The 53,174-nt window shown below is 42.7% G+C and overlaps 1 protein-coding gene across 1 annotated transcript; it reads right to left on the reverse strand.

Annotated features, from left to right (window-relative positions):
- Positions 1-3,396: 3,396 nt before the first annotated feature.
- On the reverse strand, positions 3,397-47,739 carry fam151a (family with sequence similarity 151 member A). The gene is made up of 8 exons (XM_080195796.1): positions 47,550-47,739; positions 32,630-32,782; positions 30,776-30,925; positions 26,798-26,960; positions 17,839-18,063; positions 13,597-13,736; positions 10,863-11,000; positions 3,397-7,147 (listed from the first exon to the last, which is right to left on the reverse strand). Exons 1-8 carry the CDS (start codon positions 47,713-47,715, stop codon positions 6,480-6,482), a joined length of 1,803 nt encoding a protein of 600 aa, XP_080051922.1. The 5' UTR covers positions 47,716-47,739; the 3' UTR covers positions 3,397-6,479.
- Positions 47,740-53,174: the final 5,435 nt, after the last annotated feature.

A 53,174-nucleotide genomic window follows, 5' to 3' on the forward strand; every position in this document is an offset into this window, starting at 1 on the left:
TCTAGTGCACTACCTGAGCCCTCAAGTCTCATCCGAACATAAGCCTCCTTTTTCTTTTTAACCAACGAATCAACTTTTTTAGTGCACCACGGTTCCCTAGCTCTACCAATTCCTCCTTGCCTGACAGGGACATACCTATCAAGGACTCGCAGTAGCTGCTCCTTGAAAAAACTCCACATTTCAGACATTCCCAGTCCCTGTAATCTCCTAGTCCAACCTATGCTTCCTAATTCTCTCCTAATAGCCTCATAATTACCCTTGCCCCAGCTAAAACTACTGACCCCAGGTTCATGCCTATCCCTTTCCATCACTAAGGTGAATGTAACCGAATTGTGGTCACTATCACCAAAATGCACACCAACTTCCAAGTCTAGCACCTGGTCTGGCTCATTTCCCAGCACCAAATCCAATATAGCCTCACCTCTAGTTGGCCTATCCACATACTGAGTCAAAAAACCTTCCTGCACACTTTGTACAAAAACTGACCCCTCTAATGAGCTAGAGCTATAGCAATTCCAATCAATATTAGCAAAGTTAAAATCCCCCATAACAATTACCCTATTACTTTCACTCCTATCCAGGATTGTCTCCGCAATCCTTTCCTCAACCTCTCTTGAACTTTTAGGAGGTCTATACAAGACTCCCGACAGGGTGACCTCTCCTCTCCTATTCCTAATCTCCACCCATACTACCTCAACAGACAAGTCCTCATCAAACTTCCTCTCTGACATTGTGATACAGTCCTTGATTAATAATGCTACCCCTCCCCCCCTTCTACCTCCTTCTCTACTCCGACTAAAGCATTTGAACGCCGGAACCTGCAACAACCATTCCTGCCCCTGCTCTATCCATGTCTCTGAAATGGCCACAACATCAAAGTCCCAGGTACTGATCCACGCCGCAAGTTCATCCACTTTATTGCTAATACTCCTCGCATTAAAGTATACGCATTTCAAACCCTGCTCCGCCCCACCCCCACGATGCCGTGCAATGCAGTCCCCATCTATGCCCCCCTCACTTTCACCCCCTCTACTCAGGATCCCACCCCCCCTCCGAATCAGTTTAAACCTCCCTGCATAGCCTTTGCAAATTTACCCCCCAGGATATTGGTTCCCCTCTGATTCAGGTGTAGACCATCACTCTTATAGAGGTCCCACCTTCCCCAGAATGAGCCCCAATTGCTCAAGTACCTGAACCCCTCCCTCCTGCACCATCCCCTCAGCCACGAGTTCAAACTTTCCCTCTCTCTATTCCTCTCTAAACTATCCCGTGGCACAGGCAAGAGTCCGGAGATAACCACTCTTTCCGACTTGGCCTTTAGTTTCCACCCCAACTCCATAAATCTCTGTTTAATATCCCCTTCCCTTAACCTCCCTATGTCATGCGTCCCCACATGAACTATAACTTAGGGGAGAGGGAGATCAACCCCAAGAGTCCTGAATACCCTTTCCGATACATCCCGGACCCCAGCCCCTGGTAGGCAACACACCAGCCCTGAGTCCCTACCATTACTTCCGACTCTCCTATCCGTCCCCTTAACTGTGGAGTCCCCAATCACGAGGCCCAATCTTTTACATCCCCTAACCACCTGAGCTTTCACAATAGCCTCACCCCCAGAGACCTGCTCCCTTTGGCTATCCCCAGTTGATTCCTCCTCAACTGTAGCCTCCAGGACCGAAAACCTATTTTGGAGGGGAACAGCCCCAGGGGATTGTCCCCCCAATTGCTTCTTTCCCCTCTTCCTGGCAGTGACCCAGGACTCATGTCTAGGAGTGACTATCTCCTTATAACTCCTATTGATGTCCGCCTCCGCCTCCCGAATTATGCGGAGTTCCTCTAATTCCACCTCCAGCTCCTTTACACGCTCCTCCAGAAGCTGCAATTGAACACACTTCCTACAAGTAAAATCACCTGAAACACTACTGGAGTCCCTCACCACATACATCCCACAGGAGATGCAGGAGGTCCTGCTGCCACTCTGCATGGCAGTTGGTCTGGGATGGAGGGAGGGTAGCGATCAGGATAGGCTGGTCTGCAAGGGGGTGGGGTTGGGGGGGGATCAGCAGTGGGGAAGTCTGTCGAGGTGAGGGGATCGTCACTGCTGGGAGGGGTGAGGCTGGACATCGGAAACTGTTGTGGGTGGGGTGGGGCCGAGGGGGGGTGCTGGAGGGGCAACTCTGCAGGGTTCTCAAGCTGGCCAGTGATCGAGCTGGCCAGCAAATGACAGATCTGGGCCATTGTGTATGCTCAAAGCTCCAAAGCTATCAAACTCCAGTGTGAAAAGGGCCCAACCCCTAGGTTTTTAATGATATTCACGACTGCGATCTCTGCAGTGCACAGAGCGCGGAGATTTGAGCGAGAAGCTGAACTGATAAAACAGTCAGGATCCAAAACAATTTTCCTGCCAATTCAGCAGTTTTGGGAGAATTGCAGCCCTCATTTCCAGTGAATGAATCCTGCCATTTATAAAACTGTTGGGGGAGAAAATCCTTGTAGGTGAGATAAATTTAAAATAATCAGGAATTTAAATCACTAAGAAAAATAGCATTAAGTGAAATGACCTCAGATTAGACAAATAGCTTAACAAGAAGGCTGCCTGCATAATGGCACATAAGAATGAGACTTGAACAAGTATTTCTGATATAAACATGTATTTTGATACATTAAATGTATTAACTGTAATTTATAAAATTGTGCACTTTAGCCAAGTGTAGGCTGTCGCAAGGAATGATGGGATGAAACCTGAGCAGACAGAACCACATTCTTCGGAGACACTGAAACCTCAGAATGTGTAAGTTCTTATCAGTGAATGTTGCTAGCAGTAAGGTTCTCAGGGCTACTCACGAATAGAGTTTTTCCAGATAAGATAGATCCCTTCTCAGACGCGAAAACATATATGTCTTTTTTGGCCAATGACGTAGCAGGAGTTAGTGGGAACCTTAACTTTGACCTTTGTAGTTAATCGTCAGGGGTTACTAGACAACAGAGGAAGGGAAGCATCAGCAACAGAGGGAAGAAGCATTTGGATTCTAAAGACTAATGAAATCCCATGACATCAGATGGTAGAAGGCAATTGGCTAAATAATGTGACAAGTGTTATTAATGGTTGATTTATATTGAAGATGATTTGATCAAACTAATGAAAGGAGGGAGATTTGATATGAGAAATGTATAATTGATCAATCTGTGCATTGTAACCTGAGTTGTATTGGAAAACTCAGAACCTTCTCTGTAGAGAGGCATTGGACTGACCAACAATATCTCTTCCTTTGATTGTTGGTTAATAAAGATACATCTTCAAACCAAGACACTGGTTTTTGTGAGTCTCTGTATTGGCTGAAGCTTTGGCGATACCTAGCCTTTACAGAAGCTGCAACAAACACTGAATAAAAACGCTTAACGTGGGTGTGTACTTTATTGATCATTAAAAAGTTTAAATAAAAGCCTTTATGAAACACTAACATAACACAATAGCCTGTTAAACATTATAAAATCAGTCAGTTACAAATGAAAATAGTTCAAGTTGAACATTCTGCAGTATTCCACAATATCAACAAGTCCCTGGAAGTGTTTAAAAGATGACAGTGAAATAACTAATTGTGGGGATTTTTTGGAAATATCATGAAGACTTATCATATAATAATACTTAGAAAAATTATGCAACTTGACAAGTGTCAGAGAGGTTCAGCTAAAGGGCAATCATTCTGTTAAAATTTAATCACCAGCTCCACTGAATGTGGCCAATGAAAAACTGACTTAAGGAAAGGTGCCCCAGTTTAAAATCCAGGGAACTACAGTGTTAGTGGGTTAGAAGAGAGGAGAAGAACATTATTCCAATGGACCTGCTCTTAAGCACTGTTTAGGATCCTGCAGATGAATAGCTTGTTGCCACTTCCTGTCAAGGTTATGGCTATTACTCTTGGAGCTCAGTTTCAGTAAGGAGGAGAGGGAAAAAAACACAAGGAAAGAAAATTAAACCACATCCACCTAGCCTGAGACCACTATACCTGGAGGCAATGGCTCAAGCTGAAATTCACTCTAAGCCAGCATTCAGCAACAGATCAGCAAGAAAGAGTATCATATCAGCAAAATTCTGCCGGTTATTTCCATATGCACAAATGAAGAGACTGCATCATGTGGAAATGACTGCTTCAGATTGACTGCTGGCTGAGTGGAACTCAACCTCAGATATACCATTCAACATTGTTTTAAAGTTTTATTGAAAGATATGAGAAAGTTTGTCTCAAGTGCTCTAGGTGTTCAGCCATTTCCACTAATTAAAATGATGATTTCACCAAAAATGCAGTGGAAAGCAGAAACTTAAAAAGATACTGGTCTTTGAATCAAATGACTTAACCCGTTATCTGCCATTAGGTATTCTGTTCTGCTCTTCCTGTTGAAGCAATCCAATTATCACATAATATTCACATATGCATATACAATTAATTACATTTAGAAAGTTCATCTCTGTCCCAAGCTATTGTGTATCAAACTGACTGGCTAATTTCTCTAAGTAATTCTGATTTTTTTAAAACCCTATAAGCAGTGTGATTGGCAAGACTCAGCAACCCAATCCATCATATCTCAAGATGCCTCATTTTTTGGACATTGATAAACTTTTCCAGGTCCAGATGGGAGCATAAAGTGGCACCAAAGTAGTCATTGATGTCCTGATGGAGCGCTGGGAGGGATTCGGAGTACGACTGGAACAGGGAATTTTCCATGTACCCCATAAAGAGACAACATAACCAGGATCCATATGATGCCCATAAACATACCTTTTATTTGCAGGAAGTGAGACAAGTTAGAGGGGAAATTGTTGAAAGAGAGAGAGAAGAGGTTGAGCAAGATGAAGAGGAGTGATAGAGAACTTGGATTATTCAGGCCTCTACTGGAGGAAGAAACAGAGAGCTCTGTGGCTGGTGGAGGATGAAGGTGTAGAGGGATTGGACAACCATAGTAAAGTGAGGCAGTTAGGGCCAGGAAACTGGAAATTGTGGATATGATGTAGGGCATCAGAGAAATCATAGATACAGGTAGGAAGGAACTGGACAAGGGGAGAGAGAATGGAGTTGAATAGGAAGAAATGAGTGGGGCAAGAACAGGCTGATATGCTGGATCTATCTGTGCAGTCTTATTTGTGGATTTTGTGGAGCAGGTTGAAGCGAGCTGCATGGGATTGGGAGACTACGAGGTTGGAAGCTGTGGAGGGAAGATCTCCAAAGGTGATGGGGTAATTAACAGTCCTGGAAACAGTGACTTCGTATTCGGTGATGGGTGTTGTGGTCCAGGGGGACGTAGGAAGAAGTGTCCAAGAGTCCTTGCTGGTTATCATCTCAAATTAATTTCAGTAGATTTATGTAGTATGACCCTTTGCTTCCAAATCATGGTAGTTACTCTCATGACTGTGTGGAACATGGATGCACCTTCTGGAGGGTAAAAGTTAGAATATCTAGCTTGACTGTATGTCAAATGGACTGTGTATAGTATTCAGTGAGATTCTGGATTGAACGTGATCTCTAACCTGTTCTGCCCATCTCTGAATTATTTCTTCTTCCAATAAAATCCAACATTGACATTTGAATGTGACAATCAAAAGGAGAACAAGCTGTGAGACTCTTCTGCTATACATGAAGTCCTGTTATACATGACTGAACAAAGCAAAAAACAATTTAACTGTGGAAATACTAAATTGCTATGCTACTTCTGTGAATGGGAATAGAGGTGGGCACAGAGGGCATAAACCTGGATAAACAGCTGCCAATATTTGTGAAAATGTTAGTGAGGTTAATGATCCGAAAGAATGAGATGAATCACATTTAAATGGATGAAGCAAGATTTGTCAAAGTAGATCACTTGGGAACTAAAGTGGGTATCACTCCATATGTGATTGACAAGTTTGTCGAATGTCACTCAGCTGCAGTCACTAAGGAAACTGAAATGTCTTTGTGTGAAACCTCGGTGTAGAAGATATCTACAGCTTGCATTGCAATCTGTTACTGATGGATGTGAAGCTGAGGTCTGCGTATCTGAGCTTGCACAAATCTGCATTGTAGGTTAGTGATTGATGCGATGACACCTTTCTATGCATTTTGTGTTACCTTTGCAAAGGTAGATGGATTGGGGGGATGGGGAAGGGGTATCAAGGTCTCTGTTTAATGGGGAAAACTGAAGAACACAATTGAAACTTGCTAAGTCAGTAAACCTGTACAATGCACGTCAACTCATGCATACCGGCCTTTTCATCAAATTTTACAATCAATAGCTGGAAAACGATCTTTGGTATCAAAATCTTAATCTGTATTAAACTGAGAAAATATTGAAAGTTAATTAGGTTGTAGCTTATGTATGTGACAAAATTCAACTAATAATTTCTGTGGTTCAGGACTAAGGACTTAATGGTGCAGAGCATGACATTGATTTGCCTGCCTGAGAGACAGGATCGGTAGGTCACAAATACAAAAATCACAAATTAGTTTTCATGAAGTGAAGACATCAATTTGAAAGCTGTTTCTATAATCCTGTGGTAACCGGTAGTAAATCCTCTGAGTGCTGTATGTTCGGATGTTGATCAGCCCCTGAAACCCATCCATGTAGGTGCCTTGTTGATGGAGGTGCTCCACTGTCAGAGTGTAACTGGGGGAAGCCTGCAGTAATTCAGTGGTGGCCTTCCAAGATTTACCCAGAGCAACAGCCTGAAGCTGGAAGGACACAGTTTGCCACAGCCCCTGACAAAGATTTAACATGTTCTCCACTAATGGCTGAGTGTAACCCTGGGCAAGTGCTTCATTTGGCCAGCTTGGAGCTATAGTCACGAAAGGAAATATTTCATTTATGGTTTTGATGAATTGCTTGCCTTCTATGTATCCAGGGATGCTAAAATTGCCATGAGAGATGTCCATGCTGACCCAGACAGGCTTGTGAAGAAGGTGTGCTGTGTAAGCTCGCTGAAGCAGATACAGGGTTGAGGTCAGTGCCTGTTGGGATTTTATCTTCAGATAAATGCCCCATGGTTTCGATGAACTTAAAATCTGACTTAGAGCTGATTGCAAAGGAAATTCTGATCCGTCTTTCGAACTCTCTACCATCGGAATGGCACTGTTAGCTTCTCTCTTCACATTCAGAATAAGCATTCCTCCATCATTTCCTTAATAATTTGAAAATACAACATTTATATGTTGTGTTCAGGCTACATCAAATGTTTACATTTCATTTTTACTAAATAGTCAAAACCACACAATATGTCACCACATAAAATGAATACCAAACACTGAGATAATAAAGGTACAGAACAATAGTGAAATCATTGACCAACTGGGGATAAAGTGGGCATAATCCAAGGATTGCAGGGATAAAATTCTTGAATCAAATATCAGGGACCCAGGAAGGAGTAATTGCTGGATCTCGCATCATGTGCCTCAGCCGCAGGCATTTGCACAAATTATGTTGAATTCTTCCATACTTGGTCATCCAAAATAAACCTCATATTAGTTGTCAATATGACCTTCTATCATTATAACATCAAATCCTACATGGGTTGATGGGTTTTTGATAAGAGAGGGGATTAAGGGTTATGGGGAGAGGGCGGGAATGTGGAACTGAGTCACGACAGATCAGCCATGATCTTATGAATGGCGGGGCAGGCTCGAAGGGCTAGATGGCCTACTCCTGCTCCTATTTCTTATGTTCTTATGTTCTTACTGTCCCATTTCTTTCTCAGATCACCTAAACTGTCAGAAAGTTATGATCTTGTCTTAATGTTTCACTTCAGCACTTTATGTTATTAATAGAACCACTACCACCCCCAGTGTTTTGCTGTATTGTTACCTGCTGCTATATCTATACTATATCCCATTACTCAACCCTCATCAAGCCCCAGGTAGCAAGATAGAGGCTGCAAGTTCACTCTTGTGATTCTTATGAACTGAGTTTCAGGCCTTAATCTAACTGGTGAGAAATGGTACCAACCTTTCAATGCCTGGATGGTAAATGTTTCAGAAGTAACCTAAAGAGAACAAACTATGGAAATGTGTATGTATTTGAAGGGAGAGATTTTTGAAATGAAGAGGTAGAAAGGCAGTTTGATTTCCATTGATGTGTCAGTTTGGCTCAGTGGTAGCATTTTTCTTAATCATAGGTTGCAGGTTCAAGCCCCACTCCAGATACCTGCACACACAATCTGGAGTGACACTAATTCAGTGCTGAGGGATGGCTGCACTTTCGGTCATGGCATTATTCAAAGAAGAACAAACTAATTACTCAATGTCCTCAACCGACAGCGCTAAACAATTTATTTGATTATTATCTCATTATGGGACCTTGCTATGTGCAAATCAGTTGTTGCATTCACCTAAATAATAATCATCACACTACTTTCCTTGGACTGGTGAAGTGTTTTAGAATGTCTCAACAATGTAAAATATGCTGCATAAATGAAAAATCTGTCTTTCTTTAAAAAACTTTTCTCAAAGGTGATAAATTGAGTAAAGTCTCTGACGTTTAAAACAATCTGCATTACACATTAAATTGTAGTCATAATTAGCATTCATATATGCTGAAGTGAAAGTGGCATTATCTCTACTGAGATATAGAGGTGTTATTGATACCATAGGTCAAAGAATAAGAAGTAAAAGCATTCTTTGACCTGTGTAGTGTATATATATCTCTCTCCCCAATTACATGACATAGCATTTTTAGCAAGACTTCTACAAGCAAAGGTTTTTGCAAGCTCACTGAAGTTAGCCTTTGTGGCTCTATTGTATTTTCATGCCTGTATCATTAGTAATATCATCACTGCCAGAAAAAAATCCTTGCCTCCTCTTGCGCATCAAACCAATAAGTTTGAAGCCCATTTCTTCTATTGACTGTAAGGGACTGAGTTTGTAGCCGGTCTTTTTAATTGTGTAGCTGGATGGGCAACGGTAACAGTGACAATGAGAATTAAGCATGCTGGGAATTTTAGCCAAGTTGTGTCAGAACACAGATGTGTGTCAGAGAAGGCTGCAGCAAGTTATGATCTGTCCTGTGAAATGTGGCCTGACACTTCTTGTGTTGATCAAATAAGGGTGGTTGTTTGGATAGGGACAAGACATCCTGGAGCCATTGATTCCATATAGGGGGAGGCCATGTAACTACATCAACTTTGTGTAAACATTCAGGAGTTGTTTACTCCATTGGCTATTATCAACACTGTGATCAGTTTCCAATGGTACCATTGGTTGAGTACCAGAGAACCTTCTGGAAGAATATGCAAAGGTTAGGATAAAAGAAGTACTTTGAGTCTTTGTCCTCAGTGGAAACTCAAGAATCTCAGTTTCAATGTGTGTCCTGAAGAAGATCATCTTCAGGAAAGGACAAAGAGACCACAAGAAGATTCATATCCAAGGCAAACCTGGCCAGTCCACCCAAGCAGATACTATTTGTTTTCAGCCAAAAACTTAAAGTTATATTTAAAGTTAAACCAGCGTTAACAAGTTTAAAGTTAAATGAGATAAAGTTAAGGTTGAAATTAAATGAATTAAGTTGAGTAGGGTAAAGTAAGTGTTGCAACTTACTGATATAGATTTATGTTGAGAATTGGTAAAGTGCTAAATAAAGAGAAAGGTTTTTAAGTGAAATCTGAGCCGACGTTTTTTTTTGGTGGTCACACAAGGGGAACATATCTGAGGAAAAGATTTAAGTATTCCAGTCAGATAACAATTGTATCAGTTCAGGTTAAGTGTATACAAGTGGATGGCATTGATTAGATGGTTACTTGAGCACATATAAAAGAAACACTTACTAAAGAGAAAAGGAGATAATTACTGACATGGGGCATGAGATAAGCTAGGAGATATATACCTGAGATAAATCGTTGTGTGAATAAAGTTTTGCCAAGTAGAGATTGTCTTTGATTTTTTTTCCTTCATTGACTGGCTATCGGTGTATAATACAGTTCATGCCATTTCCCTGTAGTATGAGGCCACTGTCCAGCACAACTTATTATTAAATTTCACTCAATGGCATTTTTTCATATTTAAAAACGAGGAAAAGTTACACAATTGAGGCATGATAGAAGGAGATTATTGTGAATCTATTCTATGATCTGATAGGTCTCATAGGATGATGTGGAGATGCCGGCGTTGGACTGGGGTAAACACAGTAAGAAGAACTCAGGTGAACATGGAGAACTCTCCGTTCGCCTGAGGAAGGAGCAAACCCCGAAAGCTTGCGAGTTTACTATCAAATAAATCGGTTAGACTTAAACCTGGTGTTGTCAGACTTCTTACAGGTCTCATAGGTGCAGCATATCTTCAGTGTCTGGTTTTACAATATTACATGTTGAGTCAGCATGGAGACAACTTTATTCTTTGGTTGTCTCATGTCTTGTATGACCTTGGAATACTCATTGTGACAGTATAGATTTACTTTATATGTCTACAACATTAGGGTCTCCAAGCTATGTATCCAAGTGTGTACTCCTCCATCTGCATGAATATCTAAATCAGCATCAGAAGAATTTAGAAGCACCAGAATAGCACAGAATTAATTCCATTCACATTGACTTGGGCGAAATGTGGCACGGAACTGTGAGATTCATTGGTGATGGTGTTTTTGATAGAATAAGGAGTGAATGGTTTCTATAAATCAGCTGCTTCACATGCAAGATACAACTCTGCAGAACGCAAGCACGCTCCAAGATAAAATGATCTAGCAAATAGCTTGTTGAATCGTTTTTACCTAAACCTATATTTCCTAGTTATTTTATTAATTCTAACTTTTAATAACTTTAATTTTCATTATTTTCTTTCTAGTTGAGGTTTGAGGAGGCAGTGGCTTGAAATTGTTGTGACAATAAACCCTGTGATCAAAATTGGTGTTACCTTGAAGTAATTCTTTCAAGCTAAGCACTGTGGTCCCAATGTCAAACCAGTTGATCTGCAGCTCATTGAGGCCTTGATGGCGGAAGTAGTCCAGTAGTTCCCCACCAGGGTAAAATCTTCTGCTACGATTTGTTTGCACTATGCACAACGAAAGTAAATTAGCTGCATAAAATTGAATTCTGATGCTGCAGGAAACTATTTAAATTTACATTCAGATTTTATTGCTTTATTTCAAATCTCTCCCCACCTCCCCTGGAGAGGCTGATACACACGGGCCTCTGTGAACCTAGATAATGTTAAAATATTCCACCAGTGTTGGTGATGAGCAAAGGGGGAAAGAGGGTGCAACCAAGTTCAATCTTGTCTTCATCCAATAACCAAACTTTCCAGCGAGGATCACTGGATAGCTATCAGGGACAGATGAACTGGCCCAAAGGCAAAACAGCCAAGATTTTGCAGTAAAAATAATGGTAAGGATATTAGCATTGATCATTCTTGAAGAATAAACACTCAGCAACATTAAGCAACCACATGAGCTGTTTAACACAGAAATCAGGAAGTTGTTGTCTGAGTTCACCAGCTTCTCCTGAAGCTTCAGTATCTCAATGAGTGATTCAGCATCAAAATAAAGGGAAGCCTTCACTACTATCAACCTCTCTAACCCTGAAAATTAAACTGTAAGATCTTCATATTTTAACAATTATTAGAGATTTAAAAATATGAAAAATGTGTACTAACATTCATACTTTTTAATTCTATCTTCTAACTCCCTTAACCCCATCTTTCTCTCTCTCTCTACTTGATTTGATTTTGAATTCACTAGATGGAATTTTATCTGAGTTAGCTGGTGACTTTTTGGTGCTTTGGTCTGAATTTAAACTGCTGTGCCTGACCTGGGTAATCCTGCCGAACTTACCGTCATTACTCGGAAATTTAATACTTAGGCAACAACTGACAGCAGCCGTATTGAAGTCATGAACACATGGTGGAAAATTCATATGGTGCAGCAGTTGGGTTACAGCACCTTAAGGGCTTTGTGAGTGGAACATCATGTCTTACAAATTTGAGTTTTTTGAAGGGCTAACCAAGAAGGTAGATAAGGGCAGTGCAGTTGATGTTGTCCACATGGACTTTAGAAAGGCCTTTGACAAGGTACTACTTGGTAGGTTGTTGATTAAGGTTAAGTCTCACGCAATCCAGAGTGAGGTAGCTAAATGGATACAAAATTGGCTTAATGACAGAAGCCAGAGGGTGGTTGTAGAGGGTTGCTTTTCAAATTGGAGACCTGTGACCAGAGGTGTGCCTCAAGGATCGGTGCTGACTCCACTGTTATTTGTTATTTAATGAGTTGGATGAGAATATAGGAGGTATGGTTAGTAAGTTTACAGATGACACCAAGATTGGTGGCACAGTGGACAGTGAATAAGGTTATTTAGGATTGCAACAGGATCTTGATCAATTGGGCCAGTGCACTGATAAATGACAGAAGGAGTTTAATTTAGATAAATATGAGGTGATGCATTTTGGTAGATTGAACCAGGGCAGGACTTAGTCAGTTAATGGTAGCGCGATGAGGAGAGTTACAGAGCAAAAAGAGCTAGGGATACAGGTTCATAGCCCCTTGAAAGTGGAGTCACAGATGGACAGAGTGGTGAAGAAGGCATTCAGCATGCTTGGTTTTGTTGGTCAGTACATTGAATACAGGAGTTGGGACATCTTGTTGAAGTTGTACAAGACATTAGTAAGGCCACACTTGGAATACTGCGTACAGTTCTGCTCACCCTATTATAGAAAGGATATTATTAAACTAAAAAGAGTGCAAAAGGGATTTACTAGGAAGCTACCGGGACTTGATGGTTTGAGTTATAAGGAGAGGCTGGATAGAATGGGACTTTTTTTTTGCTGGAGCATAGAAGGCTGAGGGATGATCTTATAGAGGTCTATAAAATAATAAGGGGTATCGATCAGCTAGATAGTCAATGTTTTCCCAAAGATAAGAGAGTCTCAAACTAGAGGGCATAGGTTTAAGGTGAGAAGGGAGAGTTACAAAAGTGTCCAGCGGCGCACTTTTTTCACATAGAGGGTGGTGAATGTCTGCAACAAGCTGTCAGAAGTAGTAGTAGAGGCAGGTACAATTTTGTCTTTTAAAAAACATTTAGACAGTTACATGGTTAAATGGCTGTAGAGGGATATGGGCCAAATGCAGGCAATTTGGACTAGCTTTGGGGTTTAAAAAAAGGGCTGCATGAACAAATTGGGCCGAAAGGCCTTTTCCATACTATAAATTTCTATGACACCAAATCTGCTAGAATGGGGGAACCTCTGAACAGAGTCTGGGCAACTTCCCACAAGGAGACAGATTGACGAGATGAAGACTGATTGCAAGCTGTGTCACATATACATTTCATCAACTAGATAACAGAGGCAATGTCAAGAGACTCACAGCAGAGCTCTGATCTGCCCTAGGAACTCAAGAACAGCTTCTTTCCTGCTGCCATCAGACTTTTGAATGGACCTACCTTCTATTAAGTTGATCTTGCTCTACAGCCTAGCTATGACTGCAACATCACATTCTACGCCCTCTCCTTCTCCCCAATGTATTCTGTGAACTGTCTGTTTTGTGCACAAAAAACTATTCACTGTATCCCAATACATGTTACAATAATAAATCAAATCAAAAAGATGTGCTGTGGAAGAAAGAGCAGAATTAATTAAAAGAAACTTGAATACATACATGCAATTTGTTTGAATTTAGACAAAACAGGATCATAAATGTCGTAGTAGATTTGCTCAACATTGCTGTTGTCTCTGAAGAATAAGAGATCTTCCACAGTAATGGGATCATATGATGCTTGCCACAAAGTGAGGCTGTACCTAAAACATACACAAATAAACAACTGTTAGAAATCTGGTAGGCAGGCTGCTCATGAACACTGAACTCATCTACAAATGACCATTTACACATTCACAATTTTCTTCCTTCGTCTCCTGGAGATACTTATTGATACAAAAGTTAAAGTTCAAGGGCCATCAGAAACCCCATGATCCTGTCTAAGGACCATTCCTCATGAACAGCAGGCTTTCCAAGCATGGATGGCTTCATACTTGGCATCTGAGCTCTTCTCACCCCAATCCCATGGATGCGCAATTTTCCAGCTGAATTCTCCATATTAGAACCAGAAGTGTAAAACGGAGACGGGAGTGATTCTCATGGACATTTTTTCTCCTTAGACTGTGGAAGCTCCTGTGATTATACTCCTCCAAAGCCTAGTGGGAGCTGTAATGGATTTATACCCCTCCCTACTCTATGCTGGGGACAGAGTGGGCTGAAGCCAGTATATATATATCCATCTTTTGTTTGCAGAGGTGGGGGGAGCGTTGACAGAGTGTGTATGTCTTTCATTAGCTTGTGGGGGGAAGGGGTGGTGATGGTGATTCTAATGGAGACATATATGTGTTTCTATTCTGTATTTGAGTGAGTGGGTGGGAATAGTTCTAATGGCTATATACCCCTCACTAGTCTGTATGAGTCAAGGGGGAAGGTGACTTGAATGGCTATATACCCCTCACTAGCTGCTCTTTTAATCAAAGTCTGTCTGTTCTCTCGGGCAGATGTAAAAGATTCCATGTCATTATTTTGAAGGAAGATTATTCCTGGTGACCGGCCAATATTTATCCCTTTACATAAAAGAGTTTTGTGATCATTACCACACTGCTGTTTGTGAGAGTTTGGCTGCTGTGTTTCCTACATTGCAACGCTGACTAGCCTTTTAAAAAAAACTTCTTCATTGACTGAAGCACATTGAAAGTCCAATAAGACACTATATAGATGTAAGCCTTACTTTTTTTTGTGTTTCCTAATCTGGGCAGTCACTCTGGTGATACTCCTAAACACTAGGGAAGGATGTAACTAGTGGACACATATCCCTTCCTAGACAAGGGGAGGGAGGGGAGGTTAACTCTGGTGGGTAAATACCCCTCCTTGCTGAAGAGGGGTATGACTAGTGGATTTATACTCTTTTCTTGTCAGGGGGATACTGAGGCTGACTGTAGGACACATGCTATTTTTCTAGTGACACAGAATAGAAGTTCTCAGGTCCAATGCCTAACAGCCACTCGTGACTGCATTTTGTCTTAATTCACACCATTCCTCACATGGGAGAAATAAGTCTCCCCGGGCTTCCCATGCCCAGGAATTCTGTTAGAACACCTGTGCTGTTGTTCATATATGTGTGGAAGTGGACACAGCTCATCAGCAATACTCATTTATGGCTAAATTGACACATGGGGAATGGATGCCAGGCAAAGTGCTGAAGGGTACCTGGTGCCAACAGAGCTTTAACGCAGCAAAATCAGCCCCCCCCCCATCTCCTTTTCCCCCCCCAAAACAGGGGGAAGAAAACAAAAATTACAATTCCAATTAAGAAGCTATGCCCCAAATGCTATTAGTCAGTCCGTCTTTCTGTATTGACAGAGATGGTGAATAGGTAATGCTAACCTTTCATCTCTAGAATCCGGGGACAAATCCAACCATGAGAAATGAGTAAAGTCTCACTCTTGCTCTCTTTCAAATGCCTGTAAGGATCCTCCTTTGTAAAACATGTCTGTTCAGTTTCATACAGAGAGGGTAAAGCATAACCATTTTCATCAGTAGAATAGAAGCTGCTCATCTTGCATGTAACCTGCACTCGATCTTAAGCACTGATCATTGACTGGTTGTCCAGAGAATCGCATTTCCCAACATGGAAGCTTTCACAACACAGGCCCTGAGCCTGTCATTTCCCAGTTACCTTAGGGTTCTGCTGATCTCTGGGCAGCATGCTGAGATTCTCCAATCTCTTGCAGATTACAGTTTTGCAATGGACTTTGAGCACCCACTTGTGTCCAAACTTAAAACAGAGGCAAATTATCCAATAATCCCAAGGGTTATGGGGAGAGAACGGGAGAATGGCACTAAGTGAATTGGTTATTTGGAGAGCTGGTGCAGACATGATGGTCCAAACAGCTTCCTTCTGCACTGTAACAATTCTGTGAACCCATGTAGATAACTAAGTGGAACCCCTAATGGCGTGGTAAGATTTTTAAACCATTAGACATTGAGGCACTGACAGAACTAGCAGCATTCAGTTAAATGACTTTTAAAATATGTTTATGAGCTAACAAGAAGAAATTTACATATACAAGATGCAGTAACTGATTCAAAAGAGTGATGATTGTAAAACACATTTTGAATGTGTTGTTATTGATATAAAGGAATATTGTTCACTTTAGTTAACAGCAATTTACAGCTAGGCATCATGATAAAAAGACATTAGGATGAAGCCATATTTCGAGAGAATAAAAGAATCTTGGAAATATGCAAGATTTATCAGTTAAAGTTTTGGTTGGAAAGAACATTTAGAACTCTTAATCATTTTTCATGAATAGAGTTTATTCACTGTCCGGACAAGATGGACTAGTGTCCAGAAGTGGTGTCACAGGTTAATCTGGTTAGACAGTGACCTTTAAGGGAACCCATGAGAGCATTTATTTGAACTCTGGGCTGAGCATCTTAGGCTACTAGGCAACCAAGGAGTAAGATCAGCCAAGACAGGAGTTAGCTTCTGGATTTCATGGACTAATGATGTGCCATTATGCTGAAGAGTGGCATGAGATTGGCTAAAGTATTTGACATGTATTATTGTTGATTTGTGTATCCTGAAGATGATTGATTTAAATTTACTGGAAGGCAGGAGTGATTAATAAGAAAACCTACAATTGATGTGTTTTGAATTACATCAGATTCCATCAGAGAGGTCTGATAGCTTTATCTCAGAACTGTCCTGACCCTTTGATGGTCTCCTGGCAGCTGCTGGTTTAAATAAAATTATGTCATTATTTAGGGATACCTGCCTCATGAGTCTTGTATTGTCTAATCTTTAGGCATTACCTTGGTTATCCCAACAATAACACAGCAAAATTGGAACTTTGTAAAATGAAATGAATGAGATCATTTGTATTAACCAATACTGAGCTAAAATAATATAAATGTAGATTCTAACCACAGCAGTTCAGAGAGGAAGGAACATAAGTTTTATCAGCAACAAACTAATATCAATCTCTATAGCTTTTTATCTTCTTCTGACTATAATTGTATTTAAATTTTTTAAAATAAATTTCTTTGTGTTAGATTCTGCCATGAATTGAACTAAACAATTAACCTACATAAATTCCATCTCATTTATAAGATAGGTGCCCATAATTAACATGGCAGAGTAACAATGGTAATTATATATAATTACAAAATAAACAAATACTCCAGGGAACATTCACATGTGTCTTACCATCTTACTATTACCAGCTGCCAGACAGGAGGGAGCACAGTTAGATTCAGCCTTACCCTTCTTGACTTAATTATCTGTCATTTACCAACCTACACAGTGCATGCCCATTTTTAAGAGAATGCACAGCACTTCAGACATCCCTGTATCTGAATTCAAACTGGCCACTTTGAAGAGGAAATGAACCCTCGACGTGACGTCTATCGAACAGTTACAGTAGTACAAACTGGGATCTAATCGTTTTCCTGGCCTCACCCAACTACAGGGTTGTTTAAAAAACATTCTTCTGATAAAGTAGACCGGTTTGACATTCAAACCATTTTTGATAATATCTAAAAGCTGTTTTGATATTGACCCCATTTGAATTTGGAACGCAGCCACCCTCAGCCAGATGCTGATGCTTTTACTGCTAAATCTGATTCCCTGGCCCTATTTTTCATGGGTCCCAAGGTTTTACTCTGAGATAATGGAATTTATTTTAACAGCATAAGCGTGACAAAGATCTCTACCTCACACACTTGCACACGTTCTCACACTTTACTTGCATGCATACATTCACACACACCCAGTGCCCGAATCTGAATGAAATAGCGTCAGTATAAAAGCAACTCAAATAAGTAGATTGCCTTTATTAGTTAAAATTTCATTGCAGTTACCTTGGTGACTGACTGAGTAGCCAACTAAAATGTGGCCAAGCTTGTTTCAGCAGCACAGCTCGGACAGGGAATGTGACACGTTGTGGTAAATCCTTGACCAAGCCGTACATTTCTTCAACCATCTTTCGTGTGTAGGGTTTGGTTGCGATCAATGGTATGTACAGCGACATCCAGCCAGGGGAGAGGATCACATTTGGGAACCTGTGCTGAATAAGATCGAAGAACCTACAGGAAACAATTTACAGATTAGATCAGAATCAGAAGTAGCTGCTTAATATATAGCTCTTAGCATCCATTTGGCCTGGCGAGTCTGCACCAACTCTCACCAGGCTAACCCCTTAACCCCACATATTTACCCCATTAACTCCAACCCTCACATCTCTGGACACTAAGGGGCAATTTACTATGGTCAATCCACCTAACCTGCACATTTTTGGACTGTAGGAGGAAGCCGGAACACCCAAAGGAAACCCATGCAGACTGTTTCTCCTGAAGCCTCCCATGTTCATGCTCCCTTCTAGTCCTAGAATTTCAAATCATTAGTAAAGCACTGGTCAGTTTAAGGACTTATTTTCCAATTCAGTTTGGATCTATGGAAATTGCTGGCAAGGTCAACATATATTGCCTATTATAATAAAGGCAAAATACTGCAGATTCTGGAATCTGAAATAAATATAGAAAATGCTGGAAAATCTCAGAGGTCTGACAGCTTCTGTGGAGAGAGAATAGAGCCCATGTTTCGAGTCTGGATGACCCTTCGTCAGAGCTCATCCCTAGTTTTGCTTGAGAAGGTGATGGTGGGCCTTCTTTATCAATTCTTGCAGTGCATGTGGTGAAGGTGTTTGCACTGTGCTGTTGGGCTTCAGGATTTTGACCCAGAGATTATGAAGGAATGATGATATATCCGTGCCTGATGATGTGCGACTTGGAGGGGAATTTGGAGAGCACGGTGTTTCCACCCACCAGCTGTCCTTGTCCTTCTAGGATGTGGAGGTTTGAGAGCTGTGGTTGGAGAAACTTTGGGGATTTTTGCAATGCATCTTTAGACAGTATAAAAAATAACACGAGAACATAAGATATAGAGCAGCAGTCGACCACATGGCCTGTCAAGTCAGTTCCGCTATTCAATATGATCACAGCTAATCACTTCATTTTCTTCATAGAAGCCCTACAATGCAAAGGAGACAATTCAGCCCATTAAATCTGCACTGACAACAACCCCACCCAGGCCCTATCCACATCACCCCACGTATTTACCCTGCTAATCACTCTAACCTACACATCCCAGGACACTAAGGGGCAATTTAGCACAGCCAATCAAGTTAACCCACACATCTTTGGACTGCGGGAGGAAACTGGAGCACCCGGAGGAAACCCACACAGACTCAGGAAGAACATGCAAACTCTGCACAGACAGTGACCCAAGCCGGGAATCAAACCCAGGTCCTTGGACCTGTGAGGCAGCAATGTTAACCAGTGTGCCACCATGCCAGCCTTTCATCGCCCCTCACTCTATCAAGCCCTTTCAGAATCTTTTCCAAATTCCAGAGAACTTAAGCCCAATTTACTCAGCTCTCACCATAGCACCACCCCTCAATCCAGGATCAATTTAGTGAATTTTCACTGTACCGCCTCTAATGCAAGTATATCCTTTCCTAAATGTGGAGACCAAAACTGCGAGCAGTATTCCAGATGTGATCTCACCAAAAACCCTATCTAACTTTTTTATTCCTGTACTCCAATCCCGTCTGATAAAATCCAACATTCCATTTGACTTCCTAATTCATAGAATCATAGAAACCCTACAGTGCAGAAACAGGCCATCTAGCCCACTGAGTCTGCACTGACCATAATCCCACCCAGGCCCTACCCCATAACCCTACACATTTACCCTCCAGTCCCTCTAGCCTTCACATCCCGGGACACCAAGGGCCAATTTAGCATAGCCAATCAACCTAACTTGCCCATCTTTGGACTGTGGGAGGAAACCAGAGCACCCAGAGGAAACCCACGCAGACACGATGAGAATGTGCAAATTCCACACAGACAGTGACCCAAGCCGGGAATCGAATCCAGGTCCCTGGAGCTGTGAAGCAGCAGTGCTAACCTTTGTGCTACTGTACCGCCCATTTGCCTGCTCCACCTGCTTGTTAACTTTCTGCATTCCTTGTACAGGTGTACCCAAATCATTTTGAACATCAATACTTATGAGCTTCTCATGTTTTAAAAGTTATTCTGCTTTTCTATTCTTAGGACCAAAGTGAATAACTTCGCATTTTCCCACACTATAGTCCATCTGCCATCTTGTTGCCCACTCACCTAACCTGTCAATATCTCTTTGCAGTTGCTCTGTATCCTCCCCACAGCTTACCTTTGCACCTAGCTTGGTATCGTGAGCAAACTTAGATACATTGCTCTCTGTCTCTCTAGCTAAGTGATAGATGGAAGCCACTGTGTGCTGGTGGTGGAGGACATGTATGGTAAGTTTGTGGAAGGGATGCCCAATAAACATCCCTTCTAGGGATGCTTTGTCCTGAATGCTGTTAAGCTTCTGAAGTGTTGATAAATGGAGAGTATTGTGCCATTGAGGGGTTGGACAAGCTTTGGGGAATCAGGAGGCAAGTCACTTGCAGGGATTTGCTAGGCATTTGTGTGCTGTTATGAAACTGAGGTTAATCAGAAGAAACCATGTAATTCCCTTGTGAGCAAATAGTAGGTAAAAGATTATGAGATATTACAAATTTTACAGTGCAGCAATGTCCCTTTAGGAAGTGTAATCTCGCTAGAGGAACTTGATGCATTTAGCTAGCTGGGATTGTCAGGAAAAAAATGTTTAAAAGGAGGAGCAATATGAAACATAAAATCTCTGCTTAAAACACAAGCGGTCTCTAGTCAATGATTCCCAGCTATTACCCAGCCATAAGGTACACGGTTAGAAACCAGCAGAGTTTAATTTTCTCCACTGTGATAGATTAAATTCAGCCTGTGACTCACACGCACAGGCACCCATTATTATTAAGTTATTTAGTTCAGGAAATTAGCAACATCCCAGGATCAGAATCTAGTTGTTGACTACTGTCCGAACCCCTTAATTAAATGTCTGTCATTCATTCATGCCAGGGATTCATTATTCTATATGTAAGTCTCCCAAACCTCTTCAATAGTTTACAGTCTATAATCACAGCCAGTTATTAGATTCTAGAAATGGATTTTTTATCACAACGCTATCATTACACTGGACAGGAATTAGCTTTCTGTAGAATAATTGGATCTAATGGACTTCCTCCCACTTTGAATACTTTTGGAGAAAAAAATTGAACCATGCAATGCAAGTTCTTATGGCACAACAAAAGCTTAGTGGTCTTTCCCAGAGAGCAGGTTGTGTTATTGGCTGCTGCCCACCCAGCCTGCATGACATTCTCCATTGTGAAGGGGCCACACAGTTGTAACCCCTGCCTGTCCCCAAACATAATGAGTTGGTGTTATCTTGAATGTTGCACAGCCCAACATTCTGATGTGTGGCCAGGATTCCAAATTTGGCAATGCCCATGTTGAAGGATAATCATAGGCCCCATGGAACTGTTACTGCATTTAGAGACTTGGCACCTTGATTGCAGCCAAGTTAAATTATTGGAACTTTTCTTACTGGAAAATGTCTGAAAGTACTCTGGAAAGTTTTTGGAGATATTTTGGTGCATTTGCCATAGAGTGTAGCCATACCCACGCAGGCTATAACCGGTATGGGGGCAGTACCGCAAATGTGCCTGGTCTGCAACACAACAAACAGGTGGAGCAGAGACAATGGAGAGGGAAAACAAAACGTCATGTCCTTTGCGAAGTTGGAGACAGACTCCTGCATGCCTCTTAACAATGACAAGAGGTTGGCTGGCAGGCTATTCAATATAGCCAGTATCTTGGTGTTCAAACCCATTTGTCATTGGTAGCGGCTGCCCCTCGATTCATGGATGACATCGACTCAGACTTATGTGTTTCTGATATTGGGTCTTCATGGACTGAACTGATTCTTGACCTATAGATCTTTGTGGCAGGATGCTCCACAAGACTGTGGGACCTGGAGTACAGGATTTGCTTCCTTTCCTTCCCTGCTTTGCCTCATCATTTAGACATTGTGACTCAAAGCATGATGGAGTTTGATGTGCAGGTTGTCGCCATTTTGGACAATTGGTAACAATCGCCTCCCATTCACCAATGTCAATGCTGTCACATTTCAAGGAGAGCTTCAGAGTGTCTTTGAAATATTATCTATGTCCTCTCCCTTGGAATGTTGGCCATTTGAAGTTGAGAACACACAAGATGGTTGGGGAGATAGTTTTCGACCAGTGTTCAACCTATTGAAATTGATTTTGTGGGAGATTATCCCAAATGCTTGTGCATCTGGTTTGAAGAAAGACACTAGCAATTGTTTGAAGGTCCTTCTATTGAACCCAGAGGATGTGGAACAGGCATTGCTGATGGAATTTCCCTGGCTGTGCCTCATGGCAGTACAGAGCGTGGTGATGGCATCTGCTATGAACACTAGGACTTAAACATAGAACATAGAACACTACGGCACAAACAGGCCCTTCGGCCCACAAGTTGCGCCGATCACATCCATACCTACCAAGCCATAGAACTATCTGTAACTCCCAATCCCATATACTCATCCAGAATTCTTTTAAAAGACCCCAGCGAGTTCACCTCTACCACCACCGACGGCAGCCGATTCCACTCACACACCACCCTCTGAGCGAAAAACTTACCCCTAACATCTCCTCTGTACCTGCTCCCCAGCACCTTTAAACCTGTGTCCTCTCGTAGCAACCATTTCAGCCCTGGGAAATAGCCTCCGAGAATGCACTCTATCTATTCCTCTCAACATTTTATAAACCTCTAACAGGTCACCTCTCAATCTTCGTCTCTCCAGGGAGAAGAGACCTAGCTCCCTCAACCTATCTTCATAAGGCATGCCTCCCAATCCAGGCAACATCCTTGTAAATCTCCTCTGCACCCTCTCAATAGCTTCCACGTCCTTCCTATAGTGAGGCGACCAGAACTGTGCACAGTACGCCAAGTGGGGTCTGACAAGGGTCTTATAAAGTTGCAGCATTACCTCCCGACTCCTAAACTCAATCCTTCGATTAATGAAGGCCAGTACACCATACGCCTTCTTGACCACATCCTCCACCTGTGAGGCCAATCTGAGCGTCCTATGGACCTGGATCCCAAGATCCTTCTGATCCTCCACACTGCTAAGACTCCTACCCTTGATATTGTACTCCTTCATCCAATTGGTCCTGCCAAAATGGACCACTACACATTTATCTGTGTTGAAGTCCATCTGCGACTTCTCTGCCCAGTCTTGCATCCTATCTATGTCACGCTGCAACTTCTGACATCCCTCCAGACTATCCACAACACCACCAACCTTCGTCTCGTTGGCAAACTTACTAACCCATCCCTCCACTTCCTCATCCAGGTCATTTATGAAAATGACAAACAGCAAGGGTCCTAGAACAGATCCCTGGGGCACTCCACTGCTGACTGACCTCCATGCAGAAAAAGACCCATCCACAACCACTCTCTGCCTTCTGCAGGCTTGTTAACTTGTCTTTGTTGTTAAACACTGTCGCAGTTTACAGAAGGAGAAGCTACCACAGCTGATCCAGTGTAGGATTTCCTCTCTTACAATCACTGGATTTCCTTTGGAAAGAGATGACAGCCAAGATATGAGAAGTGTTCAACCAATCCAGTGTCTCTCCCTTGACATATATGGAAGGTAGAATATGAGGCTGACCAGATGTGGGTCAATCTGATGTTTTTGTTTGGCCACATTCAAGAGCAGATTGAGTTTCTTGTATGCAGATTTGAAGATTTAGGAGGAAAAATAACTCTACCCCACCCCCGACTTCAAAAATGTGACAGCTGCCACTATCTATAAGAAGGGCGATTAAACCATGCTATTCAAACCTAGCGTGATATTTCCCTCTTATCCATTGTGGGGAAAATCCTGACACACATTCTCCTGAATTTCTTACCATGCGTGGCTGAGGAAATCCTCCTGGAGACATTGTGGCTTTAGGTATTTCAGAGGAACTTCCAACATGATCTTCCTTGCCAGACAAATTGCAGAGAAATGTCAAGAGCAACTACCTGTACTCTATGTGTTGCATTTATTAACCTGACTGAAGCACTTGCCTCAGTGAATCACGAGGCTCAGTGGGTTAGCTCCAAAGATTTAAATGTCCAGAGGATTTCATCGTAATCCTGCAATCGCTTCATGAAACTATGACTGCAACTGTGGTGAGTGGGAGATCTGAAATAGCTGCAAAACCTGGACCAGGGTCAAACTAGGCTATCTCACAGCCCTCAGACTGTTTCCAATCTCCCTGGCAGCTACTCACCTCACCAAAGATCAACTGTTCTCTAGTGTCAGTATTAAATCAACGGAAAACTCCTTAAGCTCAGTTGCCTGTGTGCCAAAACTAAACCGGCCACCATGTACATACATGATCTACAGCTTGTGGATGACTGCAGTGGTGCTGGCTGCTATGCACCAGATCTGTGGTCATGCCCATTCAATGCCCTTCTGTATGTTGGCCATCAACACCCTCACCTCAGTCCACAGCAGCAGTGCTTGTTTGTCATCTCACCCCCCGGCACATGGAGCAGCCCTTTACCCGACCCACTCATGCCCAATAACTCATTATCTGCTGCTCCCTACTTGATACTTGCCTTCAAGCCAAATGCAATGTCAGTGTCTGAGCTGGAGGCTGAGAGTGTTAGTTACACGGCCTCTACATTGGTGCTGTAGCTCTCCCTTCAGCAGCTGCTGTGGCCAGGCAGGTGGCCTTACCTATGTGTCCGAAACCAGAAACTCCCAAGGGAAAAGTTGCTATCTTTTATTGTGTGCCACCTCGCCCTGTACGAGCGAGGGAAGAATATCAGTGATTGGTTAGTACTGTGTTTGAATAGCTGGATATAGATGCAATCAATGAGAGGTGGGTGTGAGGGTGAGGTGGAATATCTGGATGTAAGGTATAAATCCTGATTTCCAGTGAGAGTTGCTGGTTGAGTGCTGGGAGTATTAAGCAGCATTGGGGTTTGGTGGAGTGGTGCGTGGAAGCTATTCTGTGAAGATACATTCACCAGCGTGAATCACAACTTAATACTGTTTGACCTCATGTCATTGCTGTCAAATCCCAGGTTCCAGGCTCCAGGAGTTGACCTCCCTAATTCCCTTTGAGAATGGGCCTTGAAAGCGAGCTGGTCTCCTGTGGAACCACTGTGTCTCTCCTCACATTTACCTACTTCACTAGTGTCTCTACTGCTGCATCAGTCAGTCTGGATCTCTCTGTTTGCAAGAAGTTTCACTGCAGCAATCTATCTCTTTAGCTTCCCTTTGAAAAAACAACGTGCCTTTAAAAAAGAGCAAATTGCAGTGATGTTGCCTGGGCCTCCTGCTGTGTACAGAGCTCACTGGCAGCATTAAGAAGAGAGAATTGCTGGAATTAGCACTAAAATCGTTCAGATGAGCTGAGCTGATGAATTTTGTATCTTCCCCATCTCGAATTGAACAGGTGCAGGCAAACTGCAAACCGTGTCCTCTCCTCTTGAAAATGGCGGCATGTGAATTTCACATTCTTGATTTGATAACTGGATTTCTACCAGACATAAACTGACAGAGCTGGAAGAAGCTTGTGGCTTCTCACAGACACGTGACAGGACTACAGCTGTAGTTACATCACATGATTGTTATTAAGGAACAGAAAGAACTGATAGGAAATATTACAGGAATTTAGGTAAAAATGACTTTTTAAAAATGTTACTTGGACAATACACGGATGGTTCCGAGGAAATATTTTGCTAAGTTGGTCAAGAGGAGATTTAAAGCTACACAACTGTTCTTAAAATATTTAAAGGGAAGTGTTAGGTTCTATAAGCATATTTTCAAGCCTGTGCAAGAAACAGCAGCTTCTCTGGAATAAGGATGAGGGAATTAGAAAGAGTTTTTTCTATCCCTTCCTCTCAATAGAAATGTTATCCCCGCTGAGTTACAGTTCCATAGCACTCTCTAATGCATAGCCATTGCCGACAGTGAGTGGTCACAGGATCCTAGACTATTCCAGGAATCACTGCTGAATCCAGTGCAGTTTATAAAAGATCTCAGGCACATGCTGAGCAATAAGCAATGTGAAGGCGGTGAGCTAAGATGCATGCACATATGGAAATCTTTATAGCTTCTGATCAATAATCTTGACCTGTTGCTGCCTGGCACCCAGGGTCTGATGATGGGACTGCCTCAGGCCCATTCATCGCCCTGAACAGGCACAGCACAGGTTCACAGCATAGACATGATGCTGGCCAGCAAATTCAGAACAGTGCCGCATGGTGGGCCCCACCAGTGCAACTCCTTGTTAACAGTTCTACATTTAGAAACATTTAAGCACAAGAAGATTTTTAAAAACTGTTTTTTTGTGAGGTTTCTCCACAATGTGAAGTGTTATTAGAGGAAAGATGGTGGTGTAGTGATAATCCCAGGGGACATGAGTTCTAATTACAGTGAAGCTGGTGGGAGATTTAAATTTGATTAATTATTAAATATTGGAATTAAAAGCTGATCTCTAGAATAGTGACCATGAAACTATCATTTTTTTTGTTATAAAAATCCAACTGAGTCACTAATGACCTTTAGGGAAGGAAATCTGCTATCTCTAACTGGTCAAGCCTACATATAACTCCAGACCCAAAGCAATGTGGTTGGCTCTTAATTGCCTTCTGAAATGGTCAAGCAAGCCACTCAATTCAATGGCAATCAGGGATGGGCAACAAATATTGGCCTTGTCCATGATGCCCACATCCCACAAAGTAATTTAAAAAAGAAGTATGGCCGATGCAAAAAGAGTGTCCAGTAACATTGAAGTTGGATTTGAAAATAGCAGTGCGCCAAGATTAAAGTTACCTCGAGGCATTGACGGGCCTAATGAATCCTGGGACGTTTGGACCAATCAGAATGTCAGCATTTAACCAGACCGGTCTGTTGAAATTCACTTCATTATACTTCTTCACCAGGATGTCCAAGGAAGGGTTTACTGCATGAATGCTTTTGAAATCCAGCTTGATACCTAAAGAAAATTATATTGATTTTACTTCCTCAGAGCCTCAGATATATCTGCTGAACCCTTTCCAATCCAATAGTGTCCACATCTTGAGCCCCTCACATATTTAACATTCTGGGGTTTCTGATCAATAATCCACAATGTTTACAGTGCAGGTACATTCAAAAGTACCACTGGCAACAGCCATTCATAAGATTGTGTCTGTAAGGTATTATTTTAACCTTCATTTTACAAACACAAACTTTCCCCAATGTTGGGAGAGGTTGATACAGATCAGCCAAGAGAAAACTGCAATGTTCACTCTGTTGGAAGGGTCATTCTAACTGCATCCAAAATACACCGTCTAACCTAGCCATGACATCTCCAGTTATTTTTGCCATTCACAGCCATTAGATCCATCAGTGAAAATGCCAGTGCCTCAAGTAGGGTTTTAGAAAGACATCTGAGGGGATCCCCTTGCTCGCACTGTAGCACTACTGTTAAAATCAGAGTTACAGCCAGCATTAGTGCTGTACTATACAGAGGCTCTGACTGTCACAACATTCGATGAGGAATTGTGGACTAGATGCAAGGTAAATAATAGATTTAGACAAGACATTGATTGTAGATTTAAATTGCAAGTTCTCAGGCTGGAGACATGTTGGGCGTGGAGTAACCCAAGGGTCAAGCAGAAAATGTTTTTTATTTGTAATGTATTAATTAACAACGTTGATATGAATGATTTAAGCTAAACTTTGCAATTATGTTTTCAAGATTAGGAACATGGTTGATGTAGTCAATTTGTGGTAATCTTTCACAATAGTGAGAGATTCAAATACCATCAGTGAGCAGTTAAAAAAAATGAGGACATCACAATTAAGAAGCCAAATGACTGGGTGGGGTTGACTGATGGTAAATAGAGAAGCACGATTATGTTTGATAGTCCTTTCCTGTTCTCTACAAAATGAAAAGCTTTCATATGCTAAACTGCAGAGTTACAGGGGTTTGTTTAACAAATTAAAATATTGCTAATTTATCAACATATTTAACAGTTATTTGTAACCAAGACTATTAAAAAATCCAACTGATCAGTCCCAGCACCACCACAGGAGTCAAAGCTGCAGCCCAGAATCTGTTATTGTTCATTTTAAAAAGAACAAGAAATGACTTATCCATTTTGTCCATTGTGAAATGAGCAAAGAATAAATTTTTTCTAACTTGCTATTGTCAGTGTCTGTTGCTCCTTGGCATTGGTTAATTACATTAATGTGAGTCTGTCCCTCTGGCAGTCTTGGGCTGGTAATACAGTAAAACAAAATGAAACTATTGAAGTCTCATTTCTTCTTTGAAAAGTGCATTAATTTTTACAAAAACATTTTGTGTTGAATTTGTTGATTTTATTGTGGTTAATATAGCAAATCTCTTGTCTGGTTATTCTTTCTCCTTTCTCCCATTAAATCTCAGCCTTTCTCATCTAAAGACAGATGTAAAACTATTTCTGAACACACTATGTGGCTTAATACAAGGACAAATTTAATTTATATAGCATCTATAATATAATGAAACATCCAAAAGGCACTGTCAAACTCAGTTTACACAGCCACATAAATGGGGATTTGGCCAGATGACCAGAAGCTATATCAAAAAGAAAAGGTATCCAGGAACAACTTAAAGGGGAAAAGAGAAGTTTAGGGAGTGAATTCCAGAGTTTAGAGTCTTGGCAGCTGAAAGGAGTTAAACAAGTAAAATTGGGGATGCTGAAGAGGCCACAGATCTTGGGTGGGCTCTGAGATTACAAAGAGAGGGAGGGTTGAAGCCATGGAGGAATTTGAAAACAAAAATGAGAATTTGAAAACTGAGGCAATTGCTGATTCAGCCTACGTCAGGCCACACAGGGAAAATGGATAAGCAGAGTCCTATGCAAATTAGGACATGGACAGTAGAGTTTTGTGTTAGAAGAGGCTGGAGAAACCAGGATTGTTTTCTTTGGAGCAGCAGAAGCTGTGGAGACATGATAGAAGTCTATAAATGATGAGAGGCACAGACAGGGCTGACAGTCAGAAACTTTTTACCAGAATTGAAACGTCTAATACTAGGGAGCATGCACTTAAGGTAAGAGGGGGAAAGTTCAAAGGAGATGTGAGGGAAAAGTTTTTTTTACATACTGAGCGATAGTTGTCTGGAATGTGCTGCAGATACAATAAGGACATTTAAGAGGCCTTTAGTTAAGCACATGAATATGCAAGGAATAGAGGGATATGGACCAAAGGCAGGCAGATGGGATTAATTTAATTTGGCATCATGTTCGGTACAACATTGTGGACCAAAGGGCCTGTTCATGCTGTCCTGTTCTATGTTCTATGATCTAAATCCACAATTTAAAAATTGGAATATCAAGACATTCACTTGGGAACTGATCTGGATTTTTTTTAAAGTCATAAATTCGCCTTAATGTGAACAAATACATATTTTTCAAGAAGTCGCATGGCTTCAACTAAATGACCGGCATATCACTTCAGGAGGATTGCAATTTGTTTATCTGAACTGTAATTACTTTAATTACTTGGTGGGGGAGGGAGGAGGAGGAGGAGGAGGAGGAAGGGGGAAATGTTTGAAAGGTAATGGCCCTAGTGATTTACAGGAAATCACCCAACAGAGACAAGTTTTATGCTTTGAACTTGATTTTTTTAAATTGAATTTTGAAATAAATCGAGGAGAATGTTTTCAGTTTCCTTGCCTTGTCTGAAATGCAATGTGGTTATCGATATCCAGCTAGGAATGCTCATCTCAGTGCAGTTTATCTGTATTTGGAAACCCAAGAGGCTGAGATGAGGGGGCAATCCCAAGGATTAATCTAGCTCTACTACCCTCCACATCAAAGCGTCTTTGGCAAGAACTTTCAGACATGGGACTAGCAATCTGTCTTTGCATAAGGGAGCATCTTTAATTGCCAATCTCTGCAGGGATGCTATCTGTTTGTCCTCCGTGTGCGATTGTGTTTGCTGGGGTATTTTTAAAACGGAAGATAAATACACTTCCAGATTACAAACTATGTGTTACGTAGATCTTGCAATTTGTTTTAATAAAGTTTTGTTCTATAATAAATCAATCACTGAGTTTATTGATGCGATGATGTCGACATTGGGTTGGGATGGGCATAGTAAGAAGTCTCACAACTAGTATTCCAACCATCGCATTGAATGCAAGAAGACCTGCAGTCTGACCATTCTTCATATTCCAACCATTATCTTGCAGTTGTATCACTGCCTATAAATGCCGTGTTTATGAATGTACCACTCCATTCACCTGATGAAGGCGCAGTGCTCCGGAAGCTCATGATTCCAAGTAAACCTGTTGGACTTTAATGTGGTGTTGTGACACTTCTTATTGAGTGTATTGGTTGACGTCTATTTTATTCAGGTAGTGCATAGGTTAGAGGGGTTAGTGGGTATAATATGTTGGGATATGGGGGTAGGGCCTGGGTGGGATTGTGTTCGGTGCAGACTCGATGCGCCGAAGGGCCTCTCTCTGCACTGTAGGGTTCTATGATTCTACAATTCTATGAAGGTAAATAATTGGCCATTGTGGTGAGTGAATTACACATATACACTAACTGTGTGAAGTAGTGGGGTTAGATAAACTGCACACTCTTCCCATCCCAGTTGTAATACTTGAATTACTGCAAGATAGTGGCAGATGGAACTAGGGAGGCTGGCTAGGAGAGTGTGGGAATAGTCAAGTTTAGCAGTAACAAAAGCATCGACAAGGGCCGCAGAGAAGCTCAATGTGGATGGAAAGGAAGAAAATCTTGATATGGTTCAGAGTGACCAGGTGAATTTTACCTTTCTTGGATCTGATGACAGCATCCAGCCACTCCTGCAAAGTATTATCACTGTACACATCAGGGGGGTGAGCCATGATCGGAATACCAGTCTCATTTAGAGTGTTGAGTCCTTCAATATTGACATCAGCTTCCAACACCATTGCACTGCCTGGGAATACAGAAATACAATAATCAAGCTGTGACTACCACAAAAAGTTTGCATCAATAAAACCCCTCCCCCATTCCCCCGCCAAAGAAGTAATGTACAGTGGGCCAATGTATTGTGTCACTAAGTGCAGGCTTGTGAGTTCCTGTTTGACAGCATTCAGAAGCTCATCTTTAACCAGGCCTGTTGTGTCAGGAGTTTTTTGTCTAATTATGCTTCTGTGAGTGCCTTTGGTTGAGGTTCTTCATTCAAAGCAATATTTAAATTCCACCCTTTTCCAGAAATGCTGAGAAATGCTGCAGTACTCTTACACACTGTTCCACCTGAGAGCAGCCACCTTAACAAACTCCAGACAGTGAACTTGGGGCCTGTGGTCCATACAGTTTAGTTCTTTACAAACACTGAGCCAAGTCAGCAGTGAGCCTGTCATCTTTATTAATAGAGGGTTTTTTTTTCTCTAGTTCACAGATGGTGCAGCCACAGTCCTCCTCACAATGTGAGCAATATTAATACTAATCATTTAGGATATGTTGAGTTGGACTTTAAAATACAAGAACAGCTCTGAAATCCTGAGTGCATCATTCCCAAATTCCTCTTTCCCCATCACGCTGGGTGATTGTTAGGCTTAAAGCTGCGTTGAATAAATTGAGTCACTGCAGCAAACTGAAGATAAGTGAGAGACTTAGTGATCGGGGGCAGACATTCTGGACACAGCCTCTGTTTAACTTTGTGGTCCTTTGACATTAAGCTACTACTACCGTTTGATCTTTTCCTCATGTCTTTGGAAGGTTCTGGACAGCTTCCTTTCAAACATATATGCCCAATAGCCAGTTTAGCAAATTGCCATTCCCAACTTGTGATGAAAGCAAAGTCTTCACCCTGCACCAACTAGACAAAGGTCTGCATTATATTTTTATATGTGATTTTAGATACCTAGGATAAATATGTTTTAGAATCTACTGGAATGACTAAACTGTAAGGTAGAGACAAATGTCCAGACTTTGGTTACAGTACACGTAATTTTGATGTGCAAATCAGATAGACTGCAGCAGTCTTGTTGAAGATGCTAATCTAATTATCTATGAAAGCCCAGATCAAATATATGAGGCCAGGATGAATAACATTCATCAAAGAGTGCACAGAATACACAGTGAACTCAGTTGGTTCCAAGACCTGTTGATCTGGGGATATATGCTGGAGTCATTCTTTGTTTCTAATTCACAAGCTCAACACATGGAATGGGGCCCTCTCCATTGTTGATTAGTAATAGCATTGGAGAATAATATATATCAAATTCTCCAGGAATAACTGACATTTCCCTGATTCGGACCAGCACAATGGGGGAGGAATATTGTTTGTGGAGAACAGCAGGCCAGGATTGAGAAGTAGAAATGTGAAGACAGATTAATATTTTTGAGATCCATTGTGGAGGATTTTCCTTCGGGGATCAGGTATGTTGTGTTTGTGTCCAACATACAGCAGATTCTACCTGTTCTGCAGAAGGGATAAACTTGATGAGCCAGAAACTTTTATGCATATTTTTATACTCCCTCAATCTTTTTTCTCCAGAAACATGTCTTATCAGCTTGTGATTACATTTATACCGTCTGCTTAAAGGCTCTGTCCTGGTAACTTATTCTGTGGTAAACTTGGTTTTTATTTATCACTTCTTTTGGTCTAAACTCTCATAAAGTTCTAGATGCTTACCTTTCAGGGCCTCCTCCATTTGGCTCTTGCTATTTGCAGCATGGTGCCAAGTAACCAGCAGCCCATCCTTCCTATTGATCATTCCCTGTTGAAGCAAGTAATCCAGCAAGTCTCCACCTGGGCTGAAAGATCCATTTATCTTGACGTCCCTGTCTGAAGATACAAATAAGAATGCTAATTTTGTTTTTATCTGCCACTCACTTTGATTAGGTGATCCCTCTTCCTCTTTTGGTCACAGATATTATATTGTTTTGTGACATAAAAAGTGCTGATGTAACTTACTGGATTTATTTCTTCTATATCAGTAACAATCAAACCTGGTTCATTGGTAAGGTTCACATTATACAGGAATGACTTTTAAGCCTTTATCTGAACATTTTAATGACTGCAGCATTGCCCATTTAGTTTCTTCCTTTGTGTCCTCCCTGATGGTTTACCCACGTTATCCTCTCGTTCTAATCTCCATATGTCCCAACGTGTGTGTTGATGATTGACAAACCAGCCTGGTTTATCAAGGCAGTTGGAAGACTAAACCAGTCACTATCCATTGGTGAATGATTTTCTCTTGACTCCAAACTATTTGGAGTCAAGCAATCCAAAGTCCCATTGCTAATGACAGCAGGATGTTTACCAGTGTCCTGTTCAGATTTGGGAGATCACTAATGCTTTTCTCTTGACATCCTCTGCTGAACTCTCTGGATTTAAGCATGAGTGTCCCTAAGAAGAGTTTGTATCCCATATCAGGCAAATGAAAGCTTTAACCATATGGATTTCTTTGGTTCAGCAACTCATACATGGAGGTGGATTTCTGCATGCCTTAAGAAACCCTTGGCCAAAAGTAAAAAGTTCCAGTAACCATTCTCAATTGTCTCTCTGCTTATCTTTATTTCAAGTGGCAGTAGGCGATCCCAGGTTCCATGTAGAAGAAGATCAGAGGAGTCCTCCCCAGATTTCTGCCCGATATTCATTCATAACTAACATCATTAAAAAATATTATCTGGTCATCATCTTAATGCTGTTTGTGGGAACTTGCTGCGTACAAATTGGCTGCTGTATTTCCTACATTACAACACTGACTATAGTTCAAAAAGTATTACGTTGGCTGTAAAGGGTTTTGGGACATCCTGACACTGCGAGAGGCGAGATATAAATACAATCCTCCTTTCTCCAATCCCTTCCTGGGATCCTTTCTATTTGAGGAGTCTGAACAGTCCTCGGAGCCACATGCAAACCTCATGCCCTGAATACCAAGCTCTGGAAATTTAACAAACAAAACCCAGTTGTGGCTTTATTTTGTTGGTTTATCCTGCTTGAATTCTGTGCTTGTGGAAGTTTGGAAAATGTTGGGGTGATTCTCCCAGCCCGCTGTGCTGCTCTAGCCATTTTGTGGGCTCCTGGCTGGGCACCACAGCTTCCGCGCACCTGCAGAGCCCGGATTTCTGGCGACGACAGATCCGTGCTGGAAATCAGCATGTTGCTGATTTGAATATTGAAATTCCGATTTAAATATTATTAGTGGGCTTGGAGCTTAAGAGTCCTGGCCCACTAACCAACAGCCCCCTGCTAATGGGGAGCTGGCAGTCCAACCCCGCTAGAGTGAAAGGAGGCCATGGAGGTCAGGAGTAATATGTCCCCTGGGCATCATAAGCCTGGTCCCCTGGCACTGCCCAAGGGCAAAGCGGCAATGTTCAGGAGGCATCTTTGCACTGCCCACCAGGCAGTGGCATGGCGGGGGCGGGGGGGGGGGGGGGGGGGGCAGGGCCCCACTGCCATTCTGCATTGGGATCAGTGCAGAGGGAGGGAAGGGGCTGATCATTTTGGGAGGGGGGTTGGGAGGAAAAAAAATCAGCAGATAGGGACATTGGGGGGATTATTGGGGGCTGACCCCGAGACATGTGAGAGGCCAGTAAACAGGTGGGGGGGGGTCCCATGGTCATCAACGCAGGGTTGTGGCATGATCAAGGGGCTAGCAGAGCTACTGTGCATGTGCAATCTCTACTCTGACAGATAGGCGCATGCGCAGTTGCCCACTCAACGCTATGCTGCCGGCTTCTCCAGCGAGAATAGACCCCATCCCCAGATTTTCAGTGTGAATCTTGCTATGGCACTCTGCAGCGCTCAGAGTGGGAGATTCATTCTGAAAATCCCACTAAAAAAAAACAAATTATTCCCTTTGTTTACGTGAATTTGACACTTAGAATTGTTTTGGGAGAATCCCAGCTGTTGTTTTTAGTGCTGTGCCTTCACAGATGGATAAATACAGTATGAGAGCATGAATATTATGAACTACTTGCAAAGTAATAGGAACACGGATCTAAGGTTTACATGTGGTCCCCAGACGATGCAACCCACAAATCCATAAAGCTTGGAAAGCTCTGTTTTAATCTTCTCAGCTGCCTGATCTGATCTGGGAGCAGCTCAAGCTAGATATATGTATGAATCAGGGACACTATAACCTAAGATATAAAAAGGGACTGGGGACTCCCCCTCACTGGTTCCTCTGCTATGCAATTAGTTGGAGAAAATAAGCACAGTAGTAACCTCACAGTTCAATGTCAACTGCAATTATAACTGCAAACTTAAAAACAATACCCTGGGCTCAACAGATAAACGTGGTTCTAAGCTTCACAGACCAGTAAAATCTCCGTCTGGACTGGATTATCTCACCTTGCTGAAATTTAACACAGTCCCTACGAGTAATAGGGTTGCCAATTCTGCAGGATGGGCCTGGAGTCTCCAGAAATTGAAGATTAATCTCCATTATAACACTGGAAAAATCATCGGGATACTAAAGTTGTTTTCCCATGTTCTTTGAACTTTTATTTCTTTACCAGATGTTGTTGGGGGTGGGGGATGGGTGGGGGGGGGCACGGGGGCGGGGGGTGGTGGTGAAAGAAGTTGTCTAATCGCCAGAGCATGGGAAGTAATGGGATAAAACTTCCAGGGACACACTTAAATCATAGCTGGCAACTCCAGGGGCTAGAGGGAGGATAATAAAACTAGGAGCCATCTTTTCATAAGGTCAGAACCATGCAACAGTTGTTAATAAGTACACGTGTTCACGCCCTGGGTGAGAAAATCATCAGGTTCAGTTGTGATACCCTCCATTGTTGAACAGCCTGCTCCATTCACTGTTGGGCTCCAAGAGATAGAGGCACCATTAGATGGAGGTCAAGCAATAACTAGGAATCACCACCAACACCAACCCCCATTCCCCAGGATGATTCAGAGGAGGGGAGAATATTTTGAAGGGAGGGTAAATTAAATGGTGGTTTGCGGGGAAGGGGGCAGGGGTGTAAGGACCTGATTGAAGATTTTGATGAAGAGAGAATAATGTCTGCAGTGAGTCATTGAGGTAAGATTCAAACAGGGAGTGTCTCAACCAGCAACACTCTGTCCAAATCTGTATCATTAACATTTCTTGTGCTTTTGAGAATTCACCAGTAAAAGGCATTGTCAGTTCTCTGAGCTCTGTGGTGTCTGTAATGAAGATAATTACGAGGTAATTATAGAGCTGCGTGACTCTGAGTGTAACAAAAAATAGGATAATGCAGGGAGAGGCCCCGAAATGCTGTGTTTGATCATTGCTATCTGATTAAAGGGCAAGTAGGATCATTTTTCACTGCTATTCCTACTTGCTGACAGCATCTTTCACTGGTTTGGCTTGTAGATAAGGTTCATTTTTAAATCTTCATCTCATGCACGCTTGATGTAACATCCAAACAATGCAAGGCCAGCGATTTGTGAAGATCCCATAACAACTGAAGGAAGTCACTTCAGGAAAGAGCCCTCACGGCAGGAAAAGTGCAAAGCATACACCAATAACGTGAGAATTTCTGGATTTCTTTCTCACACACATGCTAAGCATTGTGCAACTCCTCACGCAAAACTCTTTACAGATTTATTCTGTCACTAAATGTTTGGATTTGTCAGTTTAAGACGTTATCAGCAGTAGTCTGACCAGCAGCAGGTCGAAATGGGAACTCACAGAGCTAAGAAATCACAGGCACAAACTTAACCCTAGCAATCCACCAGTCAGGTGTGAAAATTAAACAACGAATAATTTCTTCAACCCTATGACTTTTGTGGAAAACTGCATTTTGTTGCCCCAGTTGATTTCTTTTTAAGCCCATAAAACTTTTGCAAAGCACTTCTCTCCATTACACAGAAGCAACCTGAAACCAGGATTATTATGTCGGTAGTTTTGGATTATTATGTAAAGGTGGCTCGTTGTGGTGCTGAACAGTTTAAGTGGGCGTCTGGGATCTTCTGGTCCCAGTGACAGCAGCGGAATCAGGAGATCCCACCACCAGCAAACTGCATGCCACCTCCCACCATGAGAAACACACCATGAGGAGGCCAGAAAAAACACCCCAGAGTGAATGTTTCAAGTCAATGACCTTTCATCAGAACTGGGAAAGGTTAGATATCCAATGGGTTTTGAGCAAGGGGTGGATGGGACAAGGACAATGAAAGATTTATGATCCAGTGTAAGACAGGAGAGATTGAAGGACAGTAGGATAAGTCAGACAGCACCACAGGGAATGGTGATGGAGCAAGGAAAGAAACGTAGAACAAAAGATGTGCCTAGTGTAGGTCTTCCGCTGTATGAAAGTGAAAATAGTAGACAAACCGAAACATTCAAAGAAAATAAAGTTGGGGTTACAGTCTGAAATTGTTGAACTCAGTGTTGAGTGCAAAAGGCTGGAAACTGCCTAAATGAAAGATGAAATGCTGTAGTTCAAGCTCACATTAAGCTTCATTGGAGCAGCACAGGCAGGTCAAGAATAAGGATGTCAGCATGAGAACAAGGTGGAGAACTAAAATAACAATCGGGATCATGCGTGAGGGCTAAACAAAGCTGTTTTGCAAAGCAATCACCCAATTCATATATAAAGGAGACCACATTCTGAGCAGTGATTAAATTGAAAGAAGCAGTTGTAAATCATTGCTTCTAAAGTATATTGTAATATAGCTGTACCCAAAAAGAAAATTAATGCCTTTAATTGGACTTCATACTCAGAAAAAAACCCAGAATTTATTACATACAGTCAAATGGCTGTTTGGGAAAGGTGACGAGAGAGAAGGTAAAAAGGGAATCAGTGTTTGCATGGAAGGTGCCTGGGAAAGTGACAGGGTGATTGGGGTGTGCATCATGGTTTCATGGAGGAAATGGTTCCTTCAGAATACTGAAAGGGGATGCGGGGGAGAAATGTGTCATGAATACACCAGCAGGTCCAAAGCCATCAGCATTTTAAAAGGTATTTTCACAGGATGTGAATCCCTAGACAAGATTGGCAGTCGTAGACAGACCAAAAGAAACACGCGATCCTGCCAACAGGAAACATTTTGAGGTAGACATTTGCACCATTCAGGAAAAATGTACATATGTTAATCTGAAAATCTAACAGAAGTCAAGGGAATCGACAGATAAACGTACAGAGAGAATCTTCAAAGGGAAACAGTGAGATCATTGGCAGCCTCTTTGTGGAAGCAGGGTGCAGATCCCACCTAACAGCCTGTAAGTCAGTTCTAGCTGGCAGATCAGAAATAAGAGCGCAAAAACATTCGTGGAGGCAGGTAAAACAGATAACTTCACCAAACCAAGAGAAAGTTCCTCAGACTAACTACTTAATCATATACAGTGTGGTAACTATAAGCTGGCCTTTACATTTTGATCTATCAGATTGGATATTGTTTGGGAAGAGGGAAATCCTAAAAGAGTTCAGGTCTTGTAAATGTACTCCTTGAACGAGGAGACAAGAAGACATCTCAGAAAAGCTGATGTAGAAGGTTGCATCATAGAAGCACTGATAATGGAGATGGAGGAATTGGGAGAATGGAATGGAATCCTTAAAGGGTATAGGGTGTGAGTAAAACAACTGTTTAGTGGAACAGGAACAGTTGAAACAATAGGTCTATCAGGGCAGTCCTATTTATGGATCTTGGGAAGGAGCTTCTTCTTCTTTGGTTCATGTTAACTTGGAGCTTTAAAAATGATGACTTGGGTAGTGTTGTGACTGAAAGCATTCCTCAGCAGGTATGATATTGGCCATTAGCAGAGCACACTATCTTGCAAGACTTCCCACAGGCAGTCAGTTATATGTTTTAAAACAAAACATTAGAAAGCATTAATGTCATCAAATTGGAACTTCATTTTATGGTAGCTTAAGGTGTTTTTGTTGGATTTCATTCACCTGAGAGTGCACTACACAATCCTTGACGAACAATAGAAATGCTGAGTGTTAATTGCTAGTAGCTTAATTTGAAATACCGAATAATGTACTGTACAACAGTCATTCAAAAGGTTTACAATATGTCGCAGGTTAGCTAAAGTATAAAGAACAAATACTGAAGAAAGCTGATATGATGACAGTTTATCACTGAATTGTCCTGAAATGACACCCAGAGAAGAACAGCTCTGAGTGTAGTGGAGGCAGCTTCAATCAATACACTCAAAAGGGTAGAAGGGAGGAGAATGGCATCAAATAAATTATTCTTTCAGAGAGCTAGTACAGACATGATGGGCTGAATGGCCTCCTTCTGTGCTGCAATGATTCAGTCTAACAGTACAATCAGTTTGCAAGGAGGTGTATAGGTGTATATTTTATATGGTTACAAGCCAAGAGATGGCTTTGATACTGAAGGTTTATAATGATACGCTGAAAAGAGATTTTGAACTTAAACTCACATAAGTATATGGACATGAAATGATACTTCATGCAACTTACAATTAGGTTATATTTATGATGGACTAAAGTCTGTAAATTATTATTAAGACTCTACTTGTCTCTACAGTAACCACTAATACTCAAGCCGAGAATGATATTGGCCATCCTGCAATTGTAGTTAAATTAAGTAATGGTAGTAACACAGCTTTGTGCCAGCTTACGGTTTGGAGTTCTCTTCCTTGTTTAAAGCTCTTGAATCTTCCCCCTCATTAAGCTGCTGCTTATAATCTACTTCTTTGACCAAGCATTTGTTCACCTGTCCAAATATCTCTTTATGTGGCTTAACGTCAAATTTTTGTTTGATTACACTCCTGAGAAGCTTGCCAACTATATTAAAGGTCCTATATAAATGCAAGTTGTTGGTGATATCTGACAGACATTGCATTACATTCGATATTGAGTTTTAATCCTGCTGTTGATTTGTCTGGTTGGATCTGTAATTGATACCTTCAGAAGGAAGAGAGACACAATTTAGATACATATTCACATGTACAAAATGTTACACTGGGAACAATAGATTCCAATTTAAAGTTTGAGATGAGTATGATGTTGGAGCGAAGAGTCATCATCTAATAACCTTCTATTAATCAGCCCCTACTAAAATTTATCAAGAGGAGTTTGAGTTATGGGATTAGGAGACGGGGGTAGTGTTAATCAGACAGCTCTCTTAAAAAGGGCCAGATTAAATGGCTTCCTCCTGTACTGCATGATTCCAATACATTGGACGCATTGGAATTTTGACAATTATTTGGCTATTTTACAGAATAATTCAATAATCATAGATTGGCAATTTCACTAGTATATCCATAATAAATTACTGTCATAGCTACCTCACTATTCTGATGACCTGCAAGCAAGGACAGAGTGTAACATAGCAAAATTTACGAATGATACTGAAATAGGTAGGAAAGCAGGCAGAGGATATAAAGACAGATATTGACAGGCTGGAGAACAGGACAAAATTTGGCAGATGGTGTTTACAGTGGATAAAAGGTTGTCCATTTTGGCAGAAAAAACAGAAAGGCAAATTATTACCTAAATGGTAAGATTCAAAGGTGGATTTGGGTGTCTTATGTTCATGAATTGCAGAAAGTCAGTATGCGAGTGCAACATGTAATAAAAAATACAAATGGGATGTTGCAATAAATGCCAACATTTATTGCAAAGGGACTGGAGTAGAGAAGTGTTGTTGCAATTGTATAGGATGTTAGTGAGACCACATCTGGAGTACTGAGTCCAGTTTTGGTCTCCTTATTTGAGGAAGGATGTGATAGCATTGGAGGCAGTTCAGAGGAAGTTCACCAGACTGATTCCAGGGATGAAACGATTGATGGATGAGGAGAGATTAAACCGCTTGGGCTTATACTAGCTGGAGTTTAGAAGGATCAGAGGAGATCTGATTGAAAGTATATAAAATTTTAAAAGGGATTTATAAAGTAAATGTAGACCAAATGCTTCGTCTTACAGGGCAATCTCGAACAAAAGGTCACAGATATAGTTTGAGAGGCGGTAGATTTAAAACTGAGATGAGAAGGAACTACTTCTTTCAGAGAGTGGTGAATTTGTGGAACTCGCTGCCCCATTGCATGGTGGAGTCTGAATTGTTGAATGGTTTCAAGGAGATAAATATATTTTTAACTTTAAAAAAGAGATAAGGGGATATGGCGAACAGGTGGGAAGGTGGATTTGAATAGAGGAACAAATCAACTATGATCTGATTGAATGGCGGAGCAGGCTCAAAAGGCTGAATTTGTCTATTTCTATCCCTAACTCCTATGTTCCTATATCCTTAGCAAGGTGGCATTTTAAAAATATTGTTGGGTCAATATGAGGAATGGTATTGTTTACTTAATGCACACGTGCTTCCACACTCCACATGGTCCTGCTCTTTCCAGGCTATGATTCCATATGAACCTGCATCCCTTTGGTATCCCAATAAACAAGAGTGTACTCTTCATAAGTGAATTGGAAAAGTTAATGTCAGTGCATTATCTAAACACAGATAGCATCACAACCAAACCCAATCCCATCAGAAATCTATAATACTCAAAGCTTCAAGCAGTGGGATTTGATCTGGGTGCTTTTATTGGAATTTGACCAAGTAGTTAATCCCTGGGTCAAAAAGATTCCATTTTCTTGTACTAAGCCTATGTGATAGTTTCTGTCTGAGGCTTCCATTGATGGCAGCACAAGCCATTGTTGGAATCTGCCTCAAAAGCAGCAAGAATGCTGGAACAGGAGAAGACAGTCAGACCTGCAAGCCTGATTTATCATTCTGTTAGTTTCTGATTGATCTGTACCTCAATTCCAATTACCCATCTTTGACCCATAACCCTTGATATCTTATCTACTACAAAACTGTCTTGAAAGCTCCAATATCCTCACATCCACTACTTTTTGGGGGAAGATCGTGTACTAGGTCTGGAACTGTGTGTGAAAACAAGGCTTCTGATTTCATTCCTGAATGGCCAGCTCTAATTATAAGACTGTTTCCCTTGTTCTTGATTTCCCCCTTCCAGAGGAACAGAGGCTGCAGAAAAACATGGTATTATTTCAAAGGGTAGGGAAGTTATCCCAGCCAATGTTTACCCTTCAATCAACATCGCCAAAACAGATTAACTGTTCATTACCACATTGCTGTTTGTTGGAGCTTGCTGTGCACAAATTAGTTGCTTCGTTTCCTCCATTACAATAGTGACTACACTTCAAAGCTACTTAATTGGCTGCCAAGTGCTTTGAAGCACTTTGAGACTGTGACAAGTGCTACATAAATGCAAGACTTTCTTTCTCAGCTCATCAAACCGCTTTATCAATTCAGCGCCTCAATTAAATTCCCCTACAATCTTCCAAATTCCAAGAAATACAAGCCTCATCTGTACAATTTGTCTGCACAATTTAACTCATTAGAGCCCTCCTATTAATTTAATTAATCTCCCTTCCAACGTCAATTTATTCTTCCTGAGGCGTGTTACATAAACAAATAGAAGCACTCCAAATGGGGCCTGACCAAAGCCCTATCCAACTGAATAATAATTTCCAGTCCTTTATATTCCCAGACTTATTGGCATTCATTTTGAATGCACATTGTTCTCCTTCCCATTCCAGTTTATTCTAGGATAGCTGACCAATCCTATTGCTCTGGTTTGAACTGCTTTTCTAGAATATGGGGATTGTTGTAGGAACGAAGATGTTATTAAAAAGTAATAGTTGTCAAAGGGATCAGCGTCAGAAACTCAATTAGGCAGACAAAGCATCTGTGGAGAGAAGTGGCAGGATAATGTTCGAGATGTAAATCCTGCATTTCCCATTAATGAAGAGTTATGCATGAAACTTTAGTTTGTCACACTTGTCTTCACAGTTGTTGTGCCTGACTTGCTGTTTTTTCTGTTTTTGTTAGTGAAACCACAATGATAGACTCATCTGATATTTTCTGCTTCAACTTAATGCCTCCCATTTCATTAGTGGGCATCTGGTTATATCTGAATCTCTGTGGTAATCTTGCCTAGTCACATAGGCTCCCAGTCTCACTGGTACATTTCTACTGGCCCCAGGGCACATGGGCTGCATTGGCCAGTTTCAATTCCTCCCACTCCAACTTGTGGTTTGCTCTATTCAGAGACTTCAGATCAGTTCCTGCTGTTTTGCTGGAGCTGCCACTGACTTGTTGGCTTTGCTAAACAGGCTACAAGTGCACTGATGTGGTACCAAGGAGTCACAGCGGGTGTTCATTAGGCAGTGGGCAAGCTGGGAGTTAATTAGAAATTCTTCCAACTGCAATATAATACTGAATAATGCAGGCCAGGAGCTGTTGAGTTAACTGATGTCAATCACACTGCATTTGTGCTATATTTGCCCTTGGCTAGAGAAAGCCAATAAAAATCAGCAAGGCTCCCACTCCTAATCACAATCCAGTGAGGCACTGCTGGGCAGTGTATATAACGGGTAAGACATGATTTAAAGCAAAACACTGTGGAAGCTGGACTCAAAAACAAAAACTGAAAAGGCTGGAAAATCTCAGCAGGTCTGACAGTATTTGTGGGAAGAGAGTAGAGCCAATGTTTTGAGTCAGAGTGACCCTTCCTCAGAGCTGAGAACCATGTTTATTGGTCAGGTCATGGTCCAGAGGGAGGTAGGAGGAAGTGTTCGAGAGTTGGTGCTCAGCCTCTGCGAGATAGAGATCCATATGCCAGACAACAACAGCACAGCCTTGTTGATGAGTTTGATGACAAGATCAGAGTTGGCCCTAAGAGAACAAAATGAAGCATGTTCGGAAGGAGACAAGTTAGAGTGGTTGAGAGGAGCAGAGAAATTGGAACGTCTGATGCTCTGACAAAGGGTCATCCAGATTTGAAATGTCAGCTCTATTCCTTCCCCACAGTTGCTGCCAGACTTGCTGAGATTTTCCAGCATTTTCTGTTTTTGTTAAGGACATGATCTAACTCATTGTCATAGTTTCCATAGTTAAATAACCTGTCAACACTTATAATTCAGGGTTAAGCACAAAAAAATGACCACTTAGGTGAATATCTTCTGCATGTAGAACATTACCTCAACAGGAGAGGGAGGCAAGAGCTGCCAGCATGCTGTCGGAGGCAGGGCGAGGGCAGGGGCTGTCGGAGGCAGGGCGAGGGCAGGGGCTGTTAGAGGCAGCGTGGGGGCTGTTGGAGGGAGGGCAGGCATGTCGGAGGGAGGGCGGGGCAGGTGCTGTCAGAGGGTGGGAGGGTCCTGTCAGAGGGAGTGCGAGGGCAGGTACTGTCAGAGGGAGGGTGGGAGTGTCCTGTCGGAGGGACGGCGGGAGCTGTCGGACTGAGGGCAGGTGCTTCAGAGGGAGGGCGGGGGCCTGTCAGAGGGAGGGTGGGGCTGTCAGAGGGAGGGCAGGGGGCAGTCAGAGGGAGGGTGGGGGGCTGTTAGAGGGAGGGTGGGGCAGTCAGAGGGAGGGTGGGGCTGTCAGAGGGAGGGTGGGGGGCAGTTAGAGGGAGGGTGGGGCTGTCAGAGGGAGGGTGGGGCAGTCAGAGGGAGGGTGGGGGGCTGTCAGAGGGAGGGTGGGGCTGTCAGAGGGAGGGCGGGGCTGTCAGAGGGAGGGCGGGGGGCTGTCAGAGGGAGGGCAGGGCTGTCAGAGGGAGGGCGAGGCTGTCAGAGGGAGGGTGGGGCTGTCAGAGGGAGGGTGGGGCTGTCAGAGGGAGGGTGGGGGCCTGTCAGAGGGAGGGTGGGGCTGTCAGAGGGAGGGCGGGGGGCTGTCAGAGGGAGGGCGGGGCTGTCAGAAGGAGGGCAGGGAGCTGTCAGAGGGAGGGTGGGGCTGTCAGAGGGAGGGCGGGGCTGTCAGAGGGAGGGCGGGAGCTGTCAGAGGGAGGGCGGGGCTGTCAGAGGGAGGGCGGGGCTGTCAGAGGGAGGGCGGGGCTGTCAGAGGGAGGGCGGGAGCTGTCAGAGGGAGGGCGGGGCTGTCAGAGGGAGGGCAGGAGCTGTCAGAGGGAGGGCGGGGCTGTCAGAGGGAGGGCAGGAGCTGTCAGAGGGAGGGCGGGGCTGTCAGGGGGAGGGCGGGGCTGTCAGAGGGAGGGCGGGGCTGTCAGAGGGAGGGTGGGGCTGTCAGAGGGAGGGTGGGGCTGTCAGAGGGAGGGCGGGGCTGTCAGAGGGAGGGCGGGAGCTGTCAGAGGGAAGGTGGGGCTGTCAGCTCTGGTTTGTTTGTTAATTATTTTGCAATCATTCCATCACTGGATTGAATATTGATGTTTGTGAATTGTAATTAGAACCAAACCCACATGTCTCCTCACCAGCATCCATTTATTCATGACCACAGGCTGTTGCAAATTAGTTTACATATAATGAAGGAGTTTTGAAGTGTCGTCACTGTTGCAATGGAGTAAACGGAGCAGCTAATTTACACACAGCAAGCTCCCACATGACAATGATCAGATCATCTTCTTTGTGATGTAGATTGAGGGATGAATATTGACCAGGCTACTAGGATTAGAGTCTTCAAACTAGCACCATGGGATGGTGTATGTCCATCTGAGCGTGCAGCTATTTAACATCACATCTGAAAGATGGCGCCTCTGACACTGATCCCTCAGAATTCCCTCAGTACTGCACTGCTGTGTCAACCTTGACTTTTCTGTTAAGTTCCTGAAATGGAACCTATCCTTAACCTACCAACTTAGAGGCAAGAGAGCACAGAGCCACACTTAAATGTGTGACATTTATCAAAAACATACTAACACAACTCACCAGTTATACATTATCTTTGTGAAAACAAAGCAGATTATAAATATTTTAATTATCAAATATAATTAACAGGGGCATCCAGCAATCAGAAAGTTTGCAATTTGATCATTTCATTTATCATATTCTTTTCCAGGCTATATGACTGTCCACATGTATGAAGCAGTATGTATATGTGAGTCAGGCTGTTTGTGAACTGTTTGAATATAGCTGTGTGAAAGAAAAACACACAGCATGTGCCAGTTCCTTGCCCAAAGACATGGGGTCTAGGTTGCATTATCGATCCCTTTAATCGCATTTTGCTTTGATGTTTTAAGTTTCCTTTGGGGTCCTGTTCACTTAGTTGCAATATCCCTTCAAGGGGCTGCATTTTTAATTTATACCACTGTTTATCGATTTGGTTAATGAAAAGAAGCGCAGCATGTGCCAGAGTGTATGTAAGCCACTCCGTTTCTGTGTGAAACACACTGTACACAAATATTTGTATTCGAGAGTTGGCTTGTGTGTTTGAGAGTCAATTTGAGAGTGTGAGACAGTGCAAATGTGGGATAGTGAAATATGAAAGAGTGAAGACAGCTGGCTTCAGTTAAAGGGGCACTCACTGCCTTCATCACATGTTAGGATAAGGTCCCAACACCTTCATATCTGAGACACACTATCACCCCATCACAGGTAAGGATCTAACACCTACATATCTGAGACACACTATCACCCCATCACAGGTAAGGTCCCAACACCTACATATCCGAGACACACTATCACCCCATCACAGGTAAGGTCCCAACACCTACATATCTGAGACACACTATCACCCCATCACAGGTAAGGTCCCAACACCTACATATCTGAGACACACTATCACCCCATCACAGGTAAGGTCCCAACACCTACATATCTGAGACACACTATCACCCCATCACAGGTAAGGTCCCAACACTTACATATCTGAGACACACTATCACCCCATCACAGGTAAGGTCCCAACACTTACATATCTGAGACACACTATCACCCCATCACAGGTAAGGTCCCAACACTTACATATCTGAGACACACTATCACCCCATCACAGGTAAGGTCCCAACACTTACATATCTGAGACACACTATCACCCCATCACAGGTAAGGTCCCAACACTTACATATCTGAGACACACTATCAGCCCATCACAGGTAAGGATCTAACACCTACATATCTGAGACACACTATCACCCCATCACAGGTAAGGTCCCAACACCTACATATCTGAGACACACTATCACCCCATCACAGGTAAGGTCCCAACACCTACATATCTGAGACACACTATCACCCCATCACAGGTAAAGATCCAACACCTACATATCTGAGACACACTATCACCCCATCACAGGTAAGGTCCCAACACCTACATATCTGAGACACACTATCACCCCATCACAGGTAAGGATCTAACACCTACATATCTGAGACACACCAGCAGCCCATCACAGGTAAGGATCCAACACCTTCATATCTGAGACACACTATCACCCCATCACAGGTAAGGATCCAACACCTACATATCTGAGACACACTATCACCCCATCACAGGTAAGGTCCCAACACCTACATATCTGAGACACACTATCACCCCATCACAGGTAAGGTCCCAACACCTACATATCTGAGACACACTATCACCCCATCACAGGTAAGGTCCCAACACCTACATATCTGAGACACACTATCACCCCATCACAGGTAAGGATCTAACACCTACATATCTGAGACACACCAGCAGCCCATCACAGGTAAGGTCCCAACACCTACATATCTGAGACACACTATCAGCCCATCACAGGTAAGGATCCAACACCTTCATATCTGAGACACATTACCACCAGCAATATCTGAGATCACTTTAACCTGTCTATCCCTCTCATCCCCTCCCGCGGCTCTGAGGCTAATGTCTGAAATCGATGGGGTTCCTGGGACAACAGGCTGGCTCTTACCTGGAAAGAAATCCCTGTAAACGGCGAAGTATCCCACTAGCCCGAGGTAAGCAGCGACCAGCAAGGCGAACAGGAGGCCGACCAGCAGCTTCCAGCGGCGGCGGATGGAGAGAGCATCTCTGCTATCTTTATAGAAGATCTCCCGGTCCGGAGACAGCGGTAACATCGCGGCCACCAGGGGCTGATCTCCGCTCGGCTGCCAGAGCAGATTGACAGTGAGATCAGCGAGGCGATTCCGTCCCGCAGATCCGCCCAGTTCCTGCCTCTGAGTCCAGAGGCGGCGCCAGCGACCAGCGGTACAAAGTACTTATTTAATTACAAATAAATCTGTCCGAAAACAGACAGATCTGAATAAATAAGACCCTAGAATTATACAGAAGAATAGCTGCACTGTGGTTGTAAAAAGCACAGACCCAAAGTAATATAAATTTAGAAACTATTTGTGATAAAGTATTAGATGAGAGTCAGTCCCTTCACATGCACACACAAACAGAAAGTTAGAGTCGCTGGTGCCATTTCTGCGCACTGTCAAAAGGGCAGGCTGCAGTTAAGAGCAGCCAGTGCCCGAATGTTACAGCACAGAACGAGACCATTCGGCCCTGAATGCCTGTACTAGCCCTTCAAGAGGAATGTCCAATTCAACTCAGCCCCTGTTCTTTTCCCATAACTCTACAAATTTATATTTCTCAAATGTAGATCACATTCTCTTCTGTAAGTTGCTACTGACTCTGCTGGATCACAACAGCTCACTGTGTGGAACCCATCTTCACCTCTCTGCCCTGGTTGGCCATACCGTTCTTTGAGTTTTTAGCAATGTTATGGCTGATCTTCTACCCTCCCCATCCCTTAATTCATATAGTGTACAAAAATCTATCAATCTCAAACTTTGATAGACTCAGTAATGGAAATAGGCTCTCTGAGCTGGAGTGAGTTTTGGTTATTGGATTCTCCTGCCAATGGGAACAACTTTTTTATCAAAATCCATAACAATTTTGAACACATGCATTAAATTCCATGACTTAGCAAGAAAGTTAAAGACAACATAAAGACAAAGAGCAAGGCATACCGCATTGCAAAGGCCAGTGGCAGGCTGGAAGACTGGGAAACCTTTAATGGTCAACAAACGGTTACTTGAAAAGTAAGAAAAAGAGGAAAGGTAAACTATGAAAGAAAACTAGCACAAAATATAAAAAAGGATAGCAAAAGCTTCTACAAATATACAAAAGGGAAGAGAATAGCTAAAGGGAATATTGGTCCCTTGGAGGATAAGACTGGGGAGTTATTACTGGGGTACACAGAAATGGCTGAGACACTAAATCAATATTTTGCCTCAGTTTTCATGGTGGAGGACACTAGCACCATCCCAACATTAACAGGTAATAGAGAGGTTATAGAAAGAGAGGAATCTAGAAAAGAGATCATAGTTGTTTGGTGGCAAGGTGGCACAGTGGTTAGCACTGCTGCCTCACAGTGTAAGGGACCCAGGTTCAATTCCTAGCTTGGGTCACTATCTGTGCAGAATCTGCATGTTTTCCCTGTGTCTGTGTGGGTTTCCTCTGGGTGCTCTGGTTTCCTCCCATAGTCTGAAAGATGTGCTGGTTAGGTACACTGGCCATGCTAAATTCTCCCTTAGTGTACCTGAACAGGCATTGGAGTGTGGTGACTAGGGGATTTTTACAATAACTTCATTGTGGTGGTGCTAATGTAAGCCTACTTGTGACACTAATAAATAAACTTAAAAAGTGGTTTTAGGCTAAGTGGTGTCAGATTTAAAACAGAGATGAGGAGAAATTATTTCTCTCAAAGGGTCATGCATATGTGGAATTCACTACCCCAGAGTGCTATGGGTGCTAGGGCATTGAGTAAATTTAAGAGAGATAGAAAGATTTTTAATTAATGGGTTGAAGGATTACGGACAATGGGCAGGAGTTGAGTTGAGGCCAAGATGACATCAGCCATGATCATATTGAACGGCGGAGCAGACCCTAGGGGCTGAATCTTCTCTGCTTCAGGAAAAACAATCCCATGTTCTCTAGCTGAAGTCCTTCAACTCTTGTACCATTTTAGTAAATTCTCTCTGTAACCTTTCTAAGGCCTTGACATCCTTCCTGAGTGTGATGCCCAAAACTGACTACATAAGAACATAAGAAATAGGAGCAGGAGTAGGCCATCTAGCCCTTTGAGCCTGCCCCGCCATTCAATAAGATCATGGCTGATCTGTCGTGGCTCAGTTCCACATTCCCGCCCTCTCCCCATAACCCTTAATCCCCTCTCTTATCAAAAACCCATCAACCCGCGTCTTAAAAATATTTAGCGAGGTAGCCACCACCACCTCAACGGGCAGAGAATTCCAGAGATTCACCACCCTTTGAATGAAGAAGTTCCTCCTCAACTCCGTTCTAAACCGCCCCCCTTTTATCTTGAGGCTGTGCCCCCTAGTCCTACTGTCCTTTCTGAGCGGGAAGAGTCTCTCCACCTCTATCCTATCCATCCCATTCATCATCTTATACGTCTCAATGAGATCTCCCCTCATTCTTCTAAACTCTAACAAGTACAAGCCTAGTTTATTCAGCCTTTCCTCATAGCTCAACCCCCTCAACTCCGGTATCAGCCTAGTAAACCTCCTCTGCACTCCCTCCAAGGCCAAAATATCCTTGCGTAAGTACGGCGCCCAAAACTGCACACAGTACTCCAGCTGCGGCCTCACCAATGCCCTATACAGCTGCAGCAAGACCTCCCTACTTTTATATTCAATCCCCCTCGCTATGAAGGCCAGCATCCCATTCGCCTTCCTGACCACCTGCTGCACCTGCAAGCTGGGTTTTTGCGACTCATGCACAAGGACCCCGAGGTCCCTCTGCACCGTCGCCTGCTGCAGTTTTCGCCCCGTAAGTAATAGTCCTTCCTACCATTCTTCCTACCAAAGTGGACCACCTCACACTTGCCAACATTAAATTCCATTTGCCATTTCCTAGCCCATTCGCCCAGCCTATCTAGATCCTTCTGCAGACTCTCCACACCCTCCGCACAATTCGCCGTTCCCCCAATCTTGGTGTCATCAGCAAATTTAGACACCCTACACTCGGTTCCCTCCTCCAGATCATCTATATAAATGGTAAAAAGCTGAGGCCCCAGCACCAACCCCTGGGGCACTCCACTAGTCACCATCCGCCAATCCGAATAGCACCCGTTGACCCCCACTCTCTGCCTCCTATTTGACAACCAATCCTCTATCCACGCTAACACCCTACCCCCAACTCCATGTCCCTCAACCTTCTGCAATAACCTCTTGTGAGGTACTTTGTCAAACGCCTTCTGAAAATCTAGAAAGACCACATCCACCAGCTCGCCTCTATCCACCGCCCTAGACACATCCTCATAGAACTCCAGTAAATTTGTCAGACACGACTCCCCTTTAATGAAACCGTGCTGCGTCTGCTCTATCAGGCAATTCCCTTCAAGATGCCTCGCAATTTCCTCCTTAATGACAGATTCTAACACTTTACCTACCACAGACGTTAAACTAACCGGCCTATAATTCCCCGCCTTTTGCCTGGCACCCTTCTTAAACAACGGCGTAACATTAGTCGTTTTCCAATCATCCGGCACTTCCCCGGAATCCAGCGACGTCTGGAAAATAACCACCAAGGCATCCACTATCACCTCCGCCATTTCTTTCAGAACCCTCGGATGCATTCCATCCGGTCCTGGGGACTTGTCCACAATCAGCCCCTCCAGTCTGTCGAGCACCGCCTCTCTAGTAACAGTAATGTCATTAAGACCCTCCAATCCTACCACCTTTCCATCGCTAACACCTGGCAAATTATTCACGTCCTCCTCCGTGAAGACAGAAACAAAAAAGTTATTCAATACCTTAGCCATATCCCCATCCCCTACCACTAGCTCCCCTTTCTCATCCTCTGAAGGACCAACATTCACCCTAGCCAGCCTCTTCCTTTTTATATATTTATAAAAACTCTTGCTATCCTTTTTTATATTAAGCGCTAGCCCAGCTTCATAGTTTCTCCTACCCTTCTTTATCAACTTCTTTGTCAATCTTTGTTGACATTTAAACCTCTCCCAATCCTCTTCTCGCCCACTACTCTTAGCTACTCTAAATTCCTCCGCTTTTAATTTAACACTTTCCTTCACCTCCTTCGTTATCCACGGCTTATTACCTCTCCTCCTACTATCCTTTTTGACCATCGGAATAAATTTCTGCTGAGCACCAAGAAAGATCTCCTTAAAGATCCTCCACTGCTCCTCAACAGACCCTCCCTCCAACGCGCTCCCCCAGTCCACATTCGCCAATTCTTCTCTCATCCTACCGTACTCCCCTCTATTCAAACAAAGGACGCGTGTCCGGGAACCCACTTTCTCCTCCTCCATCTGCACCAGAAACTCCACCATACAATGATCACTCTCCCCAAGAGGATCCTTCACCACATGGTCCCTAATTCTACCCGCCTCATTACATAGCACCAGATCCAAGATAGCTCGCTCCCTCGTCGGCTCCAACACACACTGCTCGAGGAAACTATCCCGGCAGCATTCCAAGAACTCTTCCTCGAGCCCCCCACGTCCAACATGGGTCGACCAATCAATCAATCGACTACAATGCTCCAGCTGTGATTTATAAAGGTTCAGCATCATTTCCTTGTTGTTGTCCTGTACACTTTCATAAAGCCCAATGCTTTTAACAGCCTTATCAACCTGTCTTGTCACCTTCAAAGATTTTGTGTTTGTTCCTGCACCCTATTCAAAATTGTACCCTTTAGTGTATATTACCTCTGCTCATTCTTTCTTTCAAGATGCATCACTTCATACTTCACTACATGTTATTAGGCTGTGACCTTAAGGTGTCCATAAGCATTTCAATGCCAATCAAGTTATTTTGTTGTAATAGAGAAGCAGCAGCCAGTTCACACTCTCCAAAGTTCCCCAAAGCAGCAGTTAGAAAAGTGACCAGACATTCTTCCTTCATAGTGGTTGAGGGGTAAATATGATAGCCAGCATGATATCGGGATTTCAATAGGCTTAAAGCATAAGGCCCAGGAAGGTTTCTGAAAGTTTATTTATTAGTGTCACAAGTAGGCTTACATTAACACTACAATGAAATTACTGTGAAAATCCCCTAGTTGCCTCACTCTAGTACCTGTTCGGGTACACTGAGGGAGAATTTAGCATGGGCAATGCACCTAACCAGTGATTGAGTTTGTACACATTTAAAGCATGTGCACAATTCTGGTCTGCTAGCTACTACAGTAAGGTTAGACTGCAGAAGAGGATTCCCAAACTAATGCCCAGATTAAAGTGTCTGAGCATTAAGGAGATTTCAGGAGCCTGTGACAGTTTATTCTGAAGAAGATGAGAAGAGATCTTATTTGAATGTTCAAGTTTCATGAGAAAATAGGTAAACTGGATTCTGATTGAATCTTTTGAGTTTGCTCTCAGCTTCAGAATCAGACTCAAAGTTAGAAGTGGGAAGGTGCAAAGCCATTACTGATATAATTACACTATACCCCAAAGTAACAGCATTAGTAGTGAGAGGAGTGACAATGTGAAGCAGGAGTGAGGAGAGAAGACTGTCAGTGTGAGTCATAGAATGTTTCCAGCACAGAAAGA

Source organism: Carcharhinus amblyrhynchos, chromosome 9 (assembly GCF_965287045.1).
Source record: "Carcharhinus amblyrhynchos chromosome 9, sCarAmb.v2.hapA, whole genome shotgun sequence".
Taxonomy (NCBI): domain Eukaryota; kingdom Metazoa; phylum Chordata; class Chondrichthyes; order Carcharhiniformes; family Carcharhinidae; genus Carcharhinus; species Carcharhinus amblyrhynchos.

What these genes read in the sequence shown, in the direction of transcription:
- fam151a (XM_080195796.1), bottom strand. Translation starts at nt 47,715, where the DNA reads ATGTTACCGCTGTCTCCGGACCGGGAGATCTTCTATAAAGATAGCAGA. An exon ending in CTACTCAGTCAGTCACCAAG is followed by an intron (nt 13,737 to 17,838) that starts GTAACTGCAATG and finishes TGTATGTTTTAG; the next exon opens with GTACAGCCTCACTTTGTGGC. An exon ending in CTTGAAAGAATTACTTCAAG is followed by an intron (nt 7,148 to 10,862) that starts GTAACACCAATT and finishes CAAATTATTAAG; the next exon opens with GAAATGATGGAGGAATGCTT.